Source organism: Lactuca serriola, chromosome 8 (genome assembly GCF_051521515.1).
Source record: "Lactuca serriola cultivar US96UC23 chromosome 8, Lser_US96UC23_V15, whole genome shotgun sequence".
Taxonomy (NCBI): Eukaryota; Viridiplantae; Streptophyta; class Magnoliopsida; order Asterales; family Asteraceae; genus Lactuca; species Lactuca serriola.
In genome coordinates, this window is record NC_136415.1 from 38845294 (window position 1) to 38917382 (window position 72089).

Consider the following 72089-nt stretch of genomic DNA (forward strand, 5'->3'; position numbering starts at 1 on the left):
CAGTCTAACAGTAGACATACTAGTCAAAAAGGTAGCCAATAGTATGATACCGTTGATTTGAAAAACCTGTAGTGATGTATGTACGATATCATAATATTGTTTTAAGGATAAACCTGTTTTTGCTACCTCTTCAAAAGACAATTGTTTTAAAACATTAACAAAGAAAACCATAACTCAAACATTAGCATAATATGTAGCATCTATCCACTAGACACTCTCAATCCACCACCTAGCAGCACGCTCCTACGCAGTAGACTACAACAACTCGATGGGGGGATGCTGCATTATATATATATATATATATATATATATATATATATATATATATATAAAGGTTAATCGTAAGTTATTTATGTCATATCAGCTTATAAATTATAAGGTGGACTAAACTATATACATCAGTAACATCGAGAATATGTTCACAATCAGGTGCATGCAAACACCACATCCTAGGGTATGCAACTACCCGAGGGATGACACCCAATATAAGGGAAGCAACAATACTATTATTAGTAAATGTCTCGAAGATCCAAATCTACAAAATTAAGATGACAAACAACTTACGAAGTTAACAGATTTACAATACTTGTTTAAAAACTCTTATTAAACATGGTGTACATACTTTAAATGCAGAGACAAATCCCTATAGAGTATAGGTGTGTCTACTTTCGATTTTTGCCGAATTTGGGTTCAAATGGTCCTTAATCTTATCAAACATAATACACAATTGTTTGTAAGTGAAATCTCATATCAATCTTCCCCATGGATACCTATGTACAAAAATTACACTTAATAAGTAAATGTATCATTTTGATATAACGTGGGTAAAAACCTTTATACCTGTTAAACTCTTGTAAATTAAAGACGAGTGTCATACGTTCATTAGTAAATAGTTGTCGCTGGTATTTCCGCAAAAATCTTCGCTCTAGCATATATAGCAATGAGACTTTCATCACGTCTTCATTGCTTAATTGAAGTGAGTTATTGAACACGTCCGTATGGTCATCCATAGTCACCGAACGTGAAAAGTGGCACAAATGGAAACACACATTCTCTGAATGCTGTAAAACCAGAACTGGGATGGAAATAATCCCCGAACCGCAGGCCGATGACCAAGCATAATGCTTTCCTGTCAAAGCGAACCCGATAGTCGCCAACCGAAAATAGAAGCTCTTCTAAGTCAACTGGATCAAAAGTAGGAGCTTCCTTGCATATAAAATAGTGACATAGTAAAGGGTGACAACTTTGTTTTGACAATGATTTATGATTGTTGTATTATCTTTGGACAAATATGTGAAACTACACCGTAAAATTATCAATGATATTTATGTTATTGTTGTTATAGTGTAATTGAGTTAGTCATTCGTATTAATATCTATCATAGTGCATGAAAAATTGATGTTGCAAATGTAACAAAAACATGTGCACGTATTTACAAAAAAAAAATGTCTTGTTAGTGTCATAAAATTAAAAAAAAAAAAAAAAAAAAAAAAAAAAAAGGTTGCATGTGAGTGTAAACAAGGTCACACTTGGTGTAAAAAAATCGTAATAAAGGTTGCATATATCGTAACCAAAAGTTGTAATTTTTACCTAAACCCTTAAAAAAGGTTGCCTTTGAATGTAGAAAATGTTACATATTGCGAATAAAACTATTAGAAAGATTGCATATATGAAGAAGTTACCATTAACGTCGTGTTTGGCGTGCCACAACTAACTTATTTTTCAAACTTTTTTAAGTTGTCATGTTTGTCAAGTCAAAAAGTAACTTATAAGCTAGCTTTTTAAAAAAGCTACTTAAATAAGCTTTTTAAGAGTTTTTAATTTTTTTTTCAAATAAATCATTTAATTAATTGTAGAAATACATTCTTTTAAATGTCTTTTTATGTCATTTTATATCTTTTAACTAGCTTTTCAGCTAGTTTTACCAAACATTATTATTTATCACCTAATTTTTCAACTATCAACTAGCTTTTTATTTAACAATTAGTTTTTCAACTATTAACTAACTTTCAGCTAACAGCTAGTACGTTAAATATAGTCTAAAAATATTATTTAATTAAATGTTAATAAATAAGTAACATAATAAAGTGACCATAATTTTGATTTATAATATATATATTTACCATCGAAAATGTTATCTTTTATTGTCTCTATTTCTTAGAAATAGTTTAAAGACTAAACCGTAAAAGTTTACTAAAATTTTCCTGTGTACTCATACTTTTTTATATTATCGTTTAGGGAAAATGACTCTTAAGGGTAACTAATTGTTGCGTTTGTTTTCATTTGGTCCATTTTTTTGTACTCAACATACCATCGAACTTGTTGTTTGTGTTCACCATAACCCTTTTGACCTGCTTTTAACCTGTGATAGCTGGTCAAAGGGTTATGGTGAACACAAACAACAAGTTCGATGGTATATTGAGTATAAAGAAAATGAAAGGGACCAAATGAGAACAACTTCAACAATTGGTTACCCTTTTGAGTCATTTTCCCCGAAAAGTGAAATGAAATTAAAGTTGCAAAATTATCAAAGACTACAACCTTCTTTGGCTATCGATAACAAACTCCGATACCTGCCCAATCACCCGCTCTCTCTTGCAGTTCTCCGATCTCACAACCTCTGCCTGGGCTTCTCGGATGGTGTCCAACACCGGACTCATCACCGTCATCCTCATGCAAATATCTCGTATCGGGGCACTCTCCGCCCTACGGCTCAGGGCATCAGCTACAACGTTGGCCTTGCCTGGATGGTACAGGATCTCGCAGTTATAATCTTTTACCACATCTAACCGTCTCCTCTGGCACATGTTTAGGTTGATCTGATCCATCAAGTATTTCAAACTCTTTTGGTCTGTGTATATGATACACCGAACCCCATACAAATAATAATGCCATATCTTGAGGGCGAACACCACGACCCCCAACTTCAAATCGTGGGTGAGATACCTCACCTCGTGAGGCTTTAGCTGCCTCGATGCGTATGCTATCACGTTCCCTCTCTGCTAAGCATCGCACCCAACCCCAATATCGTTGTGTCACAATACACCACGCAATCCTCCATTCCCTCTGGAAGGGCTAACACCGGGGCTTTGCACAATCTCTGGCGAAGAGTATTAAACGAGGTCTACTGCTCTGGACCCCACGTAAAAGCAATGCCCTTCCGTGTCAACCTGGTGAGAGGCACTACAATCTTGGAGAAATCTTTGATAAATCTCCGATAGTAGCCGGCCAACTCCAGAAAACTCCTGATCTCGGTGGGGGATCTCGGCACCTCCCAACTCATCACCGCCTCAATCTTGGCCGGATCGACCAATATCCCATTCTGATTAACAAGACGCCCCAAGAACTGGACCTCTCGTAACCAGAAATCACACTTGGAGAATTTGGCGAAAAGCCTCTCCGATCTCAAAACTCTGAGGATCTCCCTCAAATGCTCCTCATGCTACCCTTGGGATCTCGAATACACCAGAATATCGTCAATGAACACGATCACCGATCGATCCAACATCAGCATGCACAACCTGTTCATGAGATATATGAACGTTGTCGGTGCGTTGGTGAGCCCAAAAGGCATCACCACGAACTCGTAATGCCCATAACGAGTCCTGAACGTTGTCTTCTGGATATCCTCATCCCGCACTCTCATCTGATGATATCCAGACCTCAAATATATCTTGGAGAACCAAGACGCTCCCTGCAACTGATCGAACATATCGTCGATCCTCGGTAAGGGGTGACGGGTCAGCTTGTTCAACTTCCGGTAATCAATTCACATCCGGTGTGACTCATCCTTTTTCTTGACAAAAAGGATCGGTGCTACCCACGGCGAGCTACTCGGTCGAACAAACCCCTTCCCCAGCAGCTCCTGAAGCTGCGAGGATAACTCTTGCATCTCTGGCGGCGCAAGGCGATAAGGCACCTTGGCGATAGGCGCTGCCCTCGGAACCAAATCGATGCGGAACTCCACCTGCCTCTCGGGAGGCACACCTGGCAACTCCTCGGGGAAAACATCCGGGAACTCACGCACTATCAGAACATCATCAACCGAACTCGGCCTCCCTGCGGTCACTCGTGTATCCATCACATAAGCTACAAACCCGCTGCAGCCCTGCTGTAAACTCTGTCTCGCTCTGGCAGCCGAACAAAATGCTGACCCACATCGGGTACCCTCGCCAAATACCATCAGCACTCCCCCATTAAGGTCTCGTATCGTCACCATCTGCCGCTCGCAGTCTATAAGCGCCCCAAATCTGCTTAACCAGTCTATGCCCAATATAACGCAAACGTCCCCGTCGTAATTGGGACCAGATCTATCGGGAACTCAACACCGAAGATCTCGAGTACATGTCCTTGAATCACGTCAGTAGCATACACCGCTCGCTCGTCAGCTATGGAAACTCGTAGAGGTCGACTCAACGCCTCTCGCCGAATATTGATGTGCTGACTAAACGCTAACGACACAAATGATCGACTCGCACCCGAGTCAAATAACACCAAAGCAGGTACATAACTCATAAGAAAATTACCTACTCATATCATAATATAAGCACAATATCTCAACTTAGCATAAATAAATGAAAGAATACATACCAGCCACGACATCGGGCGCTGCGCGAACCTCCTCCACTGTCAACTGGAAGGCTCTCCCGCGAGCCTTCGATGCCTCGGCCTTCACTGGCCCACCCTCAGTAGCTCGTGCAGTAGCATGGGTAGATCCCTGCCCTGATCCCTGTAACAGCTGTGGGAACTCGGCATTCCAGTGACCCGTCTGGTTGCAATGAAAGCAAACCATGAATCCCTTGGGGCAGTCCTTGGCTATATGCCCCTCTTTGCCACATTTGTAGCAAGCACCCGCTCTATACACTCCATCATGTCCCTTGCCGCACTTCCCATAAGTGCGGCCCTTCTGGCCTCCAGATCTCGTATCAGCGGGCTTAGCCCGCTTGACTGCCGGTTGTACCTGTTCCGGTCGCCTGTCCCTCCCCTGAGACTCAGCCTCTTCCCTGGCCTGAGTCTCTAGCTCAATCTCCCTCTTCCGGGCATTTGCCTGGAGCTCAGCAAAGGTCCGGTAAGTCGAGTTCGCCATGAACTCCCGAATGTCCCTCTTCAGATGCTCAAATACCGGCTCATGCGTGCCTGCTCAGACGACACGTGCTCAGGGCAAAACAACGCCCTCTCGTGGAACATCTGTGTAATAACAGTCACGGACTCCGTCCCCTGCTTGAGGGACAAGAACTCCTGTGCCAACCGTTGCCTCTCCACCGGGGGAACATACTCGTCTCTGAACATGGTGATGAACCTCTCCCAGGTTACCTATGAGATCTCTGCAAGAGTGAAGTTTGTCGTCACAAACTTCCACCAATCATTCGCTCCCAAGCAGAGTTGGTTCAGCGTGAACCGTACCCTCAGATGCTCCGAACACGAACATGTGTAAAAGCATCCCTCAATATCAGAAATCCATCTCATCGCAGCAATCAGGTCATGTGTCCCATCAAACTCTGGTGGCTTCGTATTGCTGAACTCACGGAACAGCAACGAGTCACCCCCCCTGAGGTCTAGCAGCAGCAACAGTTGCCGTAGCTGCAGCGGCTGTAGCCTCAGTATCCGCGGCGTACCGCTCATCGAATGTCTCAATCAACGTGGTCTTAATCGACCCAAACATCTCTGGTATCTCTGCTCAGATAGCCGCAGCCACCTCATCGTGGATCATCTGACGAATCTCCTCGTCACTCACACCGCTGGTCTCTGGTCTATGGCGTGTCCCAACCATGATGTCTCTGAAATACAACATAAAAATATCAGAGACTCGCTCGAGTATACTCGCACTCGATAACTCAACCCAACTTGTTCCCTGGTACCCTAAGGATTCTTACTTGGACTGCACACTGATCCGGTGTTTTCAGTAGTACGGGCCCTGTACTACCTTCTGATGGGTTTGAGCCATAAGAACATTCCTATGTGCACATACAAACCCTAATGCTTGGATCTAGGTTTCTCTAATTGAACATGCATTGTATCCAAGACTTCTAATGATAATTCTAGTATAATAACATAAGAAATCAGATCTGAAAGATTACCTTAAGTTCCTTGCTTGAATCTTCTTGTTCCTGGAGCTTAGAGTCACAAATGTCACTCCTCTAATGGCTTACAAACACCAACTTAGCAAGAGGATGATTAGAGAGAGAGAGAAGAGGGCAGGAAGTCGGCCAGGGTTTCTTCAAAAACAAGAGTTCCGATTTCCTTGACCCCAAGGGTCTATTTATATTAGTGAGGCTCCTAGGGTTTCACCCTTAAACCCTAATTGGATAACTTAGGCCCTAAGCAATCCAATCTCCTTATGATAAGCCCTTGGACGAATTCTAGGCTCTTCCAAACCCTAAATTCGTCCACCCCTTATCCCTAAGGAGTCGCTGCTCAAAATACAACTATCAAACAATTGACAGTTTATACCCCTTTATTCAATTAATCTCTTTAAGTCACCAAATTAGTTCCTAATTAATCTATGACTTATATTAATCAAATAACAATATTATTATTCCTTATATTATTCTCATAATATATTAATAATATTTCTTCTCTCATTATAAATCATCATGTCAAGTTGCTATGGTGAAGGCAACCCAAAAAGACCATGCTCAATCGGGTCAAATACTTGCCTAATATAGTTGCAGCCTTAGACACTATTCCAACACCTTCCACACCGTATCCGCATTCATTCCAAGTCCTCCTCCTAGGATCCCAGATCACAAGTACTCTACATCTCGCTATGCATAGGCTACCCTTCGGTAGACTTCCCATAAGCTCCTCACTGCTACCTACTCACTCTCGAAGCATCTCATAGCAACAGTAATCTCCTAGGCTAAGGCATCACAAATCAGGCCACTCTAGTCCTAATATGAATACCTAGCCTACTCTAGCATGCATAACATATCATATCATATCTCATATCACATAATGTAAGGGTATTTTGGGAAATCACCGTTCGGGCGCTGGCTGATCGTACACACTGCTTCTTTCCGCTTTTCTCAAATTCCGTTACTTTTTAGAAAAATTAATCCTTTTATGAAAAACTTTCTCAAATCCTTAGTTTGAGTTCAAATACACCCGAGGTGCATCCGAATCGCTCAAACCAAGGTTCTGACACCAATTTGTAACAACGTGAATTTCCAAAACAAATTTTTCATTTTTAAAACATAATTTCATTCATAAGAAATATCAAGATCCAATATAACATATATCATCCAAATAAAACAATCCTAAGATCTCAAATACATAAAAACTCTTTCATGTGTGTACAGATCATGCCGGTGCCTTCCCACGTTCCTCGTTGGTACCGGAAACACATATCACATACACGGTAAGCATAATTGCTTAGTGAGTTCCTCAAAATACCACATGCGCACATATGCCACTCAAGTCTATAACTCTACAAGACCTTCCGGTCAATGTGTCTCAGGAGACTTCCGTCCTATAATCCTGGTAGACCTTCCGGTCCCACTTCTCTAACCTTCCGGTCCGTATCATCTTGACCTTCCGGCCCATACACTGTCGACCTTTCGGTCCATATCATAATACTCATAACATATCATAGCACATACATATCATATAACAACATACATCACATACTTATCATAGCAAATAAGACCTTCCGGTCACACATAATTACCACTATAGGTAAAGTATAGTGAGAAGACTCACCTCGTATGATGTCGGATAACCTCTCGTGCTCGATAACCCGACCTAGCCTCCTCCTATCAACATAATAACATCTCTAACCAATACTTTCTCTTGTTCTCATTTCCAAAGAATGGGTAGAAGACCATTCTACCCCTTACTGACCTCTCTTGAACCAGCTTGACCAAAACCCTAAGGTCAACTGAAGTCAACTCTAGTCAATGGTCAAACTTTGACCAAACACGTCGAGTGCACTCGCGTGACTCGGCGAGTCCATGTATGTCCTCTTAATCCTCATAATTTCTTACTTGACAGGTTACCACTGGTCACGAATCGCGGGGCAACCCGACTCGACTCGTCGAGTCCCCTTATGGACTCGACGAGTTCCCTCCATGGCAACACTCAAAAGACCTTTTGAGGTCAGATCTGCTTCTCTAATCTATAGATCTGACCTTCCAATACACAATAATCACGTAAAGGTCCGACCTTTACACTCATGCAACACTCATAGGGCTTCTTTTGGTGAAATAGCTTCTAAAATGGTAACCAAGGGTCATATCTCTAAAGGAATAGTATAAAGCAGGATAAATAGGACTCTCTGGACATCTTAAGGTCCATATCTAAGAAGAATTCCACCTTGGGAACTCAAATGCTTCGAATCCAAGCTAAAGAAGGCATAAGAAAACCCTAGATTCAAGTAGATCACCAAATACACGAGGATGAGCATAGATTTATACCTCTAGCAGCCTCTTCTGACCAAATGGTAGAAGATCTGAGCTCCTCAATCTGCCTAGCTTGTCCTCCTTCCTTCTTTCTTGAAAAATTCCACTAAAAATGAAGGAAATGGCTTCTTTTCTCACTCGCAATGCTCACAGGTCCTCTGGTGTTCTCAAGGGTGAAGGTCGCCGCAAATGAGGGCCATAAGATCCCTTAAATAGGGCACAAGCCTGAGGATTTAGGGTTTCTGTCCACAGCGCGAACTCGTCGAGTCCATTCATTAAATCCAATCAGCAATCACGATCCTACTCGACGAGTCTAGGCGTCAACTCGTCGAGTCCCTCTTCTTGACACAAAAATAATTAATTAAAAATTTGATATCTGGAATTCCGGATGTTACAATATGTATGAATAATGTTCTTTCGCAGGTTATGTTTTGAAGAGAAGCAAAAATGAATCTCATAAAGTCATTAATATCAGCAGGAGATGACGTGTGATTTGCTGTAAATGAGCGAAGGGAAAATGAATCAGGAGGGTAACCAACTGTTGCATTTGTTCTCATTTGGTCCATTTCCATTTTTTTTGTACTCAATATACCATCGAACTTGTTGTTTGTGTTCACCATAACCCTTATACCGGCTATCACATGTCAAAAGCCGACCGGTCAAAAGGGTTATGGTGAACACAAACAACAAGTTTGATTGTATATTGAGTACAAAAAAAGGAAAAATACCAAATGAAAACAAATGCAACAGTTAGTTACCCTCAAGAGTCATTTTCTCTATCGTTTATGACTAGGTTTCTTACATTGGCCCATCCTAACTTTTTTTATATGTTTGGCTTAAGTTTTATTTTTACAAATTTAGCCAAAAAAATTTGTACATTCTTATATTTTCAGAATTTTCTTTATATTTTTGTTTTTATATAGGTTTATTAGTATTTTTGTTTTTACAAATTAGTTTTTTTTTTAAATCTATTTTCCAAATTTTTATATAGTCGTTTAGAACATATATTCATTTCACAGATCAAAATTATATAATTAAACATAATAATAATTATATAATTAAACATAATAATACTATAAATTTGATCTTATATTATACATATATAAAATTTCTAGGCATCTTACATATAATATCTCTAATTATATTATATATGCTAGTAATGTTTTTTTTTTAGTTTTGGAGTTTTTGCCGGTTTGACATTATGACACTTACAAATGTTTTATATTTTGACAAATATAGTCTTAAATTTTTTAATTTATAGAAAATAAATTATAAAAATTATCCTTATAATTTATAGAAAATATCATTGTTTACCTTTTTTTTTTGCGTGAACAGTCCCTGTGAAAGTTTTTTTTAAATAAAAAAAAAGTTTCACCGTAATTTATAAAAAATCTACAAGTTTAATCTATACACTTTTTTATTTCGACAAGTTTGGTTCTCCCAAGAAGTTTACATAAAATGATAGAACAATTAATAGTAGTATTTTTTGTGTGACTAAAACATAATCGTTTTCAAAAAACAAAATAATATAAAATAAACAAAACCTCATCTGTATTCCTGCAAATAGGGCTGATAATTCTCGACAAGATCCGTGACACGATACGAAATAAATGAGTTTGGGTTGAGTTTTTCAACCTGCCAGCCCGCTAACCCGCCAACCCGTTTATTAAACGGGTCATATATGGGTTTCTCAAAAAATAAATGGGTTGACCCGCCAACCCGTTTATATTTTTAATAAAAAAAATTATTTTATTTTTAAATCTATTTATGTATCAAGTATTAATATTTAATAAGAATTATATAATATATACCTTTGATTCATTGACCATTTGACTATTTTAACATTTTGACTCGTGGTGGATGGCCTAAGGTCGTAAGTCGTAACCTGTAAGGCTAAGTCTGTAACCATTTTGCCCATTTGCCCTAAATAAGAATCTCAAAATCAAACGCATATGAGCATATCTCCCTCTTCCAGACTTCCAGTCTCCTACGGTCCTACTCTCCCCTCTGTTACTCTGTGATCAAAATCATGTATCGAATCAAATCGTGTATCCAAATCACAAACGACGTTGATGCCTGAAGGCTGAAACGGTGAAGCCCACGAACCCGCCAACCTGTGAACCCGTATAAATAAATGGGTTGGTGGGTCATATATGAGTTTATGTTCCAAACCCGCCAACCCGTGACCTGTATATTTAAATGGGTCGTGTTTGGGTTGGCATATTTTGACCCGCCAACCCGAACACGACACGATTGTCAGGCCTACCTGCAAAACAAGAAGAAAGCAATTTTTAATTGGGATAATGACTTAAAAGGGTAATATATTTTTCGATTTGTACACATTTGGTCACTGAGTTTTTTTTTTTTCGTCCACATTTACCCCCTTCAACTTATTAAACTGTAAATATTCACCACCATATGACTATCCCACGTAAGATATCGTGAGAAAAACCTAAAGAAATCATTCATAAGTACGTAATGAGTACAAAAACAAAAATGACTTATTTTGCAACAAAGAAAATATTAAGGACTAAATGTATACAAAAATATTAAGGACTAAATATGTACAAAGTGAGAAATATATTACCATATTAAATCATTTTTACCGGTTATAAGGACTAAATGTGTACAGTTTAACAAGTTGAAGGGATAAATGTTGACGAAAATAAAAATCAGTGACTAAACGTGTATAAATCAAAAAATACATTATTATTTTAAATCATTATCCCTTTCTAATTAAACATAAAAGAACCAAAATACTACTATATAGTATATACACATAACACCTTTAATTAAAATAAAACTATAAAGAACCAAAATACTATTTCAGTACGTTTCATGCTAACCACACATATCACATATGAGCTGAAAAAAGATTATAATTCACTTAAATTTGAAACTCGTTAAAAGTTAATTTCTTCCAATAAAAATTCTAGAGCCAAACCATATGTTAAGTCATTAATAATTAGTACTTTTTCACACTCCACCTATCGCCATCGATCTCTCCCTTACAGCTATACTGCAACAAGTTCAAACCTTTACCCGCACCCCTATTCTCACCGGCGGCGCGTGTCTTCCACGTAAATCTCATAGCCGCTCTTCTAACTAAATATTCTTGTCTTTTTTTTTCCTCAAATTGCACCACACTCTTTCATTGTTTTACTAGAAAAATGCTCCACCATAAATAGAAGGATTATATACCATTAATGTAAATAAATTACATACTTAATTTACTAAACCACACTATTAACCACTTGACCTTAACAATATATGTGCAACATCACTTTTTTAACATATTCTTTCTTTCTTTAGAGAATAAAAATTCAATGATTAAACCACATTCATACAATTTGATCAAAATATATGCTTTGGCTGAAGACCATTTAATCGAAGTCAGATTTCTAATAAAATCTTAGTTTCATTAAATTCGAACATTCTACACTTACAATTAAGAAAAAAAAAAGGAGTAAATTACATAATTGCCCTCACACTGTAGTTAATGCCACCTCATTACCAATTTACAGCTATATGCCAACAATGAGAAACAGTTTTTACCCTAAACACTACCGGCGGCGCTTCAATCACACGTAATTCCGGCCACCGATCTTCTCTCATCTCTCTACATTCCAAAAAACTCGGGCTTGTTTTTCACATTTCTTGTAAAAAAAAAATCTAACATTTTTACAAAAATCAACAACAATCCTCTTCAACTTCAATTAGAATATAATCAATGAAACAACTAATCATAATCACTACTCTTACATTCTCAAGAAGAGAAAAAAAAAATTAAAAAAATAAAGCTGTAACAGAGGATGTTGAGAATCAAATCTAGAACTAACTACCTATCAAAATCTCTAGAAAAGTTATGAATACGAGTTTTTCAACATGGGTTTTCTTCAGGAGGAACAAAGAAATCGGCGTCGAGTTTATTCCGGCAAACAGGGCAAACGGGGTTCTTCGAGAGCCAAGTATCGGCGCATTGTACATGAAACCCATGGTTGCAACCGGGAAACATCCGAGCAAGCTGCTCCGGCTCGACGTCATCCAAGCACACGGCGCATTCCGTTCCCAACACCAGATCCTTCCCCATGGTTGTCGGCAGTTTGGCGAGTTGGGTGGAGGAGAGACCATTTTCGGTGGCGGGTTTTACCGGATCATCCCGGTGGTAGTGGCGAGCGGCGTAGCAGAGCAAGCAAATGTAGACGAGGAAGACGGCGCTCATGCCAGCACATGGTAGGAAGAGAGCAAGGAATACTGATATCAGCATTTCCTTATTCCTTTCCCGGTGGTTTTCTGCCTTGTGCGGCGGAGGCGGTGGCGGAGGTTTAGTGTTGTTCTTGTGAGTTCTGATTTCTCGACGAATGGAACAGCAGTGGAGAAAGGCTTTTAAAGGGCCGAAGGGGGTGGGGGAGGGGGAGGGGGGTAGGGGTAGGGGGTAGGGTGCGCACCGAGGGCCATGGTAAGTTTCCTGGGAAAGTGATGGAAATAGTAAATTACAACTCAGTATATTGCAGTATACAACTGGGGAAGTCTTTCAAATGATTGTCATCATTAATTTTGTTATTTCATATATTTATATTTTTTCTTCTTACACAACTTCAAAGTTGTATATAATAAATATTTTTCTCTATCAATATAACTTTTTAAATATTTATTTAATGTTTTTAATGATATATATTTAATAAAAAACTAAATGGACCCACCTCTCCCGTTACTTTTTTCGTTTTTCTACTGTAATTAATTCACCACATACCACACTCATCACACCATCAATCACTGACCATTAGGCATGATTACTTTCACTCAATACGAATTTTAGAACTCAAACTACTCACTAGAAACTTCATATACAACATATAACACCAAGTTTACCATAATACTTTCAAATTTACATATATTTTGTTTCAAAGTTTAATAAAAACAACCATTCAAAGTACGATACAAAATCAAATAAAAGTTAACACAATATCATATAAAGGTTAATAGTGTTGTTGAGAAAAACTCCTGTTACAATACGTCACCGTTGTAGAGCCATATATAATGTGGCACACTATCATCCATATAGTCTTCCTCGCTATAACAACAATTTCTATAGTGTGATTTCCAACAAATTTATTGGTTTATAAATCGATTAAAATGTTAATTTACCATAAAACTATAAGCACATTAAAATATTTGTCACCATAAAGGTCTTGTGCTTTTAAAAGTTGATTGAAAATTTGTGTTTTTCTATGAAAAAGTATGATATAGAATACACAAAATGCACGGATGTCAACGATGATGAGGTCGTCAAAATTGGAATGATATTTGTTGGGACAACAATGTAGATTTTAAAAAATATTAGAGAATGTATGAATTTATCATAAGAACAAGTTTTACCAAAACAAAACCATAGTATAGCATCTTTTGGAGTGTTGAATTTTATTTTTTTTAATTTGAAAGCAAAATGATTATTTTATAAAATTATAAGGACAAATCACATAAGAACTAATATATTTTAGTTTTTTTTGGGATAAATCATTGATTTATTTTCAATAAATTCATACAATTTTAATATTTATTGTTAATCTAACCGCTTTTACTTCCTATATTCAGAACAACCGATATCTTTGATGAGTTGATTTTAGATAAATTATATCAAAGTCATTATATTTTAGACATTTTCTTAAGTTGACTATTAAATTTACCGGTTTGTACCGAATTTATAAGATAAAGTTGTTGGATCAAAAAAAAATGTCGCAATTGTATTTATTGGGTAAAAAAAGCAATGGTTAATCCGAAAATACTTAAAATATAATGTTTTTTTTTTAATTTCATTTACCCTGATTCTATGACTTTGTTACGTGATAATAGTATAAAAATAACAATTAACCTGTTTAATGTACAAAAAAACGCCAGGCACACAATATTGGGAAAAGTAGGACGAACCAAATATAAAAAATTATATTCTAAGAAAACAAGAAACCTTGAATGTATATTTTTTCTCTCTTTCATTTGAAAAACATGCAAAGATAGAAATGGGAAACACATGGTTAATGGGGGGTTTTTTGATGAAAGAGAAAAAAACATACATGAATAGAAAAAGACGTGAATTTGATGGAGAGGAAAAAAGCAGTTCATGATATTTAATTTTATTTCTTTAAAAAATGTAAATAAACTAAATAGTTATTTATAACTCTAAAGTTATTAGGGGGGGCGTTAAGGGGGCTGAATCCATGTTTTGAATAACGGACCGGACCGGTTGGTTCAATCGGTTCAACCGGGAACCAGTCTCATATGCGGTTTTTAAAGGCCAAAAAACCGGTATTCATATGAACCGGTGAAAACCAGTAAAACCGGTTGAACCGGTCAAAACCGAAAATTTTAAAAAATATTTATTTTGTTCATTTTTTGTATTTTTCATATAATTAAATATAATTATGACATCATCCGGTTTTTCCGATTTTTTAGACCGGTCTGACCGGTTTAACCACTTGAATCATCGAACCAGTAAGACGACGGGTTCGGTCTCCAGTCCGGTTTTCAAAACCTTGGGCTGAATAGGCCTAAAAAAATTTGGTTCCAAATTTTTTTTATTATATATATTTAAAATTTAAAATTAGAAAATTTTATAATAATAATAACTTTTTTTTTTCTGATTCGTCTTAAGGATTTGAAAATATTTGAACCTTCACTACCAACCTGAAAGTTATGGAAATAAAAAAGAAGGAAAATAATAAAATAGAGAAAATTCGAGAAATGACAAAAAAGGGGAGGTGGTTTGAAGAAAATAACCAAGAAAAAACAGATTATGAAAAATGACCAAAGGATCTGGAGAGCACCCTCTGCGGATCCATTGAAGGCTATGCGGATCCTCTACAGCTCTGTAGAATCTTTGTTTTTTGATTTTTTTTAATTTTTTTTGTTTTTTTGTTTTTTTTTTTTGCGTTCATTTTCGTTTATTAATATTAATTTTTTTTAAATACACTAATACTTATGTGATTATTATGTAAATAATTTGACAAAAAAGTTAAAAATAATGAAATGTTTTATGTAATATGTTTGCTACTGATGTATGTTTTTCATGTATTTTTACTGTTTTGTATATTATGTTATATGGAATACTGGTTTCTAAATAACCTAATACAAACCAAATACATATAAATTACATAATACAAATCGGTGCATATAAATAACCTAATTAAAATTATACAAATATTCCATGTTTTTTTATAGGTTACAAATCATATTTTAGAAAACATAAACATACAATCTTCATAATAAACATACTATAAAATAAACTTCATTCATTTAAATCGAACCACAAAAAACTTTGATTTCTTTTCGTATTTCGTCCATGGGTTTTATGTTGCTTGTGTCCCTAGATTTACTGTTGCTCGCGTCCATTGGTTATCTAACTGTTGCTGCCATTGGTACTCGGTGCAACCTTGCCATTGGTTCTGTGGCTCTTCCTGTGGTCGGTATTCGATCCCTTACGTCCATTGGCTGTCTAGTTGTTGTTGCCATTGATGTTCGGTCTGTTGTGTCCATTGGTTGTCTAGTTGTTGTTGTCATTGTTGTTCGGTATGTTGCGTCCATTGGTTCTCTGGCTCATGCTGCCGTTAGTTTCCGATCGCTTGCGTCGGTTCCTCTTCTTTCACTTTTGTCCCAATCCCTGACACCTCAGTATATTTTTTACTTTTACTTTGGTTATTTGGAACGATTTCCTTACACGTCCTTGCATTATGAGTTGTGTTATGACATCTACTACACCTTCTTATTTTTGGTTCCTCACCTTGAGAGGGAATACGATTGGTGTTTTTTGGTCTACCAACTTGATGTATTTCAATCACAAGAGGGTTAACAACCATAAGGTCATCCGGAACCTCCCAATCACTAAGTTCTGAAAGAGGGTATACGGCCTGCTCATACATTCTTCGATATGTTTCAATTTTATAATCATTTATAGCCATATGCCCACAGTGATCAATTTTCAAGTGTGTTAAAACTATTATCACATGACTACATGACAAACCAGTTAGTTGCCAATTTCTGCAAGAACAAGTCTTTTCCCTCAAATTCACTATGCCACCATTTTTGAAGTCATGCACTTTATATGTTGTATTGTCAACACCGGATACCGACCATCCTTGAATCCCCTCTTTATTTTTTTAACCATATCTTTAGCCCACTTCGTAAGTATTGATGTACTTTTTTTCTGTTAAAACAAACATATATTATTATATATGACATTTATCATATAATTTAAAAATAAACATAATGATACCTGCAGCCATCCGCCGTTTGTAAAACCGTTTTCTGCATAAGTACGCGAAAGAACTCAAGAAGTGGTAATATGGCAATTTCCTTGCTTTATTTGATACAACATTCATACACTGATCCGTAGAGGTGTACACTGATCCGCAGAGGTGTACACTGATTCGCTGATAGCAGTTATGTGGATTCCCAAACAGTTTTGTTGACTGATATTAAACATAAGTTCATTATTTTAAACCTTTTTTGTCAAATTTTTTACATAAAACATAAGGTATTAGTATATTAAAAAAAATAATATTAATAAACGAAAACAAAAAATAAAAAAAAACAAAAAAATTAAAAATTAAAAAATTCAAGATCCGGTGTTTTGGTTCCTCAGACGTATTACATAAAACATTTCATTATTTTTAACTTTTTTTTGTAGATTTTTTTACATAATAATCACATAAAGTATTAGTGTATTTAAAAAAATATATATTATTAATAAATAAACATGAACGCAAAAAAAAAAAAAAAAAAAAAAAAAAATTGAAAACCAAATATTCGGCAGAGCTGTAGAAGATCCGCATAGCCTTTAATGGATTCGCAGAAGGTGCTCTGCAGATCTTTTGGTTATTTTCGGGAAAAAAAAAATCTTGGTTATTTATTTTAAACCACCTCTTCTTTTTGTCATTTCTAGAATTTTCTCAATAAAATAACAAGAAAGATTGTATGTGTTTATGAGTTATAACAAAAAAAATTGTGGTTTGAATTCGTTTCACGTTTTCAAGGATAATAAAAAAAGAAATAATAATAATAATAATTTTACATATTTGAAAATATAATATAATAGCTAATTGGCAAAACGGTGACGTGTAGCGTGAGGTACAAGAAATCTCACGAGAACACCATGCTTTTGTGTCTCTTTTTTGATCTAACGGCGTTGACTTTTACCGTTAGCATAAATCGAAATAAAAAACGGCAGAAATGCAGTGAGCCGTTAGTTTATTTTATGTGTGTGTATGTTACGCGCCGTTCATTTTGGAGTTTGCTTTTTTAATATTCCCCCACTTTAACTTCAAACAAATATTCATATGTTACTTTTCTTTAAAAAAACATATTACTTTTTTAACTTTAATAAAAGATAAAAAGAAGCTACACAAAAAGTATATTTTTAATGAACTTCTTTTAGTTTAGGAATTATTTTTAAAATGTCTTTGTCTCTATGACATAAATTTTTAGACAAGTTAATATACTAATAATTATTTTTATCTATATATATAATAAGTTGAAAATCATAAAATTACGGTAATCGTTGCATTTGTGTTTTAAAGGGGTTGAAATAAATGACACCTTTTGAATAAAATGGTGGTAAAGCGGCTTATTTTCCAAAATATATTATTCTTGGACACCCACCATTAACCTTTTTCTACAATTCTCTCTTCTTTTTCTATCAATGTTTATGTAATCATTTCGAAAATTTAAAAATTAGTCCCTGAACTTCTGCATTATGCAAATTTCTGCTCTTCCAAAATCTTATTTTATCATGTTTTCCCCATGACTCACCTTCTTACGCGTACTTTATTCACCTTTATTGGAAATAACAGTGAAAGCTTTCTTTTTCCAAATTATTGAAATTTACTCCCTATATACATGTGTTTTCTTGAAAGTGGGAGGAAAAACTTGGTGTGTGATGATCAATGTTTCTAAATTTTGTGTGCATGTTGTTCGGTTAATGTGTTTATATAATAATTGAGTATCACGAACAATTTGTGTATGTAGGATGGTTCAAACAAATGGCAACTTATTGTTTAGACAAAGAAAACATATATCATTTAGCCATGTTTTTGTATGGAATGAATGTTCAAGATCTTATCGACCCAAAAACATGGTATACTATTAGTATATATACATATAATACCCATAAAATGTATAAATGTTATGAAATGATGGTTAAACAATAATTATAATTATTACATTATAATTATTACATGACAATTATAATTAGTTCAAAGTGACCATGTTAGTTCGAACTAATTTTGGTCAATTTCTATATGAGTAGTCATAACATCAAGTGACTTTGCCCGGATCAAGTTTGAACACAATTACTATACACACACTTTGGCTTTTAGCACAATCTACCTCGGTCATTTGATATCTTAAACTAACTTACACATTAGCTTGGCATAATCTCATATGATACAATTGACTTGGTCACTTTCTAAGTCAAATAAATTGGCTTGGTCGGTTTGAAAAGATTTATTATGTGTTGTAAAAAGGCTTGTAGTTTTATAAAAGTTAGTTTTTTTCTTTAATTGGTAATTTTGGTTGTATATGTATTTGTAATGTTTTTATTTTATTGCGCTTATTTTGTTGCACGGTGTCCAATCAATTTGGATTCGATTGATGGACATTTTAGAGACAATACGATCATGGCTTACGTGACGTGAACTTTAAATGTCACTTTTATGCTTTCGCATGTGACAATGATACTAAAGACATTTGAGATATGTTGTCAAGGAACCTTGGAAACTAGTTATACTTTTATGAAAATTCCGAAACGCTATGAGAAAAGTTAATTTAGGAGGAGTGGGTAGTTTGGTAAAAGTCGAATTCCTTGAATAGGTTGACATGTATAAAAGTTTGAGTTATAGTCTTGTTAGTGTTACAACCTTGTTTTAGCCATTTCCACCTTCTAAGGACTATAAGAGTAAGGACTTTTGACTAATGATACCCAAGTATCAACAATCAACATCATGGCAAAGAAAAATAACCAAATAAGGTAATCTGTGCCTTTTCTTATTCATGTCCCTTCTCATTTTTTAGGTTATATACAAGTTTGAGATGTTAAATGTGAAATTTTAAATTATTTTTCTAGAACCTTTAAAACTTTACGACTATCAAACATAATTTTGCATCTTACTTTTTGTTTAACGTAAGTTAGTGTTGTATGTGATTGGCTAATGAGTTTGTATTTATTCTATATATTTATGATTATACTTTTAACCAACAATATCAACCTGGCAAGTTATATATATATATATATATATATATATATATATATATATATATATATATATATATATATATATATATATATATATATATATATATATATATATATATATATTATATATATATATGAATTATTGTTGTATGCAATCCACTTCTTTGTTATGTATGTATCTTAGTCCTTACCAAACCCCGCCTCTATTAGTAACACTCATGGCGAGAGTCTATTTAAATTGTACTTAAAAAATCATTTGTTAACGCTTTTCTAAAATATTTAGAATTTAAGTTTGTAGAATAACACTTTTGTCCCAAAATAGTAAACTTAATTCAAATTTGAAAACTACGGAGGTTGTTAACAATAAACATATCAAATCATGATCCAAGCTCACCACACATTTTGTGATCTTCTAAAAGTCAAAACTAATCCTTAACTAAAGTTGTGGTTTCAATATAAACTCACATTAAAATAAGTTGGACAATATAATTGCCTAGTGAGTTACCTGATATTGGTTCATTTAGCGTAAGGGATAACAACCCAATTGTACTCAAACCAAGCCTAAAAACAATTTAAAACACAAAGAACACTTATGGTTTAGAAATCCACATCAATAACGGGGCTATATGCCCAAAAGTTTGATTTCAAACAATATTAGTTCAAAGTAAACATAACAGTTGGGTATAACTCCAAATCAAATCAAGGGTCTTATATGCCCAAAAAATACACTTTATACATTTTAATTTCAAAACAGAGGACCAATAAGTCCCACAAAATACAAAGGGTATAACAAGTTCATAACAATAAGTATAATGCAATACATGCAACTGCTCCCATCCCTTTGTTAGTCCCATAAGTCCAACTCACTAACAAACGTCGGATGAATAAAGCTCATGCTAGACGAAACTGCCAACTTTTGCACTAACATCTAACAACAAGGTTTGGTGATTGGATATGAAGAGCTCATGATAGATTGAATTGCCAACTTTTACACGTATATGCACAAACAAGCAATAGGGTTATCCATATAGGCCACACAAGGGGCAGCTAGCCTCAACTTGTGTACTTGAGTGGTTTTGTAACGTCCCAAAATTTCATAGTAAAATTTTCATTTTTAAAACAATAAACCATACAAACGTGTTGTCCAAAACCAATCAAAGTGAATATATTATTTAAACATCAAAGTAAAGATCATAAATTGCCAATGCTAAAAAACTCTAGGGGATGTTGTGCAATCACGTCGAGCCCTTCCGTTTCGTATCGAAAGTACCTAAAACCATAAACATGAAACCTTAAGCACAAAGCTCAGTGACTTTCCCAAAATACCACATAACATACATACAATAGGGATTGTTATGTGCCAACATAGTCTTGCCTATATTCCATAAGGTGTATCATGGTCTTTTCTTACCAAGGCGGCGGGCAAAACGTTGGGTCTTACAGACAAGTACCAAGAGCCACCTCTTAGTCTTCTATGCAAGTACCACAAAGACAATTAGCATTCCACATATCACTGCCCACTCCAGGTTTTTTATACAAATGTCAGGGGACACCCCCTGGTCTTTCTATATAACATAAAACAGTAAGCTGACATTGGTGGCTTCGACCCCCGAGTACAGTGAGGAGACTCACCTGAATTAGAAGGCCGACTAACACTCAGCTCAAAACTATGCCGACCACAACTAACTTCTCTTTAACTAGATTATGGGTGCTTAACACCTCCTATCAATATACACAAAGTAAACCCTAACTATACCTTCTAAAAATAAAATTTTACCAAAAGTCAACCCAAGCCAAAAATCAACTATTAAAGTCAAAGTCAACAACCCATAATGTCAACTATTCAGCCTTACGTCGTGACCGGCCCTTGGTCACATCGTGAGAGCTCATTCGGTCTGATTCTAACTCATCTCGACTCAACTGAACCAACCCAGACATGAAAAGTCACTGGAGTTGACCTCATGACGTAAGCAACCTTCTGTCATGCCGTGAGCCCCAAGAAGCTTAACAGAAACGAGGTCATTCAATCCTCACGTCGTGAGACCCTATGTCTCACGTCATAAGCACAGTCAGAAGCAAAATATCCAACAATTTAAGTCCTTAATCCATTAATCCTTTTAATCTAACTTTCTAAAAGGTCATATAACTCCATAATACACTCAAAAGTCAATGATTTATGGGTATGTACGTCCAATACATGTCTAGATCTCACTTAGGGACAAAATTGAAGAAAAGGTCATCCAACTTTCATGTAAGGCTCCAAAACCCAACCATTCACTATATCTGAACTTCATGACACTCTAAAGACCCTTATAACCTATTAAGTTGCCAACTTCATGGTTTTCATTCATTCAAACTTTCTCAACCAAGGAGAAAAGTGGGACAAGATTTAGATCTAACCATAAACAACAATAAAGGTGGAAGCTTTGACACTTACAAGGGTCCATAAACAATGTGAGGTGGTGATGATGATGATTCCTTGCATGCCTCTTCAAAAGACCACCTTCTTCTTCTTCTTCTTCTTCAAACCAGGAAATGCTCCAAAAAAAAAGGCCAAGGATTAAGCAAGGAATGAATCCCAAAGTTTTATGAGGTGATGGGGGGGGGGGGGTGGAGGCTGATAACGAACCTTAAAATGGGTTTAGAGGGGATTAAATATGAAGGAAAACCCTAAAGATCATGAGCTTGTGTTGTATTAGTTCTCACGTCGTGAGATCAATCTGCAACAAGATTTACATATTAACTCTCCTCACGTCATGATCAGTCAAAGGTCACGTCGTGAGACCCCATTTCCTCCAAAATTCGACCTTTTGACTCCCTGAAACCCTAAATTGATCTATCCTAGCAAACGGGTCTTACAATTATCTAAAATCTACTCCTAACCCATCCTATCATGATATGCATAAGTAAGATGCTTATATCAATTCCAAAAATATAACCTTTTTGCTTTTAAAATCAAATCATTTCCAAAAATTTCATTTCATGAATGCACATATAGTTCATATAACAAACAACGCTTACATAGAATATCATATAATGAAAACCAACAAAACTTATAAAATCACAAAAGCAAGATTGGGGGTGTGTGTTCCCTGTAACTCACCCTCGATCCAACGATAAAAATACCATACTCTTCCTTATTTGACTATATTTCTTCAAGTATTATGCTTCCAAGTCAACCACCTAAAATCGTCATCATAATGTTGTCAGTGTAATCTCCCAATTTTCAGAATAATTTTTTTGTTTTTAAACACATATTTCATACGACATATTCAAGGAAAGACCCTTTATTTGCAAATTGTAGTTCAAAATTAGAGTTATAAAGAAAAGTGTTATGAAATCAAATCATTAAACTACAGATGAGCGTGTACAGTCATGTTTTCACATCCCCACGAACTGATAATATTTGAAAAACATTTAATCCACAACTATAAGCCAAAACTTAGTGAGTTCCTAAAATACCGAACTAAATTCATTAATTCATGCAAGAAGTCAAAAATATCGCTTTTTCCCATTTTACCCTTTGGCTCCAAGGCACAATTCAAGGGGCTAAGTCACTTAACCAATATGATCAACATCTAATAGGGTCTAAACTGTATTCCCTTGAAGCACAAGACCCTTATTCGATCAAATCACGACCCGCTAACCCAAAATCAGAAACATCCCAAAATTGGATCTTATAATCAAAAGAACAGTATACCCTTTATGGGTCAACTCATCATTCTTACCTCCAAAAGCTCCTTGAGTATCCTAATATAAAATATGAAAGCTAAGGAGATCAAAGGAATGGATCCGACTCTAGACATAAGCAAAACATAAAGCATAAAACGGGTCAGGACGTTTGATGTGTCACCCCTTCCCATTTCAGTATTTGTCGGTTTCCCTGAAAGTTTGACCTAATGAACTATGTCATTAGTATTTTTATGCATCACCAAATAGTTTTTGAAATTTCCCCTAACCAATCATATTAACATACTACCTTACTATGTTTTCTTCAATCCAAATCCAACGACATTATCAATTTACTTTAATGGTTATAGTTCATTAGGGATGTCAATCGATAACACGACAAAAAATACACGCCATGAAACAAAACTAAAATTCAAATTCGTGTTTATATCGGAAGTAAAAAAACGATGTCATGTTGTGTCATGTTCGTTTTCAAAATCCAACATGAATTGACAAAATATTAACATGTATTTATTGTGTTTTTATGAGTAAATATGAACTAAATTAAGTAATTATCAATTTATGCTATATTTGTTGTGTCTCGTGTTAATTAAAAAAAATTACTAGTATATTTTCATGTCGTACTTGTGTTATATAAAAAAAACCACCATATGTCTTGTCATATAATAACACAATACGACTTTCCGAATCAACACCCTTACAATTTAGTTCCAAGTTCCCTACTTCTCTCCCTCATAATACACAATCTATTAATTTTTTAATTTGTAATAGACTATTTTAAATCCAAAAACCAGAAATGAAATTATGGAACCTAACTATTGATAAGAAAATAAACTACACAGATTTGGGCTCAATGCTAACCCATTTTCCATTAGAATTTGGCCCGGTCCAAGTTTTCTGATCAAAGCTCGGCCCAAAGTTACAAGATAACCGACCCCGGTTCAACGGTTTAGATAAGAGTTTAGGGCACAGGTAATATAAATACAGAAAACTCCACAGCCATACGGTTTTAGGGCTTAAACGAAGAAAATTGAAGCCGGAGAAGAGGGCTCTTCATTAGGAAGGAGCTGTACTGTCTTATCCAAATCGTCCAACAAACAAAAGGTAACCGTTGATGATTTAATCTCGAATATCTGACAAGTAAGCGCTGATTACTGATTTATATTGTTTTCATTCAACTTAATAGATTCAATCCTCTAAATTATTTGTCTTTCGGTTTGTTTTGGCAACAATTAGTCGTTGATTTTCCCTTTGATTGTGTTTTGTTTCTAATTTTTTTATTTTGGTGTATGAGAATACTGAAAACCCTAGTTTTTGCGGTTATGCTGTATGTAATTATAAATTGGAGGAATGTAATTCTGATGTTTCATTACTCGTGCTGATCGTATCTGTACATATCTATACTAATTACAAACTTCATTAATTGCAATTTTTACTTTATGTAAAAGTTAAAAGACTCAATTTTTTGTCGATGTATATGTTTGCTCCTAAGATTTATCAACAATCAATTGTTTGCTGTGTGCTTTACCTAACTATTATCTATTCTTTGACCGTTTTATAGTTGTTGAGAAAACCCTAGATTTTATGGTGCTTCTGTTAATCTGGTGATTTGGAGATGCTTTATCTAATTCTTCGTTACCCCTAAATGGATAATATCATCTTGTGTGTTTCTTTGAACCCCGACTTGTTCTATTTTGTGTTTAATGTCTGTAAATGTTTCATCTTGAAGGATGGATCGTTATCAGAAGGTTGAGAAGCCTAGAGCAGAGCAACCAATTGATGAGAATGAGATCCGAATTACTAGCCAGGGAAGGATGCGAAGCTATATCACCTATGCAATGACATTGCTTCAGGTATAAACTCTTCATGAATGTTAAACTAATATCTTCATCTTTTTCAAGTTTTATAAACTGTGGTGTATGTAAATAGCACTTACTAATTACTATGAACTTAAATCTTTTTATTTATTTGCTTTCCAGGAAAAAGGATCATCAGAGATTGTATTTAAAGCAATGGGAAGAGCCATCAACAAGACTGTTACAATTGTGGAATTGATAAAGGTTTGCTCTTTTTTTTTTTATCTCCACACTTATATTACATTCTCCAAATTTTTACTATTTATCACTATCTTCTTTCATCATATATTTTTAGAGGCGAATTGTTGGGCTTCATCAAAATACATCCATTGGATCCACAGACATAACTGACACCTGGGAACCTTTAGAGGAAGGATTACTTCCGTAAGATAACATTCCCACTTCTTGAAAAACACACTTTCAATATTCCACTTCTCCACATTTCATAAATTTATTAACTTTTTTCTTTTTACAGTCTCGAGACCACAAGACATGTTTCAATGATCACCATAACTCTCTCTAAGAAAGAGCTGAATACATCATCTATCGGGTGAGTTTGTTTACAATTCATTTTTCTTTTTTCCTTTTGCATTATCATTTTTTATAAATTATTCCTTAAAACTTATGTGGTTAACCTTTTTTCAGATACCAACCACCATTGCCAGCTGACCAGGTCAAGGTGGCAACTGAATTTGAATATGATGGAGGTATAAATTTATAATACATTAAATATTAAATACTCTACACACGTCATAAATTTATCAACTTTTTATAAATTTTATATTTTGATTTTTTTTAATAGAAGGATCACCAACTGCAAGAGGCAGAGGTCGTGGTGGAAGGGGGAGAGGGCGTTCTAGACCTGCACCAGGTATTTTGTGTAAAAAATAAATAATATATTTTTTTTAAAAAATATTTGTTAAAAGATTATAAAGTAAATTGCTATTTCTTGTTTTTGTTAAATGATAAACAGGAAATGGTTATGGGCCAGATGAGTATGATGATGGGGGTTGGGATGGTCCCGGTGGGTATCCTCCCAGGGGTAGGGGAAGGGGAAGGGGACGTGGGTTCCGTGGGCGTGGAAGGGGAAATTACAATAATGCCCCTTACATGGACACTCAACAGGAAGTAGGAGGGTACAACAACCAAGAGTCTCCAAGGGGTAGGGGTCGTAATTTCCGTGGGCGTGGAAGGGGTGGCTACAACAATGGCCCTTACATGGAAAACAACCAACAAGATTTTGGTGGGTACAACAATCAAGAGTCTCCCAGGGGTAGAGGACGTAATTTCCGTGGTCGTGGAAGGGGTGGTGGTTACAATAATAATAATAATGATATCAATAATAATAATAATAATGCTTATATGGATAATCAACAAGATGTTGGAGGCTACAATCAAGAATTTCGAGGTATGTTAAAAAAGTTGTGACAATTTACCCTTTCTGACCCTGAGTTTTGTTAAAGTTACAGTTTTTGTCCCAAATTGAAAAATCTATTGAAACTCAATGACTAAACATGTAAATTACTATGGTTGATGTATTTGGGTGGAACAGGGCGTGGTCGTGGGAGGGGGACACGTGGCAGGGGACGTGGGTTCAGGTCAAACAGGCCAAATCAAGGTGCAGGTGTTGGTGGTGGTGATTAAAAAAAAGGTGGCTATGTTTTTTTTTATCATGTGTTTGGATGATGATGATGCCTGGCATTTCTATGTTTGGTTTTTGAATTTTTTTTTATTAAAAGTTTGGGATAATTTGACTTAGGAAATGAGTTTGTACCAAAAGTGTAGACTAAGTTTTAGTACCTTTTTTTTTATTGTTATTTGATTTTTTCAATTTTTATTGTAATTTTTGTTCTTGAGTTTTGGCTGTAGGATTTATAGTTCATGTGTTTGATTTTCTAGTATTAAGACTCTTGATTTGCCAAATAGTATTTTTAACCTCACATAATCTAAAATAACACAAGGTAAGTTGATTGTGTGTTTTCAAATTTAATCATTTATCACTACCTTAAATAGAAGGTAACTGAGTTTTAAACATGAATTTTAAAAGGTTTAAGAAATCACCAAATATTGAGCTATAAAAAGAAAAAAAAAATGATACATTATGAATTTATCGTGATGTGTTTTCTTGAATGAACTTGTTGGTATAATGTTTATAGTTGGGTCCAAACCGGCCTACTTTTGTGTAGCATCTTCCTAGCCAAAGCCAATGTTTTTGCCTATTTCCACATCTCGACACATGAGACGATTGACACGACATGAAGATGTCTTGTGTTTCTGTGTATGGATTTTGCAAATTTGTGTTTCGTGTTATGAATTTCAAAATTGTGTTTTATATCTATCATACATGGGTTAGGCACAAATTTAAACATTTAAACAAGCGTGTTATACAAGACATGAATGATTTATTGAATTAAAGCATGCGACTTTCTATTTTCAGCTTGTTTTAGTAGTGTTTTTATTAATAATAAGTCACTCGAATGGTTCATGTGCTTTTCAAAAAATAGCAACTTTAAAACAATGTTGAAATACTACAATCTAGTCGTTGCAGTTTGATTATAAGATTTCTTATTGGGGTCAAGGATAGAAGAATGTTAAAGGAAGGGGCGGGAGTAGGGGTGTTCGTTTGGATGGATTGGTTTAATCCGATCCGATCAAGTGAATCCAAATTAATTTCGGTTTTTAAAACGTAGATCCAAATAGTCCAAACTAAATTCAAATCCGATCCGATCCAACCAAATTATAATTTGGTTGGATCGGTTTTTTACAATTCGGTTTTCAAGAATCAAGACATTTCAATAAATATATAACTTTAGTATTAACTTACTCTATAATATAAACTAAAAAAATATTGTTTAATTAGTTGTGAACTAAAACTTATAAATAACTATCAAGAAAAATATATTATAGTTTACGACTTTATAGACAATTTTTTTATAAGAAGTACATATTAAAGTATTATAATAGATGAAAAATTTTAATATACTAAAAGAATAATTTAGTAAATTTATAAATTATTAAAGATATATATTAAAAAGAACAAAATAATAAATTGCAATTCGGTTTTTTTGGACTATTCAGTTTTTATTTTATAAACCAAAACCAATCCAAAATCCAAAATAATAATTCGGTTTTGCTAAAAACCAATCCAAAAATCCGAATATCCGAACCAAATAGTCCAATTGGATAATTCAGTTTTATCTAAATAGTGAACAGTTCTAGGCGGAAGGAGCATGGTACTACTGTATTTTCTGACATCCATGATTACGGAGAAGGGAAAAGGGTAATGGAAGCGAATAGGGACAAGTGGGGTGAGATATTGTTTGATTTTTTATTTAATATTTTTATTAAATAAAATTTATTAGGAAAACTATAAAAATTCTATAAAATGGTATTAAAATTAATTTTAAATGACTAACTATACAAAGAAAATAAAATCATAAAAACCAGTGTAGTATTGCCTAACATCAAACTAAACTTGTTATATTTTAGAAACTAAAAGTACTTATTATTATTATTATTATTATTATTATTATTATTATTATTATTATTTTGATTGCCTTGGAGTTACGTATCATATTATGCTAGAAAATGAGGACCCGCCGCCGCCTGCCGGGTACCTCACATATCATAATTCATATACTAGTATAGTATTATTGAATTGAATAGGAGACTGAAGTGTTCTATTTGGTCACGTCTCGTAATATATATAAAGGCAGAAACACATACACATTCTCCTCCAGCCCTCCACCTCAAATGATTCAGCTTTCCTCTAATACAAACAAAAAAAAAAAAAAAAAAGTCAGAAATCAACAGAACAACGATGGAGGTTTATGAAGATGAAGATATAGTGATTGTTGGTGCTGGGTTAGCTGGTCTCACTACTGCCTTGTCTCTTCACAGGTATTCAAATTCTATTCTACCATCTCTTTTGCACGCTTCACTCACTTGTACCCTGCAACTCATCCAATCACCACCATCGGGAAAACCCACTCACTCACCACTGAAGCAATTCATAAAAGCTCGTTCCTTTGTGCTTTAGTTACTTGTACAGTATTCATGTATTTGAATCAATTATGACCCAATAAACAAGATTTCCCCTTCAAATATTAACCTTGTTTTTCTTTTTCTTTCATCAAGATTGGGTTTGAAGAGCTTGGTGTTGGAGTCATCAGAGAGCTTGCGAATTACCGGATTCGCCCTTACACTATGGACCAATGCTTGGAAGGCACTCGATGCAGTTGGAATCGGAGATTCCCTCAGACAAAAATCTACCCAAATGAAAGGGTAAAATAGTCATTATAACCAGGGTTATTCCAGTAATTCTATAATTAACTCAGTTTTGTTGTTCCAGATTCAAGATCGCATCTCCTGATACTGGTCTTTTTACTTCACAGCAAGCTCTCGACAAAGATGGAAAATTGTGAGTAAACATGTTTCATATATAATAATTATTATGACGACACAATTCAAATCATTTCACATTTCGTTTTTTCAGAGATTTATTTATGTGAGTGGTATTTCTTTCTATATATAAACTGTATATAGTGACTGTAAATTAATCCTGATTTATAGCAAAGGTTATGAAAGCCGATGTGTTAAGAGAAAGGATTTAATGGAAACATTAGTCAAGGAGCTTCCACCAGGCACCATTAGATACTCTTCCAAGGTCGTCACCATTGATGAACTCCATCGCTTCAAGCTCGTGCACTTAGCCGATGGCACCATTCTCAAAACCAAAGTAATAGTCTCTTTAAACGATTTTACTTTGATGAATGATAGATGTCTTATATATATCTCATTCATTAATGTATCATTGTAGGTGTTGATTGGATGCGATGGAGTTAACTCAGTTGTTTCAAAATGGTTGGGTCTCGGGTCACCCGTAAGTGTGGGGAGGTCAGCTATTCGGGGATTGGTTGAGTTCCCAAATGGGTCGGGTTTTGACCCTATGTTTCATGTCAACTTTGGAGGTGGTGTTCGCTATGGTTTTCTTCCTGTTGATGACAAGACTGTCTACTGGTTTTGCACCTTCACCCCATCTCAAGTTCCATCTTGTAAGTCGTTTTTGAATATAATTTATAAAACATATTATATATATACTTATATTCAAAGTCAAGGCTCAAGAATCACTTTTTTGTTATAGATGAAGAAGATTGGTATGAAAACCCTATAAAAATGAAGCAATTTGTATTGAGCCGAATCAACAAGATGCCTCAAGAAGCACAAGATGTGGTGGAAAGAACATTGATAACTAGCATATCTTTGTCGCCATTAAAGTTCAGATTACCATGGAATGTTTTATTTGGAGACATAGTGAAAGACAATGTTTGTGTAGCTGGGGATGCCCTTCATCCGATGACTCCTGATATAGGTCAAGGTGGGTGTTCATCGTTAGAAGATTCGGTAGTTCTTGGAAGGTGTATTGGGGAGGCTCTTTTGAAAAAAGTTGATGGAAAAGATGATGAGTTTGAGAGGATTGAAAAGGGTTTGAAGAAATATGGAAAGGAAAGAAGGTGGAGAAGTTTTAGTTTGATTAGTGTTGCTTATTGTGTGGGGTTTATGCAAGAGAGTAAGGGTATGATGATGAGTTTCTTGAGGAAAGTGTGGTTTTCTAAATATACACCTAGTGCTTTTCTTAAGATGGCTAATTTTGATTGTGGTGATCTTGTAATATGAATCAAGAAATGGTAAATTTCTTCTGAAAAAGACTTTTAAGATATTATTTTGTATCTAAGCTTCTGATAGTAATGAATGTTTTTCAATGTTATTTGTTATCATAATAATTCATGGTAACATTATAGTTACTTATGGCTTATCACATTTGAACAAATGAACAAAATCTTTCAAATAAGTATTTAGTCATTTCACTGTAAATCTTGATTTTCCTGCTATTCAAAATCAGTAAAGTGGTGGCAGATGCAACAAATAAAGTAAACTTAAGCCATCTGATACCATGAAATAGTGATGATTGACTTTGCATTCAAATATGAAAATATATACCGATTTACAAAACATAAATGGGCCACAAACATACATGGGCTAAATAACTAATAAACGCTATGCAAACTATTGGGGTTATACACACACTGATAATGCAAATATACAGTCCACGTAATTCCAATCACCCAAAATATTAAAAAAAACTATATTCACGTAAACTAATTCTTCTTGATTGATGTTTTTACAAGAAACATTTAAATAAGGATGGTGCTAAAAAAATCTTCTTTGGAGTTTTTATATTTTTTTTTATCACTATTAGGTTTTCTGAACTAATATAATCAATCTATTTTAATATATATATATATATATATATATATATATATATATATATATATATATATATATATATATATATATATTTTTCTTTTATATAATTTATTATTATTTTTATTCTAATTATTAAACTAATTTAATATAACTTATTAAAACTAGATTAAATATCACAATTATTAGATTAATTATATTTGTATTTTTTTTATTTAATAAATATCATTAATTTATTAAAAACTAATGTATTTATAATATTTTTCTTTGTTTTGTTTTTACTTTTATCATAATTAGATTAAATAACATTCTAAATAAATAAAAAAGAAACTTACTAAAACTATATTTTCTTATTTATCAGACGCAAATTTTAAAAATACGAAACCTTAATAACTATTTTTTTTATTGATGAAATATTTGAATGATTTTAATATTTAATTATTTACTATTTATATTGTTTTCTATTCTTAAATAATTTTTTTTCTTGGATTCAGTTTTGAACTTTGAATGACTATATATTATTCTTAAAATTTATATATTAGTTTAACGACAAACTACGGTATATTATTGTTGAACTTTTGAATAACGATAATTTATAGTGTAACTTCAAAAAATATATTGATTTGCATCTTTAAAAATTGTGAACGAATAATACTTTTAAAAAACAACATTCTATTCGTCTATAGATATAAGTTATGTTGGATTTTTTTTGAAAATAAAGATCTTGAGATTTTTTAGTCATATATGATTAATCGATAATCATATGTGCATAATCAAAAATGAAAAAACAGTCATATATGGTTTATATTTTAATATGTCGATTCCGTTTTGATTAAATCATATATGGTTATTTAAATATGTATATTCCCTTTTGATTAATCACATATGATTACCGAGTAATTATATACTAATAAAAAAAATCTTAAGAATTTTTTTAAATCTCAAATGAACTCTCTCTTATAACAATTTTTTTATATTTATTTTAGATTTAACAAAAGAATAATGAGTATATTTCATAACCATTTTTAGCTTTCTTTATCATGAGTTTATATACATAAATATAAAATGAGTTTTTAGGATATCAAAATTCGGTTAAATCCGAACCAGTTTTGTCGGATTTTTGCATGAGTTTTGGAGTTACAATATAACCATTTACGGATTCGGATTTTTGTCGGATTAGCCTATATAAAAAATTGCCACGTCGTTAAAAAGCTTTATAAAAACATTCTTAAATTGTAAAAAATAGTTAAGGATTTGAATTCAAATGATTTTGTTTTTTGAAAAGTTGGTTTTCTATAAATGAACAAAACGACAAAAAGTTAAAAACAATCCTAAATTTAAAAAAAAGCTTTAAAAAAACATTTTTAGTTGTTAAAAAAAGGAGAGCTAAAGTACAATTGCCCCTCGTCTATATGTCAAAATGCACATTTGATCTCTATTTTTAAAAATTAATTCAAACCATCCCCATGTCGTTATAAGATGTACCTTACGTCACTCACAAACTTAAAATGACCATCTTACCTTTTTTTTCCATTAATTTTTCAATTATTATAACTTATCTAGTATTTTTTTTATTAATTATATTTAAAAAAAAGGAAACATCCATTTAAATTGGTTCCAACCCGTTTAGTCATCAACAATTTCCAACTACAATCACTTCCAACCATCGGCCACCTCCGTTCACCCGTGACATCCATCCACCATCCACCGTTCTCTCCATCTCTTTCTCTTTATCTTTCTCTCTCTCTCTCTCTCTCTCTCTCTCTTTCTTTCTTTCTTTCTTTCTTTCTTTCTTTCCTCTCTCTCTCTCTCTCTCTCTCTCTCTCTATCCTCCGGTACCTCCACCTACTACCACCAACAACTCAAGAATCACCACCAGTCGACTACCACTAGAACCCTCATATTGGAACCCAGAGATGATGAAGGCCATAACATTTGAAACCCAGAGACGATGAAGGTGACAAATCGAAACCCTCATATTGGAACTTGGAGACGATGAAGACAGCTACGTTCGAAACCCTGAGATGATGAAGGTTTAAAACAACTCAACCCTGAGACAAAATGGTGCACGTTGTTCTCTAGATCTGTGAGCTTTAAAGAAGACAAAGTTTTCCAGGCGAACAGGTGGTTACGAAGATGAAGATTTTCAAAATAAAAAAGAGATCGGAGTTGACCCCCCCACCTTTCTTCTCCATTTACCTAGGTTCCAAATCGAAGCTTGATTTGTCTCTATTTGCAAATCGAACCTCGAACTAGGTCCAAAACGATGGTTGTCGGAGGTATACGTTTGAGGGATGTGAGTATGTGTAACACTCTAAAAATCACAATATATTTAAAATTTTCAAACCAACCATGAATCAATATTGTTTACAAAAGTTTCATTGTTTCAAAAGCATTATTTCAAATCAGAGTTTTTCCCAAGACTCGGAGACATAAAAACATGAAGTTGTGTATGATAACACCTTTACCTCGTAGAGCCTTCGGCATGACTGGACCTTCTGGTCAACTAGGCAAGATCAAGTAAAAAAACATCCATCAACATCGGAGAACCATCTCATAATAATGATTGGATCCCGAACCCCATCGAACACCGGGGGATTCGTATTATCGAAGCCCTAGTACTGGAAAGCTCTTTCTCCACGAACCCCAACGGTCGTGGTAGCTGTAGCAACAAAAACCTTAGTAAGAGAAACGTATCGGTCGTCAAAGTACTCAATAATGGAGGTCTTGATACACCCAAATAGCTCCGTTATGTACCCCCAGATATCAATCACAACCTCAAAAGAAATCAATGCCCTAATCTCATCATCAAACATCCCCGACCTATCCTGGCCACTCGACCCAACTCCTGTCTCAAATCTCCTCGTAAGCATCATACTGAAAATAAACTAGAAAATACCAGATGAAGAGCATTTCATACCATATTATCTATTATAAACAACAAACCCTAGGGGTTGTGACTTCCCTGCTACGCGTATGGGTCATGTGCTTCCAGTAGTATGTGCTCATACTACCTTCCGCACCTACCCGTATTTGTCTCAGAAGTCGTCACAACGACCTTATCAACACACACTAGAATATGCATACATCCTATTCTCACTCCCTAGAGAAAGGCTAGACATTCCTCAACTGGCCGACTGCTCTCACAAAACCCATCCATGAAACTTCCAACAACCCCACAACACTTGTGTATGATGTGTACGATCATGCCTTTACATCGTAGAGCCTTAGGCATGACTGGACCTTCTGTTCAACTAGGCAGGATCAAGTAAAGAAACATCCATCAACATCAGACAACCATCTCATAGTAATGATTGGATCCTAAACCCCATCGAACACCAGGGGATTTGTATTATCGAAGTCCCAGTACTGGAAAGCTCTCTCTCCACGAACCCCAACGGCCATGGTAGCTGTAGCAACAACAGCCTCAGTAAGAGCAACGTATCGGTCGTCAAAGTACTAAATAATTAAGGTCTTGATATGTAACGCCTGTGTTTCCGGGCTTGCCGTTTTTTTAGCAATGTGATAGTCTAGGTTAACTTTTGTAACCCGTTTTGAAATAATAGAAGTATATTATTTGAGTATTATGTGTTTTGTGCCTAATTGCTTAATTATGTGGTTTGATTAATTAAGAATAAAAATAAGCGTCAAAAGTAAAGTATGAGATTAGTCCGATATCTTTACATAAAGTTGTAGTGGTCGAAATGAGGTTTCCGAATATATAAGGAATGCCGAAATCCGAGTTATAACGAAGAAGTTATGACCTGTCGAAGTTTCGCGACAGAACCGGCACGACCCAGCGCGACGTAAATAGTGAATTTAAGGTAGATAGATAACTATCCTTAGTGATCTAAATGAGAATTAAAGATCTCATCGATAGTAGTGCAACGACGGAAAGACGGACGGAATCGGAGTTCAGATGAAGGAGTTATGAATTTCGAACGGAGTTTTCCTGTCCCGACCTACTAAAGATAATATATAAGTAATATACTTATAATATATTAAAAATAAAGTCACAATTATCCAATGGAGTCTAAACGAGAGTTGTAGAGCACAATCTCACATTCGCGGCGATATAAAGAATGTCGAAAACGGAGTTCGTATGCGAAAGTTATGAATTTCTGAAGTTCGGGGCGCGAAACCCCAAAACTGTCAGATGCCACGACGTGGCAAGCAGTGCCACGACGTGGCAAGTGTCCTGTCACCTCCGGAAGGCCCCCAGATGCAACTTGGGATGACGCATGCAGTGACGACCAAGCCCACGACGTGGAAAAAGGTTGCCACGACGTGGCAAGGGCCAAATTTGCCCTATAAATAGATTTGAAGGGCCAACTGTTTATGGTTGCTATTTTCTCTCTTCTCTCTCCCATTTTACATCGTTTTGCATGCTAGAAGTACCCCGAAGCCCCGGTAATATCCCCGAGACCCGAAGCAAGTCCCGAGATCCCGAAGATCCCGAGAAGTGCGATTCCCGAGCCGAAGCTCTGCCCGCGAGAAGTTTGATTTTTGTGGAGATCTTCCAGATCTGCTGAGGATTACTGCTTCTGCAAGTCGTAGTGCTGTCCGATCATCTCCTGATCAAGTGAGTGTATACTACCTTTCATAAACACGATAATAATACAAGTGCGGTTTGAGTATATTAAGTAAATTGTGGTTTATATGTGTGTGGGTGCAGTTACTTTCTTCTAATAAGTAACTATGAAGTATTTTATGCGATATACTTGCTATGTGTATATTTTGTGATTGTATGCGTGAATGGATATTCAATTTATTCCATCTCATAGATCTGAATTGCTTTCTATGAAATACGTGTTATGTGGTATGCCTCATCTGTTATAAGGAATATATATATATATATATATATATATATATATATATATATATATATATATATATATATATATATATATTGAATGAAAATGATATATAGGTTTTAAACTATGTATGAAAATATATTCTTATCTACTATTATGTTGGGTAGAACATGGGTAGATAGTTGGTGTGTAATAAACAGATGAGAGGCCTCGATGTTGTTGTTGTTGTTGATCTAGTTATTCAGCGGAGTATGGATAACGACCACAGACTCTTTCTAGACAGTCCAGTGGAACGCTAGCAGGTTCATAACCTGTAGGTGTTGTGAACGATGTGTTCACCGGTGTATTCTATCCCCCTCATGGTTGCCTTTAGGATATCTATTGTTGAGGAAACCCCTTAGCAGTGATGTCCGTCCCGATGAAAATCCTAGATTAGGTCCCTTGAGATAGTTGTTGTTTTAGGGACGTAAAGTGAGGATAACGGGAATGGGTAATCGGGATAGTGATTGGTTGGTGAAATTAAATATAACTTATTTATTGTGGGTTGAAAACCCTATATGCTCACCAGGCTCCCAAGCCTGACCCACTCAGTTTTATTTGTATTACAGGAAGTGGCACAAGGGCGTAAGATGGATGGATCATCTTGTTGTTTTGTTTACAAGTCTGTATATGTATATATTTGTTGAATGACTTGTAATGTTATCTTTTATGCTTTATGGTCTGTATCGGAACATGACATCCCGAGTTTTGATTATATAATGAATATGCATCTCTTGATGAAATGCTTTGATAAATATTATTTTATCATGTTTTGTTTTGGGAACAAATTCCGCAACTCTTTCAAATCAAAAGGATTTACTCTGAAATTATTTAAAAGCATAAATGAAAATCGGTCTTTTTTGGCCGAGATTTTGGGGATGTCACAGTTGGTATCAGAGCATTAGTTTAAGCGAACTAGGAATTTGTAGGATTTCTAGACTTAAACTTAGAATGCTAAGTGGAATTTTGAGATGTGTGTCTGTTGGATTTTGGACACAAGCACTAGCTTATTTTTAGGAAAGTTGCCTAAAATGCTTTTATGTGCTAAATGTTATATGTTGCCATATATGATATTATTTGTTTGGATCTACGGTCTGTTGCCGACCGGATCTGGAAACCTTATGTGTGTAGGATTCTAAGCGTATGCCTACGTTATTAGAACTAGCATGTAAACGTTTCGGAGTGATAAGGATGATTTGAATACCTATCGTGAATAAGGATCTAATTTCACCTTATTCGGTGTGTAGATCAAAATGGTGAGAACAAGGAGTGGCGTTGGAAACGCGGATGAAAACAGGAATCAACCGCCAGTGATTGAGCAGATACCTGTTGTAGCAGCAACACCAGAACCAATAACAATGGCTGCGGTGCAAGCCATGATTCGGGCTATGCTAGCCGAACAAAGAGAGGAGATGCGACAAATGTTGCATAATAATAGGGATGAACCTATCATACCTATTGAGGAACCCGAATTAATTCCCGAGCAATCGGAGGAAGGGAACAATAGTCGCATGATGAGTCAAGTTGGGACTCAAGGGGAACAAAGGAACGATCCGGAAAGGAGAAACAACAAGGATGGGCGAATGTACAAGAACTTCTTGGGCGCCAAGCCGCCAAGTCTTTCTGGGAGCCCAAAGCCTGTTGAGATAATGGATTGGATCTCCGAAATGGAGATGGTATTTGAAAGTTGTGACTGTAGCAACAAACAGAAGACCGTCTTTGCAGTTAGACAACTAAAGACTGGAGTCTTAAGTTGGTGGAAGTTGTTGGCAGATACTATGCCACGAGGAGAAGCCCTGAAAATGTCATGGGAGGAGTTCTTGGAACAACTAAGGGTGCAGTATTGTTCAGAGATAGATCTGATTGATCTAAACAATGAGTTCCAAAACTTGAAGAAGGGGAAGATGAGCATAGATGACTATGCTACTGCATTTACTGAGAAGATGAAGTTGTTTCCATACCTAGTGCCAACGGAACTCTCCAAGATTGAGAGGTTTGCTAATGGACTGCCTGCCGACTTTGGTCCGACAGTCAAAATGGCAACCACTCTGAAAACGGCTGTTCGTGCAGCTAAGAATGTGGAGGCCCAGCAGAAGGAAAAGGGTCTGGAAAGAATAGATGTTGGTGAAAAGAGGAAGTTCGATGGAACTTCAGGGTCCAACAAGAAAAACAAGTTCTCGAAGTCTGGTTCGAGGGGAAGTGGAGGCGAAGCGAAATGGTGCGACAAATGTAAGAAGAAGCATCATGGAAAATGTGAGGTGGCGAACACATGCTACAAGTGTGGAAAGCAAGGGCACTATGCCAATGAGTGTACCCTCACAAAGAAAGTTTGCTATGGTTGTGGTGAGGAGGGTCATATGTCGAGAGACTGCCCGAAGAAGAAGGAGGCAGCTAGACCCAGCATTCCGCCAAAGCCAAAGGCGAGAGCATTCCAGATGACACTGGAAGCTGCTAAAGATGAAGCTGATGTCGCTTCAGGTACCTTTCTCGTTAACGAATTTCCTGCCCAAATTTTATTTGATTCTGGAGCCAACTACTCCTTTATATTGCATGAATTTGGTAGAAAGCTAGCTTTGCCTGTTGTTAGACTAGATAATGCCTTATTAGTCGTAGTTGCTAGTGGAAAGTTTGTACCTGTTAGCTATCGCATGAAAAACATCTTAATTGATCTGAATGGGAATAAGTTCCACGAGGAATTATTGCCTATCGAACTTAATGGTTTCGACATCGTATTGGTAATGGATTGGCTTAGCGCCAACGACGCCGAAATTTTATGCAAGAAGAAAATAGTCAAAGTAAACCTGCCTGGGAAAGATTCGTTTATGGTGTATGGAGATAAACGCAGAGTGAATTCTGGAATCATTTCATTGATGAAAGCCAGAAAATGTTTGACCAAGGGGTGTACATCATATTTAGCATTCGTGATTGATGCTAAGAAGGAAAAGAAGGTGATGCAGAATATTCCAGTGGTGTGTGATTATCCGGAAGTATTTCCCGAAGATCTTCCTGGATTACCGCCTGATAGACAAGTGGAGTTTAGAATAGACTTGTTGCCAGGGACAACGCCAATAGCAAAAGCACCTTATCGATTAGCACCGACGGAGATGAAGGAGCTAATGATGCAACTTCAGGAGTTAGTGGACAAAGGTTTCATAAGACCTAGTTCATCACCCTGGGGAGCTCCGGTGTTATTTGTGAAGAAGAAAGATGGAAGTATAAGAATGTGCATTGATTACCGAGAGCTGAATAAGGCAACAATAACGAATAGATATCCGTTGCCAAGGATTGATGACCTGTTTGATCAATTGCAAGGTTCGAGCTATTCTCGAAGATCGATCTAAGGTCAGGATATCATCAACTAAAAGTAAGAGAGCAAGATATCGAGAAGACTGCATTCAGAACTAGATATGGACACTATGAGTTTTTGGTTATGTCGTTTGGACTAACCAATGCTCCAGTAGCATTCATGGATTTAATGAATAGGGTTTGTAATCCTTTTCTTGATAAATCCGTGATAGTGTTCATAGATGACATTCTGATTTACTCGAAAAGCCAGGAGGAGCATGGCAGACACTTGCGAGAAGTGTTGGAAGTTTTGAAGAAGGAGAAGCTGTATGCAAAGTTCTCCAAATGTGATTTTTGGATTCGTGAAGTCTAATTCTTGGGTCACGTGGTCAACCAAGAAGGGATAATGGTTGATCCAGCAAAGATTGAAGCTGTGACAAAGTGGGAGCAACCGAAAAGTCCCACGGAGATTCGAAGCTTTTTGGGATTAGCTGGATATTACCGAAGGTTTATCCAAGGATTTTCTTCGATCACTAGTCCATTGTCAGCTTTGACCCACAAAGGAGCTATTTATGCTTGGAGTGAGAAGCATAAAGAAGCATTCGAGAAGCTAAAGAAGAAACTATGCGAGGCACCGATACTTTCTCTACCCGATGGAGTTGAAGACTTCGCTGTCTATAGCGATGCGTCTGGGGTTGGATTGGGTTGTGTTTTGACCCAAAGAGAAAAGGTGATAGCATATGCGTCTCGACAGCTGAAAGAGCATGAAAAGAATTACCCGACTCATGATTTGGAGTTGGCGGCGGTAGTTTTCGCTCTGAAAATATGGAGGCATTACCTCTATGGCACGAAGTGCAAACTTTTCACTGATCATAAGAGTCTCCAATATCTCTTTAATCAGAAGGAATTGAATATGAGGCAACGACGCTGGCTGTAATTACTTAAAGACTACGACTGCGAGATACTTTACCACCCCGGTAAAGCTAATGTTGTTGCTGATGCTCTCAGTCGGAAAGTCAATCTTGAAAGGAAAAGGCCAAGAGCGTTGAGAATTGAAGTTGTCTCGACTATTTTGGAAAGTATAAAGAAAGCTCAGAGCGAAGCTTCTGAGAAGAATGACAGAAAGGAGGAACGTTTGGGCAAAACGTTGGTGTTCGGTGTAAACAGTCATGGACTGAAGGTGTTCCAAGATCGGATTTGGATACCTAAGACAGGAGGAGTCAGAGATCTTCTGATGGAAGAAGCTCACAAGACCATGTACTCGATTCATCCGGGTAGCACTAAAATGTATAGGGACCTGAAACCCTACTACTGGTGGCCGACGATGAAGCTTGATGTTGCAAAGTATGTGGCTGAGTGTGTGACTTGCGCGAGAGTCAAGACACAACATCAGAAACCGTACGGGAGTTTAGAACCTTTGCCTGTGCCTATGGGTAAGTGGGAAGACATTGCTATGGATTTTGTCACTAAACTGCCCAGAACAAAGAATGGTCACGACATGATTTGGGTGGTCGTTGATCGATTCACTAAGAGTGCGCATTTCATAGCGGCCAAGGAGAAATGGTCTATGGAAAAGCTTGCGAATTCTTACGTGAAGGAAATTGTGAGGCTTCACGGTGTTCCGTTAACGATTGTGTCGGATCGTGATAGCCATTTCACCTCACGATTTTGGAAAAGTCTACAAGAGGAAATGGGTACCAAGTTGTGTTTAAGTACAGCTTACCATCCGCAGACTGATGGTCAGAGCGAACGAAGGATACAAACACTTGAAGATATGTTGAGAGCATGTACTCTGGAATTCCTAGGTAATTGGGATGAACATTTACCGTTGGTAGAATTTTCCTATAATAATAGTTTCCACTCGAGCATTAAGATGGCGCCTTACCAAGCTTTGTATGGACAGAAGTGTCGTGCGCCGTCTTGTTGGCTTGAGGCTGGGGAAAAGCAGTTTATGGGACCAGAGATGGTTCATCAAACCGCTGAAAAGTTGAAAATAATTAGGGAAAGAATGTTAGCAGCTCAGGATCATCAAAAGAGCTATGCTGACAAGAAGCGGAGACCGATAACTTTTGAGGTTGGGGATTCGGTTTTGCTTAAGGTCTCGCCGTGGAAGGGACTTATAAGATTTGGTAAAAGGGGAAAGTTGAGTCCAAGGTTTATTGGACCGTTTAAAGTTCTTCAGAGGATTGGGAACCAAGCTTACAAGCTCGAACTACCAGAAGAACTGAATGGAATTCATAACACTTTTCATGTGTGTTATTTGAGGAAGTTCACAGGAGAAGTTCCCGACATAATTCCAATCTCTGAATTGAGAATTGATGAGAACAAAAGGTTGATTGAAGAACCAGAGGCAATTGTTGACCGAAAGACTAAGAAATTGCGACGCAAGATGGTTGGGTTAGTGCTTGTCCGATGGAAACACACGAATGGGCCGAATCTCACCTGGGAGACGGAGAGTGACATGATGGGTCGCTATCCGCATTTGTTTGTTGATGTGTGATTCCGGGGACGGAATCATTCTAAGGTGGAGAGAATTGTAACGCCTGTGTCTCCGGGCTTGCTGTTTTTTTAGCAATGTGATAGTCTAGGTTAAATTTTGTAACCCGTTTTGAAATAATAAAAGTATATTATTTGAGTATTATGTGTTTTGTGCCTAATTGCTTAATTATGTGGTTTGATTAATTAAGAATAAAAATAAGCGTCAAAAGTAAAGTATGAGATTTGTCCGATATCTTTACATAAAGTTGTAGTGGTCGAAATGAGGTTTCCGAATATATAAGGAATGCCGAAATCCGAGTTATAACGAAGAAGTTATGACCTGTCGAAGTTTCGCGATAGAACCGGCACGACCCATCGCGACGTAAATAGTGAATTTAAGGTAGATAGATAACTATCCTTAGTGATCTAAATGAGAATTGAAGATCTCATCGATAGTAGTGCAACGACGGAAAGACGGACGGAATCGGAGTTCAGATGAAGGAGTTATGAATTTCGAACGGAGTTTTCCTGTCCCGACCTACTAAAGATAATATATAAGTAATATACTTATAATATATTAAAAATAAAGTCACAATTAGCCAATGGAGTCTAAACGAGAGTTGTAGAGCATAATCTCACCTTCGCGGCGATATAAAGAACGTCGAAAACGGAGTTTGTATGCGAAAGTTATGAATTTCTGAAGTTCGGGGCGCGAAACCCCAAAACTGTCAGATGCCACGACGTGGCAAGCAGTGCCACGACGTGGCAAGTGTCCTGTCACCTCCGGAAGGCCCCCAGATGCAACTTGGGATGACGCATGCAGTGACGACTAAGCCCACGACGTGGCAAGGGCCAAATTTGCCCTATAAATAGATTTGAAGGGCCAGCCGTTTATGGTTGCTATTTTCTCTCTTCTCTCTCCCGTTTTACATCGTTTTGCGTGCCAGAAGTACCCCGAAGCCCCGGTAATATCCCCGAGACCCGAAGCAAGTCCCGAGATCCCGAAGATCCCGAGAAGTGCGATTCCCGAGCCGAAGCTCTGCCCGCGAGAAGTTCGATTTTTGTGGAGATCTTCTAGATCTGCTAAGGATTACTGCTTCTGCAAGTCGTAGTGCTATCCGATCATCTTCTGATCAAGTGAGTGTATACTACCTTTCATAAACACGATAATAATACAAGTGCGGTTTGAGTGTATTAAGTAAATTGTGGTTTATATGTGTGTGGGTGCAGTTACTTTCTTCTAATAAGTAACTATGAAGTATTTTATGCGATATACTTGCTATGTGTATATTTTGTGATTGTATGCGTGAATGGATATTCACTTTATTCCATCTCATAGATCTGAATTGCTTTCTATGAAATACGTGTTATGTGGTATGCCTCATCTGTTATAAGGAATATATATATATATATATATATATATATATATATATATATATATATATATATATATTGAATGAAAATGATATATAGGTTTTAAACTATGTATGAAAATATATTCTTATCTACTATTATGTTGGGTAGAACATGGGTAGATAGTTGGTGTGTAATAAACAGATGAGAGGCCTCGATGTTGTTGTTGTTGTTGATCTAGTTATTCAGCGGAGTATGGATAACAACCACGGACTCTTTCTAGACAGTCCAGCGGAACGCTAGCAGGTTCATAACCTGTAGGTGTTGTGAACGATGTGTTCACCGGTGTACTCTATCCCCCTCATGGTTGCCTTTAAGATATCTATTGTTGAGGAAACCCCTTAGTAGTGATGTCCGTCCCGATGAAAATCCTAGATTAGGTCCCTTGAGATAGTTGTTGTTTTAGGGACGTAAAGTGAGGATAACGGGAATGGGTAATCGGGATAGTGATTGGTTGGTGAAATTAAATATAACTTATTTATTCTGGGTTGAAAACCCTATATGCTCACCAGGCTCCCAAGCCTGACCCACTCAGTTTTATTTGTATTACAGGAAGTGGCACAAGGGCGTAAGATGGATGGATCATCTTGTTGTTTTGTTTACAAGTCTGTATATGTATATATTTGTTGAATGACTTGTAATGTTATCGTTTATGCTTTATGGTCTGTATCGGAACATGACATCCCGAGTTTTGATTATATAATGAATATGCATCTCTTGATGAAATGCTTTGATAAATATTATTTTATCATGTTTTGTTTTGGGAACAAATTCCGCAACTCTTTCAAATCAAAAGGATTTACTCTGAAATTATTTAAAAGCATAAATGAAAATCGGTCTTTTTTGGCCGAGATTTTGGGGATGTCACATGATACACCCAAATAACTCCGTTATGTACACCCATATATCAGTCACAACCTCAGAAGAAATCAATGCCCTAATCTCATCATCAAACATCCCCGACCTATCCCAGCCACTCGACCCAACTCCTGTCTCAAATCTCCTTGTGAGCATCATACTGAAAATAAACCAGAAAATACCAGATGAAGAGCATTTCATACGATATGATCTATTCTAAACAACAAACCCTAGGGGTTGTAACTTCCCTGCTACGCGTATGAGTCATGTGCTTCCAGTAGTATGTGCCCATACTACCTTCCGCACCTACCCGTATTTGTCTCAGAAGTCGTCACAATGACCCTATCAACACACACTAGATTATGCATACATCCTATTCTCACTCCCCAGCGAAAGGCTAGACATTCCTCAACTGGACGACTGCTCTCACAAAACCCATTCATGAAACTTCCAACAACCCTACAACACTCGTGTATGCGAATCATACATAACACTGGATCCTATAGACAATCGAATACCTGATTCTACCCTATGCCCTTCATCAAACAAGAACAAGAAATAAGGCTAAAATAAACATTCCTAGTCTATAGAATCTTAGTTATGTACAACTATGATGCATACACTAAGCAACTACAGTAATGATGTCAATTCCATTTAAGAAAGAATCCTAGGCTATTAGACAACAACTATCAGACAATTCTATCATGCAAATCCTAAAGATCTCTAGCCTATCACTAGCATGTTGTTCTAACATAACATAATATCAAATAACAATGTAGGTAACTTGGGGTATAATTTCTTGCTCCGACTAATCGTACACATCACATCCTTCCTTATTTACTTTTGAAAACAATTTGAAAATCAGTTTAGAACCTTTACAGTTCCCTAGTTTGAGTCTGGATTCACACGAATGTTCATCCAATTCTCTCAAACCAATGCCCTAATACAAACATGTAACACTCTAAAAATCTAAATAAATTTAAAAATTTCAAAACCAACCATGAATCAATATTGTTTACAAAAGAGTCATTGTTTCAAAAGCATTATTTCAAATCAAAGTTTTTTTTCCAAGACTTAGAGACATAAAAATAGGAAGTTGTGTATGATTATGCCTTTGCCTTCCCACGATCCTATAAAGTACATGAAATGATAAACTAAAACTATAAGATAAATCTTAGTGAGTTCCCCCAAAGTACCAACACACTACATAACAAACAAGCATACAATATGAGCAGCCAACATGACTGGATCACCTTGTAGGGCCTACAACCTATCTGGATCGCTCTACGAGCCTTCAGAATGACTGGACCACCTCACAGGGCCTACAACCTACTGCTCCACGAGCCGCCGACCTGACTGGTCCGCCTCGCAGAGCCTATAGCCTATCCGTTTGTCCCCGGGTGTCTTGGACTACAACACAAAGCATGACCGCCTCAACCCAACACGACATGTCAACATATATAATAGATAAACATAAAAACAGAGCCAACAAATACAGATAATCATACGGATCTACTGGACAACTACAAACTATCATATCACTATCCTGACCAGGATACATAATCTAGTGGGTCGATATTGGTTGCCTTCGACCCACGGGTATAGTGAGGAAAACTCACCTCTAAGTCTAAATGCAAGATGAATAAATATCGGTCCCGAAAATCAGCTCAACGATCACCTAACCAAAACCAAGGACCTAATCTCAATTAACTAGCTCAATATACCTAAAATACCCCTAGGTCAATTTGGTTAAAACATCTGGTCAAAGGTCAAGATCAACGGGTCAACTCGGTCCACTCAGCTGAGTACATGGGACGTATTCAACTCCTATGTTGGGCGTACTCAGGCTTTGACCGGAGTCGGGCGGTTGACCCCGTACGTGCAGCATACGCTAGGTTACGCACGACGTACGCACATACTTCATTTTTCCTCAATAAGAGCTTAATGCATTAAGCTCTCACGTCCAAATTTCAGATCCAAGGCCTAAATAACACTAATAGTCATAAATTTTCCAACTTTATGACTTTGCATGCCCATTATGTGCTTAAAACACAAAATCCCAACTTCTTAACACCTTAAGACCTTCTAGAGCATGCATGGGGGAAATCTAAGCATCAAGACCACATTTTTATGACTCAAGACCCCTCATTAGGTTTGAAAGGACGACTTATTCGACTAAGAGCATGCCATGCTCAAGAATCATCATACTTGGAACCAAAAATGCCCTAAATGAAGAAATGTCTAGATCTATAAGATAAGATGATCAAGCTAGGAACTTTTTACCTCTTGGAGGTTGTTAGCAAGAAAAGAATCCCAAATCAAAAGTTGCTTCCAATCTCCAAAGTCTTCCCACCACCTTATTCTTCTTCTTCAAGAATACCACCAAAACACAAAAATGAGCTCAAAATGCACTCTTCTCACTTAGGGTTAGCTAGATGGACGTTTTATCAGGTAGAGGCTGATGAAGGAATGAGAAATGAAGAGTTAATGATGATTATATATGGGCAAAAACCTAAAAATTAGGGTTTGAAGATCCTTTACGTACGCCCGACGTACGCGGTGTATGTTTAGCATACTAATGCTCACGCATGTACGCCTAAAGCACACAACGTACGCCCAACGTACTAAGCCTTGCCCTGGATTAACGAAATTGCCACTATGGGACGAATTTGCAAACAAAACTCACTCCAAGGGCTAAAATCATAAACCTTCATACTTAAGAGTTAATTTTGTAAATACCTCATTGCCTGGATTTTACAGTATGGGATGTCACTGAATCTTTAAGGATGAAGGGATAAATAGTGGTCAAAGGCGTGAAAGAAGGCAATCAAGAGAGTGTAGGTCTCGTTCAATGGAGGTCGGAGATGGTGGCCAGTGATTTTTCAGCGAGTTGCAGGTCTCCTTATTCGTTTTATCGAGTTTATGTGTGTGTGTGATCTCTGATCAGTAACACATTGAAGAAGGTGAATATGATGGGGAAAGTGAAGGGGGGGGGGTGGTATAGTAGGTATGCATTTTATTTTTTTATTAAAAATAATAAAAAAAACATCAAATTGAATAAAAATTAAAAACACAAGGGTATTATGGTCGTTTCAGTTTTGGCACGAATTAATTTCGCAACAAAATTGTTTTCCAAGGATGAAGCGTACAAAGTTAAACAAATCGATGAACGATTTGAATTAATTTTTTAAAATATGGACTAAACGTACATTTTGACACATGCACGAAGAACGATAGATGCAATTACGGATTCAGATGATTCGGTTTTTTAAAATTCGGTTTCATATAAACGAACAAAATGTCGACAAAATAACAAACAAACGTTAAAAAATGAAATAAATTAGGCAAACGAAAGTGTCAGCGAAAAAAATGAATATCGAATATATATATATATATATATATATATATATATATATATATATATAATGCCAAAAAAAAACGATTTAAAAAATAAAATAAATGATACTAAATCTTTATTAAATTAAATAAAAATAAAAGATATTAGTAACTAGATGTTTGATGATGTTATGAAATAATAAATAAAATTTTTAAAGAATTTTTTAATAAGAAAAACGATTCACAATCATAAATGGGCCACAATTATAAATGGGCTAAATAACTAATAAAGGCATACAAAGCTATTGGATTATACAAACTAGGTGTGACACTCATGTATTACATGAGTTTATTTAAAAAAAATTAAATATAAACTTTTAAAAATTTGAAAATTTTGGATTTATAAGAAAATTGAGAAAATTTTTGAATTATTAAAATTAATGAGGTTTTAATGTATTGAATACATTACATATATAAACTCTTTCTAATAAATACCTTACATATATATTACCTTACATATTAAATGTGAAATTTTAACTTAATAAAATGAAAAATACAGTAAAATGATAAGTGGAAAATAAAAAATTTAAAAATTCTAGAAAATGTCATGTAAATAAATGAAAGAGAAATAGACATGTGGCAAAAGTGGATTTACGTACACTAATAATGAAAAGGTGTATTCCATATCATGTAGTTCCAATCACCCAAATTATTTACAAAATACTATAAATCTATAATCATCTCAATTAATTCTTCTTGCTCGATGCTAAAGTGTGCAACTATATGTATTCCCCTCATTCATAAATAATGTTATTACGACGTAGACACAAGCATCCAGGGCCGGTCCAAACGTATATAGGGCCCGGGGCGAAAAGAAAAAAAAGGGTCCCTCAAAGACAAATATAATAAAAATTAAAAAAAAGTATTTATTCTTCGGTATAGATGTGTTCAATTAGCAATAACAAACAAACAAAATTGTTTATCTTTTGAGCTAATTTGAGTTTGAATCAACTTTACGCCCTAAAAATCATTTAGGTAATATATATATATATATATATATATATATATATATATATATATACACACACACACACACTGCATAACCCATAAATTTTGGGCCCCTTAGAGACGTGGGCCTTGGGCGGTCGCCCGGGTTGCCGACCGTCTGGACCGGCCCTGCAAGCACCCACTCATAGAAAAAGTACACCAAGCAATTTTAGATGTATGTATAGAATTCTCCTTAAATAAATGTGTAGGTAGGTATTAGTCGTATCAAGGTTGTTAAAATCTCGATTTTGATTTGATGATCTTACGATTTTAAAATCCTACAAGTGAAAAATGATCACGATCATGATCACACTATGATCCCAATCTCACCTCTTTAGATATATACTTATATTATATAACCGAGTATCAAAAAATCAGCTATTCAACTTGAAATCAAGCATCACAAGTTGCAAAAAGTCTTTTAAAACATCATTATTTTATCAATTCATCTCGAATTAGGAAGAACACATCTATAATAATTGCTTTGTGATCTTATGTTTTATTTGTACATGATCAAAATGATCTTATTTCTAATTAAGATGTTTTTTTCTTAATGTTTATAGTTTGTAGCAACAAAAAACATAGATGGTGATTAAGAAGTTAAAGTTGATTACCTTATCTTATGAATAAATTTGAATATGAGCTCATTTTTGTATGATCTTTCGATTCCAATCCGATCTTACGATTACGATTTTTCAAACCATAAACGATTTTAGATAAAATTTTGATAACATTTGAGCCGTACTAGTACTTTTGAAGTGAAAGGTTATCACATGGATGAAAAACCAATAACACCTAAAAAGAAAAAGAAACGAAAGTATAAAGATAAAAATCAAAGAGCTCCTATAAAAAAAAACAGTAAATTACATACAGCTTAGCTTGGTTAAATCCGCCGGTTTTGTCCTTTTTTGGGACCATTTTTTAATCTCTAACAAAAATAAAAAAAACATTTTATCCTTGTCATATTTTTAATAATTAAACCAAATACTTAATTAAAGTTACAAATCATTAAGTCCCACCATCCATACCTAATCCCTCCCTTTGCCTCCTCACTACAAGAAATACAGACATTAGCGGCGACGATATGACCCTTTAGCGGCGACATATCAATTTGTCGCCGCTAAAGATACATGTCGCCGCTAAAAGGTCATGATATGGATCCACGTTTTCATGTTCTGGTAAACTATAGCCGTTCGATCGTGTTGACTGGATGTTGATAATTACAAGAAAACAATTGAGTATTTTCAAACGGACGAACACACAACTGCTTAGAAAGGAACAAAAAAGTCTGCCAAATGCAAACGATCCTAAATCGTGAGGGGTCAAGCTCCTATAGCAGTACTTGCTATAAGAAAGTAACGTACGATACGTGTAATTATTTATTTAAAATATAATCTAATTTTTAATGTTAAACAGAACCTTAAGAGAGTGGAAACGTTTCGCAAGGCTCATACCGATAGGGATAGTGTATTTGTTAGTGTCGAGGCGGAACAACAATACGTAAGTATTTAGTTATAATTTTATCATATAATTAAGTTTTATTTATACTTAATTGTTAATCACTTTTGGGAAATACATAATCGGTTAGTGGAAGAACTCTTAGAACAAACACAAGGGCCAGAAGGTGAAAGACAGTTAACACCCGCTTAAGAAAGAGTTACTTTCGAATGACGTGGCCATATCGGAGGCATTGGCCGGAAACCTTCTGCCATCCCGCTGATTTCACAGCCATCGCAACCACCACCACAACCATCACAACATTCACAGGTAAAACAAGATTATTTGATTTCAATAAATGCATGTTGATTTGGTAATTTTTGTTTGTGGTGATTATTTTCTAAAAGTTTTAGTAAAGGGTTTTTTGTCCCAAGTGCAACAAGTAACAATGTACTTTGGTTTTTTTGTCTTAGTTTAAAAATAGCAATGTACTTTGGCATCAATAAATGCATGTTGATTTGGTAATTGTGCTTTAGTCCCAAGTGCAAGATATAATAATATATTTTTGGTATTTCTTGTATTCTAAGTGTAAGAAATAGCAATGTACTTCGGTATTTCTTGTATTTAAGGTTCTTTAGCACAAATAGAGTAAAATTATTTAATTTCAAGTGTTTATATTTTAAGTGCGACATATAGAAATGTACTTTGGTTTTTTGTCTCTTGTTTAAAAATGGCAATGTACTTTGGCATCATAAAATGCATGTTGATTTGGTAATTTTGGTTTGAGGAGATTATTTGCTAAAAGCTTTGGTAATTGGGTTTTTCCCAAGTGCAAGAAATAGCAATGTACTTTGGGTTTTTTTTGTCTTAGTTTAAAAATAGCAATGTAATTTGGCATCGATAAATGCATGTTGATTTGGTAATTGTGTTTTTGTCCCAAATGCAAAAAATAACAATGTACTTTTGGTATATCTGGTATTTAAGTGCAAGAAGTAGTAATTTACTTTGGTAGTTTTTGTTTATGTTTAATAATTTAACTTATAAGATTATATATGTTGTTATTTATTATGTAGTTGGAAAATCTTCGGTCAATGCTCAACGATCCGACATGTAGGGAGAATCTTTATGTGTTTTTTCAATCGAGGAATAATCAATGAGGAAACGATGGGAACTGTAACACCCCGTTTATTTATTAGATAAATAAATAAATTAATGAACGAATAGTAGCCCTAAAATAAATAATTATATAGAAAAGGATGGTCTCGAAGGGCTAATTGTCATAATTTTAGAAGTTGGGGGTTAAAAGTGTGAATTCCAGACTCAGTTTGTAAATATTTATGAGGACAGGGGCTCCGTGGTAATTATTTGGATTTAATTTGAAAGTGAAAAAGGTAGAAGGGCTGAATATGTCATAATTAAGATATTGGGGTCAAAAGGGGTAACATAGGGAGCTGAATTGTAAAGATTTTTGGAGATGGGGGCTGTTTGGTAATTTATGGGACTTAAATTGTAATGGATTTTGATGCCGAGGGTTTAAATGGTAAATATGGGCCTTATTTTGAAAGGAAATGTCATGAGGAGGGACTGTTTATGTCAATATGGCAGGATGTTTAGTAGCACCAGGTATATAACCTTACTTCACCCGTTACCATGCTAAAAACCCTAAACCTAGTACTTATTCACAGTTGCCGGGTATCCTCCAGCCGCCATCATCCGTTTCGCCTACTTCCGACCATCCATGGCCGCCAAGCGACGATTGGGTCCGGTCTATGGCGTTGCCGTCAACGGGAGCATTCAACCATCCAGTCCTGATGTTACATCTGCCATCGCGCCTTTCTGAAGAAAAAGGAGCCGCCGACGATCGATCATCGCTCGGTTGCTGCCGTTGTTGGGTTGTTTCGTCGGGAGTGTGGCAGCTTCGATCGCTTCTTCTCCGCGGTTCCGTCGTCAGCCACATCACCGATACCGCCAAGCTTTCGGGAAATCGCCACCACCCTTATTCGCTATTTCCCCTTCGCCGGCGACTCGCTCTAGCCAAAACCACCGAGACCAGTAGAGCCACCACCGCCACTACCACGAGGTGGTGGTTGCCGAAGTGAAATCACCACTGTCGCCGCCATACGCCACCAAATGGGTGGTTGGCTTCCCTCTCCAAGATGAAGGTGTGATGATGCGTGTGGGTGTTGTTTTGATTGCTCAAAAAGGCATCACCACCACCATAGGGTGGTGGCTGCCGCCACTCGCTACCGCCGGCCACCATAGGTGGTTGTGTGTGTGTGTTTAGTCTAGTTGTGTGTGTATTATTTTAGAGATTAGCATTGTAAAATGTAACCAGAAAGAAAAATAATGAAAAGAAACTCAAACCACCACCGTAGGGTGGTGGCTGCCGCCTCCTGCCGCCACCGACCGCCGAGTCGGGTGGCGATGTGCTTGTCTTGTGAGTTGACTCGGTTGGGGATGCTTGAAACCCTAATGGGCCTTGTTAGCCTAATGGGCCCAGTGAAGCCAAATGGGCTTAGTGAAATCCCTAATGAGTCTATTGGACTCTAATTGGCCCAATAAAACCCTAATGGGTTTGATGACATTCTAGTGGGCTTGATAGGCCCAATAAAGCCCTAAATAACCTAAAAGTCCAACAAATTTATAAATGTGCTAGTATTTGGGGTTGGAAACCCTAATGCAATCAAAACCCTAATTTTGGGAAATTAATCGGGACACACGGGAATTATTTAATAACTTGGAATATTAAATAATAATCATTGGCGGAAATTAATCTAAGCAATATTGGACTTAATGGATTAAGTCCTTAATGGATTAAGTAGGAAACTTAACCCTAATCATTATTTTATGTGAAATCCTAATTTCATTTGGGTTTATTGTTGGGCCTTTCTATTGGGCCTTGATGATTGGGTTATTAAATGGGCTATCCAAGATCAAGCAAATGGTCTAGAGTAATTTAATGGGCCTAGGGTAAGGCCCATGTAAGGGGCTTGAGCCCAATATGGAAAATTGGGCCATAGATGGGCCATAGTTTGGGCCTTAATGATTATATGATGTTGGGCCTTAGAATGAGGCCATGTATAGGCCTAGGCCCAATTTGGAAAATTGGGCCATGTGTTGGGCTTTGATTCCTAATTGACTTTGGGCCTATGGATTGGGCCTTGGGCTTGAATAAGCCAAGCTAGGGGTAATGTAGTAATTACCCAAAGAATGTACTTCTGGTTATGTATTGGGACCCAATTATTAATTGGGTGTTATTTTGGTGTTGACAGTTCGGGAATCTGTCAGCCAACAGCTGGGGTCGAGTCTACGGGACTTCAGCAAGTGTGGGATTGTGTCTTCAGGACTTCAACAGTGTGAGGTGAGTTACCTTCCAGTAGCGGTGGGTCTACGACCACAATGCCGGCCCACCAGAATGGTCCCCGAGGGTCGATTGTTAGGACCGACGGGTAGGTCAGCACCCTAGAATGGCTGGACATGGGTAGGTCAGCACCCTAGAATGGTTTGACATGGGTAGGACGGCACCCCAGAATGGCCGCATGGGTAGTTCGGCACCCCAGAATGGCCGTACGGGTAGGTCAACACCCCAGAATGGTTGTACCGGGTAGTTTAGGCACCCCAGAATTTCCCGACAGTATGTATGCTATGTGATTGTATGGTATGTGGTATGATGGTGGAACTCACTAAGCTTCGTGCTTACGGTTTTCAGTTTTGGTTTCATGTACTTCGTGTTTAAAGGAAAGGAGTCGGCTTGATCGCAACGCATCACACTATGTTTTCCGCACATGAGATCTTTGGGATTGCACTATGATATGATTTTATGATAATATGTTTTGATTAATGACACTTTGGTTTTGACATGAGATATCATTATGAATGTTTTTATACTTATGGTTTTATATAATAACCTATTTAAAAATTAAATTTTTGGCCTTGAAAATTAGGATGCTACAAGTTGGTATCAGAGCCTTGGTTTGAGGGATTCGGACATACTTTCGGGTGTGTCTAAACTCAAACTAAGGGCTTGGTATGAAAATTTTCAAAAGTAAAACCATTTTATAAAAAAGAGCTTGAAAAGAATCTTAAAAGAGAAAAAAACTTTGAGAAGAACAAAGTGTGTGATGCGTGCAATCAGTCGAGCTCAAGTAAGTTTTTCCCAAGATACCCATACATGTGATGTTATGATATGATATGATTATGAGAATTGCATGTTAGATTAGGGCTGAGGATCTAGGAGGATGCCTTATATGCCTATTGTATGTGCTTGTAGACTTGCATGTTGGTACTGATCAGTCAGTAATATGATAGCCTGTTTAGGTTATGCCTGATTGTATAAGCCTTTGAATTGCATGTATAGATTCCTGATTAAGGGATAAAATGATTTGATTGGAATATGATGGTTAGATTTTCCATTGTCTGAATGCTGCTTGCTTTGTGCTTTGTGGGACTCTTAGTAATGTGAGTTAGCTATTAAGTGAATATGCTAAGTCATATGTGGCACAGGCTGGATAATCTCAGAGTGATATATTTGAACCTATTGCGCAGATCTCGTTTGAGTCTAACCGTTATAGGGATGAGTCTGTTACTTGAAGGATTATCTGATCTCTGTTGCATGTGGCTATATTCATGAGGTAGCTAGTTGACATTACTGGGAATCTTTCAGTAGCTGAGGACTGGGTGAGTTCGGGAACCTAGGGAAGCCTAGGATATATTTTAGTGTGTTAGTAGTGAGGATCAGTTAGACTTGGGTGTACCAGTTGAGGAAGTGACTTGGAGGATCCGGGAGGATTGCTAAGGAAAGTATGGATAGGTGTGGAAGGTAGTATTGGGCCCGTACTAGTGAAAGCACATGATTCATACTCGAATCGGTGAGAGTCTTGGAGAATCTGAGAAGCTTCATGGAAGAGTTTGTGACCCAGTTTGGGGACAGAGGATGTTCCAGCATAGCCATTGGCAAGTGAGTTAGTGAGCGTGGCAGGGTGTCAGACCCTAAGGGATATGATTTCCATGAAGTTGAAGATGTGTGATCGATTTGGAGCACTTTAAGAAGAGAGGTTCGTGCTAGGTGAGTATAGTAGGGGTCTCGGGAAGAGACCCATGATTTTTGATCATCAGGTGAAGGGCCAGCATGGCTAGAGTCAGTGCAGCACGTACAGGACAGTGTACAAGGGAGTTTGTCGCTCAGAGGGTTTAGGCTAGTACAGGGTAGCGGGGTTGGTCATGTCAGCAGAAGGTGATTAGTATTCCTCCAGATGTTGCAGGTATGTCATCTTCTATTGCTATTAGATAAATGCTGGGGATACGTATCGCGTTGGAGTTATGAGTGAGTTTGGATAAGGTAGATCTTGGGTCGGTTTCCTGCTAGTGTTTGGGTTATCAAGGATCATATATGCCATCCTTCATGCCGAAAGGTCCTTGATGAAACCAAAGAGGGACGCATCTTGCGGAGTGGGTTCCGCGCATACCGTTATCATTTCGGATCTTTGTCAGGATCTATGCAGGAGTATTATTTAGAGGATACTCGATCAGGGTTGGAGTGATTGTTCTCCAATGAAGTCAGCGTTCAAAGGTTCTATCATTGTTCAGGTATGGTCGATAATTGTTTATGGATGAACTTTGGAGTTTAAGGCACTACCGTTGCTAGGACAGAACTGGTGACAGGAAGAGGGTAGTGTCAGTCGTGGGTGTTAGATGCATAAGTGGTTGGTCACTGGATGTTCAAGGGAATTGTGTTTTCGCATGGGCTGTGTTCGGTTAGAGTTCAGTGGTACCGCAAGATTGGGAGTGGGAACGAGGATTCGTCAGCTAGAGTGAAGATTAAGGTCTTCAATCGACAGCATGTTAGATGGATTGAGGTGTCAGACTGGATCAGATTTCAAGAGTACTCATCGAGATTTCCAAGGATGTGAGATCTCAAGGTTTAATCGGTGATTAAACGCTAGCATTGGCAGGCACAGGTTGTCATCAGTGGGATATTAGAAAGCGAGAAGGATTGGAAATCCTTCAATTCTTGCGTGCAGTGAGGACTTAGTCGAATCTAAGTGGGGGAGAGACTTTTTATAAAGTTCTCCAAATGTGAGTTCTGGTTGCGCGGGGTGCAATATCTTGGGCACCTTGTTAACCAGAAGGGTATTCTAGTTGATCCGGCCAAGATAGAGGTCGTGATGCAGTGGGAGATTCCGAGGTCTCCATCTGAGATTCAGAGTTTCTTGGATCTAGCAGGTTACTACCGAAGATTTACATGGGACTTCTTCGAGATTGCAGTTCCTTGACCCGACTGACCAAGAAGTCGGTGGCTTTTAGTTGGGGGCCTGAGCAGTAGACAACCTTCGAGACTCTCTGACAGCGGTTGTGCGAGAAACTGATTCTCACCCTGCCAGAGGGTGTAGATGATTTTGTGGTTTACGGTGATGCTTTGATCACGGGCATGGGTGTAGTGCTGATACAGTGGGGTCACATGATAGCAGGTTTCGGGAACCAGGTTAGAGTTCCGGTTAGGACTCGAGTTCAGTTGAGGGTTAGGTCGAGTGCGTGTTCGACCCAGTTTGGGAAGTGTTGTAAGACTACGGGGGTAGCCGTAGCATTCTCTAGCAATCAGATAGTGTTAGAGTGTTGTAAGTCTGCGGGTGTAGCCGTAGCATTCACTAGCAACAGATAGTGTTAGAGTGTTGTAAGTCTGCAGGTGTAGCCGTAGCATTCACAGGTTGGTAGATAATATGAGGAGTGTTGTAAGTCTGCGGGTGTAGCCGTAGCATTCACCAGGATAGCGGATAGTGCTAGAGTGTTGTAAGTCTGTGGGTGTAGCCGTAGCACTCACTAGGTTGGTAAATTGCACGAGCGCGTGGTCAGGACGTGAAAGGAACAGTAGTACCCACCAGTTCGGGTGTAGCTGTGACATCCCCAAATCTCGGCCAGAAAAGACCGATTTTCATTTATGCTTTTAAAATAATTTCAGAGTAAATCCTTTTGATTTGAAAGAGTTGCGAAATTTGTTCCCAAAAACAAAACGTGATAAAATAATATTTACCAAAGCATTTCATAAAGAAATGTATTTTCATTATATAATCAAAACTCGGGATGTCATGTTCCGATATAGACCATAAAGCATCAACGATAACATTACAAGTCATTCAACAAATATATACATATACAGACTTGTAAACAAAACAACTTGATGATTCATCCATCTTATGCCCTTGCGCCACTTCCTGTAATACAAATAAACTGAGTGGGTCAGGCTTGGGAGCCTGGTGAGCAGATAGGGTTTTCAACCCACAATAAATAATTATATTTAATTTCCACCAACCAACAATAACCCAATTACCCATTCCCGTTATTCTCACTTTACATCCTTAAGACAACTAACATAAGGGACCTAGTCTAAGAATATTTCATTGGGGCGACAACACATGCTTCGGGGGTTCCTCAGCAATATAAGTCAAATAAGGCAACCATGAGGGGGATGGAATACAATGAATGAACACCCAAGTTCATTAAAACCTACAGGTTATGAGTCTGCTAGCGTTCCACTGGACTATCTAGAAAAGTCCGTGGTCGTCATCTAAATTCCGCTAGATGACTGGATAAAAACAACATCGAGGCCTCTCATCTGTTTATTACACACCAACTATCTACCCATGTTCTACCCAGAATATTAGTAGATAAAATATAAATTTTTATACATAGTTTTATAACCTGTATAACATGCTCAATCAATACATTTTCCACATAACAGATGAGGCACACACACATAACACGTATTTCATATAAGATAGAAGAAAGTGAATATACATTCACACATATAACAACAAAGTATACACATAACACGTATTTCATATAAAATACTTCATAATTATGCGTTAGAAGAAAGTAACTACACACTCACTTGATCAGAAGATGATCGGACAACACTACGACTTGTAGAAGTAATATTCTTCGGCATATCTCGAAGATCTTCACAAAAACCGGACTCCTAGCGGGCAGAGCTTCGGCTCGGGAATCTTACTTCTCGGGATCTTCGGGACCTCGAGACTTGCTTCGGGGCTCGGGAATGATACCGGGGCTTCGGGATAATTCTTGCACGAAAAACGATGCAAAAACGCGAGAAAAAGAAAAGAAATGAGCAATGAACTCGGTTGCCCTCGACCTCCTTTTATAGGGGCTGGAAGTTCGAATTACGCTGGGCGTAATATGAAATTACGCTGGGCGTAATGACTATAAGGTCGCTGACTCCCCCAAGGATAATATCGGTTAATATATATTTAAATTAAATATCGAAAATATTTAATCAACTTCAAAAATTCATATCTTCCTCATACAAACTCCGTTTTTGACGTTCTTTATATCCCCGCGTAGGTGAGACTACGATCTACAACTTTCATTTAGACTCCGTCGGCTAATTTTGATTTTATTTTTATTATTTATTTTTAGTAGGCTGGGACAGGAAAACTCCGTTATAAATCATAACTTCTTCATCCGACGTCCGTTTTCGCCTATCTTTTTATCGTTTTACTCCTATTAACGAGACCTTCGATTCTCGTTTAGATTGTTTCGGCTAAAAACTGCTTGATCTCAAATCGAGTATTCGGGCTGCATACAGCTAAGTCGAAACTTCGAAAAATCATAACTTCCTCATACGAAGTCAGATTTTGGCGTTCTTTTTATGCACGCTCTCGGTTTAACGAATTTTACGATTTTCGTTTAGATCACTAAGGCTAAATATCGCTCTAATGTAAATTTCACTTTTTACGTCATTCAGCGTTGCCGGTTTTGTCGCGAAACTTCGACAGGTCATAACTTCTTCGTTATAACTCGGATTTCGGCATTCTTTATATCTTCGGAATCCTTGTTTCAACCACTACATCTTTATGAAAAGATATCGGGCTTATCTCATACTTTAATTTTGACGCTTATTTTATTCTTAATTCATTAAATTATAATAATTAAGAAAATAAACACATAATTCACATAATACTCAAATATTTCATCATTAATACTCCAAAAAGAGTTACAAGGGTTAACCTAGAATATTACATCAATGATAATGCCTAGCCTGGAAACGCGGGCGTTACAATTCTCTCCCCCTTAGAATGATTCCGTCCCCGGAATCACACATCAACAAAAAAATGCGGATAGCGACTCAACATGTCACTCTCCGTTTCCCAAGTGAGATTTGGCCCATTCGAATGTTTCCAACGGACAAGCACTAATTCAACCATCTTGCGTCGCAACTTCTTAGTCTTTCGGTCAACGATTGCCTCTGGTTCTTCAATTAACCTCTTGTTTTCATCAATTCTCAATTCAGAAATTGGAATTATATCAGGAACTTCTCCCGTGAACTTCCTCAAATAACACACATGAAAAGTGTTGTGAATTCCATTCAGTTCTTCGGGTAATTCGAGCTTGTAAGCTTGGTTCCCAACCCTCTGAAGAACTTTAAACGGTCCAATAAACCTTAGACTCAACTTTCCCCTTTTACCAAATCTTATAAGTCCCTTCCACGGCGAGACTTTAAGCAAAACCGAATCTCCAACTTCGAAGGTCATTGGCCTTCGCTTCTTGTCAGCATAACTCTTTTGACGATCTTGAGCTGCTAACATTCTTTCTCTAATTATTTTCAACTTTTCAGCAGTTTGATGGACCATCTCGGGACCCATAAACTGATTTTCCCCAGCCTCAAGCCAACAAGACGGCGTACGACACTTCTGTACGTACAAAGCTTGATAAGGTGCCATCTTTATGCTCGAGTGGAAACTATTATTGTTGGAAAATTCTACCAAAGGTAAATGTTCATCCCAGTTACCTAGGAATTCCATGGTACATGGTCTTAGCATATCTTCAAGTGTTTGTATTGTTCTTTCACTCTGACCATCAGTCTGCGGATGGTAAGCTGTACTTAAACATAACTTGTTACCCATTTCCTCTTGTAGACTTTTCCAAAACCTTGAGGTGAAAAGGCTGTCACGATCCGACACAATCATTAACGGAACACCGTGAAGCCTCACAATTTCCTTCACGTAAGAACTTGCAAGCTTTTCCATAGACCATTTCTCATTGGCTGCTATGAAATGCGCACTCTTAGTGAATCGATCAACGACCACCCAAATCATGTTGTGACCATTCTTTGTTCGGGGTAGTTTAGTGACAAAATCCATAGCAATGTCTTCCTATTTACCCATAGGCACAGGTAAAGGCTCTAAACTCCCATATGGTTTCTGATGTTGTGTCTTGACTCTCGCACAAGTCACGCACTCGGCCACATACTTTGCAACATCAAGCTTCATCGTCGGCCACCAGTAGTAGGGTTTCAGGTCCCTATACATTTTAGTGCTACCCGGATGAATCGAGTACATGGTCTTGTGAGCTTCTTCCATCAGAAGATCTCTAATTCCACCAGACTTAGGTACCCAAATCCGATCTTGGAACACCTTCAGTTCGTGACTGTTTATACCGAACACTAACGTTTTATCCAAACGTTCTGCCTTTCGGTCATTCTTCTCAGAAGCTTCCTCTTGAGCTTTCTTTATACTTTCCACAATTATCGAGACAACCTCAATTCTCAACGCTCTTGGACTCTTCCTTTCAAGATTGACTTTCCGACTGAGAGCATCAGCAACAACATTAGCTTTACCAGGGTGGTAAAGTATCTCACAATCGTAGTCCTTGAGTAACTCTAGCCAGCGTCGTTGCCTCATATTTAACTCTTTCTGATTGAAGAGATATTGGAGACTCTTATGATCAGTGAAAAGTTTACACTTTGTGCCATAGAGGTAATGCCTCCATATTTTCAGAGCGAAAACTACCGCTGCCAACTCCAAATCATGAGTCGGGTAATTCTTTTCATGCTCCTTCAGCTGTCGAGACGCATATGCTGTCACCTTTTCTCTTTGGGTCAAAACACAACCCAATCCAACCCCAGACGCATTGCTATAAACAGCGAAGTCTTCAACTCCATCGGGTAAAGAAAGTATCGGTGCCTCGCATAGCTTCTTCTTTAGCTTCTTGAATGCTTCTTTATGCTTATCATTCCAAGCATAAGTAGCTCCTTTGTGGGTCAAAGCTGTTAATGGAGTAGCAATCGAAGAAAAGCCTTGGATAAACCTTCGGTAATATCCGACTAATCCTAAAAAGCTTCGGATCTCCGTGGGACTTTTCGGCTGTTCCCACTTCATTACAGCTTCAATCTTCGCTGGATCAACCATTATCCCTTCTTGGTTGACCACGTAACCCAAGAATTGGACTTCACGAATCCAAAAATCACACTTAGAGAACTTTGCATACAACTTCTCCTTCTTCAAGACTTCTAACACTTCTCGTAAGTGTTTGCCATGCTCCTCTTGGCTTTTCGAGTAAATCAAAATGTCGTCTATGAACACTATCACAGATTTATCAAGGAACGGATTACAAACCCTATTCATCAAATCCATGAACGCTGCTGGAGCATTGGTTAGTCCAAATGACATAACCAAGAACTCGTAGTGTCCATATCTAGTTCTGAATGCAGTTTTCTCGATATCTTGCTCTCTTACTTTTAGCTGATGATATCCTGACCTAAGATCAATCTTCGAGAAATAGCTCGAACCTTGCAATTGATCAAATAGGTCATCAATCCTCGGCAACGGATATCTATTCTTTATTGTTGCCTTGTTCAGCTCTCTGTAATCGATGCACATTCTCATACTTCCATCTTTCTTCTTCACAAATAACACTGGAGCTCCCCAGGGCGATGAACTAGGTCTAATGAAACCTTTGTCCAATAAATCCGGAAGTTGCATCATTAGCTCCTTCATCTCCGTCGGTGCTAATCGGTAAGGTGCTTTTGCTATTGGCGTGGTCTCTGGTAACAAGTCTATTCTGAAATCCACTTGTCTATCAGGTGGTAATCCAGGAAGATCTTCGGGAAATACTTCCGGATAATCACACACCACTGGAATACTCTGCATCACCTTCTTTTCCTTCTTAGCATTGATCACGAATGCTAAATATGATTTACATCCCTTGGTCAAACACTTTCTGGCTTTCATTAGAGAAATGATTCCAGAATTTACTCGCCGTTTGTCCCTGTACACCATAAATGAATCTTTCCCAGGCGGGTTTACTTTAACTATCTTCTTCTTGCATAAAATTTCGGCACCATTGGCGCTAAACCAATCCATTCCCAACACGATGTCGAAACCATTAAGTTCGATAGGCAATAATTCCTCATGAAACTTATTCCCATTAAGGTAGATTAAGATGTTTTTCATATGATGGCTAACAGGTACAAACTTGCCACTAGCAACTTCGACTAATAAAGCATTATCTAGTCTATCAACAGGCAAAGCTAGTTTTCTACCAAACTCATGCGAAATAAAGGAGTAGTTGGCTCCAGAATCAAACAAAATTTGAGCAGGTAATTCGTTTACGAGAAAGGTACCTAAAGCGACATCAGCTTCATCTTTCGCATCCTCAAGTGTCATCTGGAAGGCTCTCGCCTTCGGCTTTGGTGGAATGTTGGGCTTAGCTGCCTCCTTCTTCTTCGGACAGTCTTTCAAAATGTGCCCCTCTTCATTACAACCAAAACACATCCTCTTGTTGTTCGGACATTCATTGGCAAAATGCCCAATTTTTCCGCACTTGTAGCAGGTTACATCCTCACTACATTTTCCAAAGTGCTTTTTCTTACACTTATCACACCACTTCGCTTCGCCTCCTTTTCCTCCACCAAACTTTTTCGAATCAGATTTCGAAAATTTGCTTTTCTTACCGGAACCAGATGTTCCCTCAAACTTTCTCTTTTCACCAACCTCAACCTTGTCGGTGGTTCTCTCCTTAATCATGTTCTCAACAGACTTGGCAGCCTAGATAGCTGCCTCTAGAGTATGTGCCTGACGTACTGGCACCTCATACTCCCATGGGAGTCCCTTCGCATACTGGTCCACCTTTGTCAACTCGTCTAGCACGATGCGCAAAGCAAACTCCATCTTATCAGTGAAAGCGTTTGTGTATTCATCAACTGACATGTTGCCTTTCGTCAATGTCAAAAACTTATTCTCCAACTCCAACAGATTTTGAGCCGAGCAGAACTTGCGTTTGAACTGCGCCAAGAACTCTGCCCATGACAATTGCAGTGGCTCATTAGGGCTTAAAGTCTTCCCTAGAGTGTTCCACCAACGAACGGCTCCACCTCGGAATTGACGCACTGCATAGATAGTCTGCAACTTGCCTCTGCAACCACAAGTCATGAAGGCTAACTCCATTTCAAAGAACCAATCCATAACTCCAATTGGATCCTCCTTTCCATTGAAGGTCGATGGTTTGCAAGTTAGAAAGTCCTTGTACTTGCATCCCATTCCATCATTCCTTCCATCATGGTTGTTTTGCCTAACTATCGGTGGGTTGGCTTGACCAACAGACCCACTGAAGTTTCCACCTTCCAAGTGCCCTTCATTTAATTCGGGCTCTTCCACACAAATTGACAGTTTTTCACGATTCTGTTGAAGCAACCGCCTAGTTTCATCCATCTGACGATCCAACATTGTTTGAATCATCATTTGCACACCAGCCATGGTTATTGGCTCAGGTGCTGCTGCTACGACATGTATTTGCTCAATCACTGGTGGTTGGTTCCTGTTTTCATCAGCATTTCCAACTCCACTTCTTGTTCTCACCATTTTTGATCTACCTACCGAATAAGGTGAAATTAGATCCTCATTCACGATAGATATTCAAATCATCCTTATCACTCCGAAACGTTTACATGCTAGTTCTAATATCGTAGATGTACGCTTAGAATCCTACACATATAAGGTTTCTAGATCCGGTCGGCAACAGACCATAGATCCGAACAAATAATATCATATATGGCAACATATAACATTTAGCACATAAAAGCATTTTAGGCAACTTTCCTAAAATAAACTAGTGCTCGTGTCTAAAACATAACAGACACATATCTCAAAATTTCACTTAGCATTCTAAGTTTAAGTCTAGAAATCCTACAAATTCCTAGTTCACTTAAACTAATGCTCTGATACCAACTGTGACATCCCCAAATCTCGGCCAGAAAAGACCGATTTTCATTTATGCTTTTAAAATAATTTTAGAGTAAATCCTTTTGATTTGAAAGAGTTCCGGAATTTGTTCCCAAAAACAAAACGTGATAAAATAATATTTACCAAAACATTTCATAAAGAAATGTATTTTCATTATATAATCAAAACTCAGGATGTCATGTTCCGATATAGACCATAAAGCATAAACGATAACATTACAAGTCATTCAACAAATATATACATATACAGACTTGTAAACAAAACAACTTGATGATTCATCCATCTTATGCCCTTGCGCCACTTCCTGTAATACAAATAAACTGAGTGGGTCAGGCTTAGGAGCCTGGTGAGCATATAGGGTTTTCAACCCACAATAAATAATGATATTTAATTTCCACCAACCAACAATAACCCAATTACCCATTCCCGTTATTCTCACTTTACGTCCCTAAGACAACTAACATAAGGGACCTAGTCTAAGAATATTTCATCGGGGCGACAACACATGCTTCGGGGGTTCCTCAACAATATAAGTCAAATAAGGCAACCATGAGGGGAATGGAATACAGCGAATGAACACCCAAGTTCATTAAAACCTACAGGTTATGAGCCTGCTAGCGTTCCACTGGACTATCTAGAAAAGTCCATGGTCGTCATCTAAATTCCGCTAGATGACTAGATAAAAACAACATCGAGGCCTCTCATCTGTTTATTACACACCAACTATCTACCCATGTTCTACCCAGCATATTAGTAGATAAAATATAAATTTTTATACATAGTTTTATAATCTGTATAGCATGCTCAATCAATACATTTTCCACATAACAGATGAGGCACACACACATAACACGTATTTCATAGAGAAATAATCAGATCTATAAGATAGAAGAAAGTGAATATACATTCACACATATAACAACAAAGTATACACATAACACGTATTTCGTATAAAATACTTCATAATTATGCGTTAGAAGAAAGTAACTACACACTCACTTGATCAGAAGATGATCGGACAGCACTACGACTTGTAGAAGTAGTATTCTTCGGCAGATCTGGAAGATCTTCACAAAAACCGGACTCCTAGCGGGCAGAGCTTCGACTCGGGAATCTTACTTCTCGGGATCTTCGGGACCTCGGGACTTGCTTCGGGGCTCGGGAATGATACCGGGGCTTCGGGATAATTCTTGCACGAAAAACGATGCAAAAATGCGAGAAAAAGGGAAGAAATGAGCAATGAACTCGGTTGCCCTCGACCTCCTTTTATAGGGACTGGAAGTTCGAATTACGTTGGGCGTAATATGAAATTACGCTGGGCGTAATGACGATAAGGTCGCTGACTCCCCCAAGGATAATATCGGTTAATATATATTTAAATTAAATATCGAAAATATTTAATAAACTTCAAAAATTCATATCTTCCTCATACAAACTCCGTTTTCGACGTTCTTTATATCTCCGCGTAGGTGAGACTACGATCTACAACTTTCGTTTAGACTCCGTCGACTAATTTTGACTTTATTTTTGTTATTTATTTTTAGTAGGCCGGGACAGGAAAACTCCGTTATAAATCATAACTTCTTCATCCGACGTCCGTTTTCGCCTATCTTTTTATCGTTTTACTCCTATTAACGAGACCTTCGATTCTCGTTTAGATTGTTTCGGCTAAAAACTGCTCGATCTCAAATCGAGTATTCGGGCTGCATACAGCTAAGTCGAAACTTCGAAAAATCATAACTTCCTCATACGAAGTCAGATTTTGGCGTTCTCTTTATGCACGCTCTCGGTTTAATGAACTCTACGAATTTCATTTAGATCACTAAGGCTAAATATCGCTCTAACATAAATTTCACTTTTTACGTCATTCAGCGTTGCCGGTTTTGTCGCGAAACTTCGACAGGTCATAACTTCTTCGTTATAACTCGGATTTCGGCATTCTTTATATCTTCGGAATCCTTGTTTCAAACACTACATCTTTATGCAAAGATATAGGGCTTATCTCATACTTTTGATGGGTTTTAGTCATAAGACATCCTATGTGCTCATACAAACCCTAAAGCTTGGATCTAGGTTTCTCTATTGTACATGCTTTGAATCCAAGACTATAAACCCTAATTCTAGCATACAAGTAATCATATTAGATAATAGAATAGGTTTATAATGTTACCTTGATTGTTATGTAGCAATAACAATCCCAATTCCTCCTTGAATTGACTTTGGAAGGCTTAGAGTCACAAGTGTCACTCCTCTAATGGTTCACAAACACCATAAGCAAGAGGATGAAGAGGAGAGAGGATGGAGGCTGCCAAAACCATGTGAAACCCCTAAAAGGTTGCTTCTCCACGTTTTTGAGCCTTAAGGGTTCTATTTATAGTGAGGCTATTAGGGTTATCTAACAAGGAAACCCTAATTTGGTTGCTTAAGCCTTAAGCAACCCATAGACTCCTTTAATCAAGCCCATGGACGATTTCCTTATGGGTTTCCCCATAGAATTCGTCCACCTCTTGATTCAAGGCAATCCATGGCCCAAATTGCAATTATCCTATAATTACAATTCCAGTCCCTTTAGTTTAATTAATCTCTTTTAGTCACAAAACTAATTACCAATTAATTATTGACTAATATTAATTAAACAATATGATTTCTCCTTTAATATATTATTCCCATAATACATTAATAAATCATATTTAATCCTTTCTCTCCATAATTCATCCTATCAAGTTGCTTTGGTGAAGGCAACCCAAAAGGACCATGCACCATCGGGTCAAGTACATACCAAAATAGTTATGGACTTAGACACTAATCCAACAGTCTCCCACTTGGATAAGTCTAACAACTATTCTGCGTATGACTTCAGATCCTGATCTGCAATCGTAGCTTTCCAAAGCCGCTGTCAACTCTGATCCTATCAGATACGCGTGTCCTTAGATAAGGGATCATATATTCCTCCATTCTAGATATCATATGAGATATGATTTCAAATCATTCTCTTTGTACTATATCTCGATTCCCGATTTATGACGACTGACTAATTGAACAAATCAAATTAGCCCTAGCCCGGCCGAGCATTTACGTTTGTCATCACTAAACCATCGAGGGGCCCAAAGATATCGCTTTTATCCTACTTTGGATAAAAGGAACGGATAAACTTTGATACAATGCTTGCTTGTACTCACGCACCGAATCACACACAACAATATGTTTTATAACACCAAGTTACTGGTACGTTTACATATTATCAATGTGCAACCGATTTGCAAGATACAACTCACACATCTCGGTTTCAAGAATATAAGATGTTATCGTCTCACCAATCACTCGTGATACAATTCATGGAGTGATCCAAGTGAGCGTGGGTCTAATCCAATGCTCAAATCACATTCATAAGCACTCATGAACGTTGCAGCAAACATTTGCTTATGTCTAATACTCTTTTAGACAATCCGCACACCAATTCACGACAGTCTTCATTCATATCTACTTCCAACATATGAACGACTGTGGCCTGTTTGAATAATTCGATTATTCTTAATAAACTCAATTATTCTGAAAGTGAAAACATGCAAATGTGAAACACAAGAATAATACTAATCCCATATGGCCTCAACCCTTTGAGCATAAATAAAACACCTCACCATATTGATTACTCATTATTTGTAGTTTTGGGTAATCGACTTCTTACTTGAATTAAAACACTTGTCCCATGCTCCTAGCATGCACACAATGTTTACCTATGGTTCTTACTTTGTGAAATAGATCACATTTAACACATTTCCAATCATTCTCATTTCACAACTCCAAATCCTTTTCATAAGTGAAAGAATATCAAATTCTTGCTACTTATAGAATATGCTAGATTCTAACATTCTATGCAACTTATCCTTTCGTAATGTCACTGCACCAAAGTCACAAAGACTATTGCCAATGATATTACAAAGTCTTCTATCGGAGATTGTTACAAGACAATTCCATAGATGTGATGTCTCTCACTTAAAGTACTTTCTTGGAACATCCTTTTGCATAGAAGTTTCTAATCTAGTCATAGATTTCTCAATATTCAATTCCCAATATGGACACACTTCCATATGTTCCATATGACAACTCATTCTTAATAGAATCTTATCTATTCGTAATGATGTCGATATGGTCCATCCAATATGGAAACATTTCCATATTTTCCAATACTATACTTCCAACTACTCACAAGCGACCAATCCTCGTCGAACTTTGGATTGTCCTTTGATAGTTGTTTAATTATTTTAGTCAAAACCAATTCTTGTCCTTTTTCCCTCTAAATGCGCTAGACATTTGGAAAATTTTAGAATGGTCAAACATTAAAGCATTGGCAATCGATCCTATACCCGAAGCGTATGAGACACGACGCATAATGTTTTATTTGCTATGTTCTCAAAATTCGAATAGTGAAGAGGGATGTCGTAATCATAATCGAAATTTTAAGAACACACTTTGTACCTTTGACTAATTTTATTAACATTTCTCAACCTAAACCTTTAGATTTGAAATGAAGCATAATATTCTCTCCCTTAATTATAGCAAAACAACTCTTCAACTATTGCGACTTTGCAAAGTATGACTCTTGTTTTCTATAATTAACATTGCTAACCTTGCAATACTTTCCTTAATAATCATACAATCATAACTTTTATGCTCCCACTATCTTGATGATTATTATAAAACATAGCACTTATGCTCCCACTAGTTTCGACATGTATTCAGAAACTGCTTAACTTTCAGAAAAACAATACTTATTGAATTTCTTAAGTTCATGTTTCTAATACTTAGTGCTTTGATAATATTTTATCAAGGTTTCTTGAACTTATACACATTTGCCTTCGATAGTTCATATGTGTGTCTAAACAATTAAGACTAATTGCCAAACCTCACAATTCAAATTATGGAAAGGGATGCCGTAACCATAATTGAATTCGAGAATGCAATTTTACAATCACTATCTTCTTAAAATCTTTCTTAGTGAAAGCATTTCCTCACAATCATTTTCATGAAGGAAGAAATCTTATGACACTTAGATTTGAGCGGTGTATGTGTTCCTATCCATGTGAATTTGTTAAAACCAAAGTTTACGACAAATTCAAACTCATATGGACCGAACCTTTCTTAATCTTGATTTCTTGCCTTATGGTAGCACAGCTGCCCACCATGTCTTCCAAGTAGTTAAGCAACTCACCCTTTCCTATCAATGTACCTTTCATTGATTAAGGTGCTTTGCCTTTTATGCGTTCAAAATGAGAACTCATAGAACTCACATGCATAATTAACTCGATTGGATTGGCACAGAAACAAAATAATGTCAACACGATAGGTTGTAAACCTCAACTCATGTGCTAGTGATGATCGATAAGGTTTATTTGATTTGTTCTTGAAACCTTTCAAGACCATTAAGACTCCCACTGACTCCTTGACATATAAGATTCTCTTGTCAATAAACATTTCTTGACAAAGAAATATTCAAGAGTTAGTGTAGTTTTTTATCAAAACACTTCATAAATTGGTCCTAGTTGGTCTTTGTCTTATCCAAGACATCACAACTTTCCCCATTTAATGAAAGTTACAAACCTTCTTAATACTTTTCACTCAATGTCACAATCTTAACTTTAAGACTTGTTATTGGAACGAAGTATGATTGACTTATTGATTTAACCATTTCTTCAATTCTTGATTCCTCTTCTTAGACATACAATTGTACTAAGACTCACTTAGAGGATCAATTGAGATATGGTTCTTAATCATTAAGACCTATCATAAAGCATAAAAGGTACTCTCCCTTCATCTTAGAATGGAGAAACTTTTATCTATCTGCCTACTTGATTCTTCTTATTCGTTCTGCTATTGATTTAAACCCTTTAATCAATTCAGAATTACACCTAATCTTGTAAGTATAATCATATTTACTAAACCTTTAGTAAATCATGACGAATATCATTGTTACTCTTATGGTGGACTTGATCAACACGCAACATTGTGTGCTCGATCTCTTAGTCCTTCACTTGACACTTTGTCAATGAATTTGTCTAATTTCGAAATATGAAATTTCTCATTCATCGTGCAACCAAGTTGCATGATTCCAAATTTCTGTCCAGTTGAAACTTTGGGCGATGAGAAACTCTCCCTATTTGGTAAATTCTCAACTTTCCATAAATAACACAATAAGAACCAAATCCATTATTGCTAATAATAGAAACATTTTAACATCAATTTTTCATACACGCCATTGCAAGGATAAATAAATAAAATTTAAAATCAAAATTTATTTTATTGCGGAAAAAATTGTCCTTACAATGCAATTCATTGAAAAACTTATGCTAATACATCTTTCTTAGCAATCCAACTCTAACTCTAAGTAGTAGCTTAAGAATCTAATCTTTGAGAAATACGATCGAAATCCATTCCTTCATGGTTAGATTCTGCTCACTTCTTCCTTTAAGCTCCCTTTCTTTTCTTCGATCCTACAAAACATCAATTGTAATCTTATTACATTATGTATTAAGAATCTAGAATAGAAGCTTAAAAGAGTTAGTCAATGGATTTTACCCATATTAGAGCCATACGTTTCGACTCTCCCATCTCTTAGATCTCTTAGGTAAATGGGACAGCTTCGTCTCCAATGCCCTTTCTCTTGGCAATAAAAGCAAATTGACTCTTTTGGAATGTGACATGGAACTACTTCAGACAGTGCCTTTCTCTTATGATCAAAATTTTCGATCATAGCATGTCTTTCGTTGCCATTGTCTATATCCATAGAGGTCTTGAAGGCAGATTTACCAATCAAATTTGCTTTTCTATTGCGCCAAACCATTTCTGATTCAGTAGCAATAAGCATATAGGTGAGATCTATAAGGGTCACGTCGCGGTTCATCATATAGTACTCTCTTACGAACTCACTATATGAGTTAGGAAGTGACTGAAGAACCCAATCAACATCCATTTCCTCACAGACAACGGATCCCAACATTCTTAACCTATCAATGTGTGACTTCATCCCTAGGACATGTGCACACACTGGCTTTCCTTCTTTATGTTTACTTGCCAAAAGGGTTTGAGTGATCTTGAACTTTTCAAGCCTTTGAACTTGTGGGTTAGGGAGAATAATTGGAGGAGGAGGAGGAAGTGAAGCATGATCTCTTGTTCCTTGATCGAATCATGGAATATCATCTTCATGTGGAATGCTTGTTCCACGGGATTTGAGAAGACCATAGTTGTCGAACTTTGACATCTACAATACGGGAGAAAACGAATTCAAGTTAGTTGATTGATTGAGTCCTTAGCAAATCACCCAAATGAAATACTAAGGCTAGGACCCAACACAATATTCTACAACTCGGGAGAGGGATGCCGTAACCCAAATTGCAGAACATTTGAAAATAAGTGAATGACGATTCACTAATTTCCACCATGAAAAACGAAAAAGAAATTTAAGTTTTAAATCTATGAAAACTCCTAGATCCTTTGAGATACATTGAACTTTCAATGGCATGTTTATATCTCGATATGCCCCTCTTGTTTGTGACTGGGATGCCGAGGATCACAAAGCGGGTGTGAATAACCATGCAAACTTACATGGTGCCCTCACATGTTACAGTCACCTATTCGATGTGCCGGTAAACCACACACGCTCCACTGAACTATGACAAACATTGAGTCACCCTTTGCTACCTTTGCTTAGAACCATTTAGTGTGCCGGTAAACCACACACGCTCCACTAACGTCTTCGCAAGGGCACAAAGTGTAATTTCATGGAATTGCATCAATTTACTTTTGCCTAAGTAACTAAGATTGGGAATTTTATAAAACATTTAGTTACTTTGATAATTCATTATACTTATAATGGAAGGTTTCGTCCTATCCTACCCGTTCGGCTA

The 72089-nt window shown here is 36.9% G+C and overlaps 2 protein-coding genes and 1 pseudogene across 2 annotated transcripts; 2 read left to right on the plus strand and 1 right to left on the minus strand.

The window, feature by feature from the left end:
- Positions 1 to 12276: 12276 nt before the first annotated feature.
- LOC145066823 (E3 ubiquitin-protein ligase ATL23 pseudogene) lies at positions 12277 to 12663 on the minus strand (annotated as a pseudogene).
- Positions 12664 to 24294: 11631 nt separating this feature from the next.
- LOC145068371 (Alba DNA/RNA-binding protein) lies at positions 24295 to 27040 on the plus strand. The gene is made up of 9 exons (XM_079015328.1): positions 24295 to 24432; positions 25058 to 25181; positions 25308 to 25388; positions 25480 to 25568; positions 25660 to 25734; positions 25830 to 25891; positions 25987 to 26055; positions 26158 to 26592; positions 26737 to 27040. Exons 2-9 carry the CDS (start codon positions 25059 to 25061, stop codon positions 26826 to 26828), a joined length of 1026 nt encoding a protein of 341 aa, XP_078871454.1. The 5' UTR covers positions 24295 to 24432; position 25058; the 3' UTR covers positions 26829 to 27040.
- Positions 27041 to 28908: 1868 nt separating this feature from the next.
- Positions 28909 to 30951, plus strand: LOC145068952 (FAD/NAD(P)-binding oxidoreductase family protein). Its single transcript, XM_079015913.1, has 6 exons — positions 28909 to 29084; positions 29322 to 29468; positions 29536 to 29604; positions 29757 to 29922; positions 30004 to 30238; positions 30328 to 30951. Exons 1-6 carry the CDS (start codon positions 29005 to 29007, stop codon positions 30858 to 30860), a joined length of 1230 nt encoding a protein of 409 aa, XP_078872039.1. The 5' UTR covers positions 28909 to 29004; the 3' UTR covers positions 30861 to 30951.
- The last annotated feature ends 41138 nt before the right edge of the window (positions 30952 to 72089 follow it).

What these genes read in the sequence shown, in the direction of transcription:
- LOC145068952 (XM_079015913.1), top strand. Translation starts at nt 29,005, where the DNA reads ATGGAGGTTTATGAAGATGAAGATATAGTGATTGTTGGTGCTGGGTTA. An exon ending in ACTGCCTTGTCTCTTCACAG is followed by an intron (nt 29,085 to 29,321) that starts GTATTCAAATTC and finishes TCTTTCATCAAG; the next exon opens with ATTGGGTTTGAAGAGCTTGG. An exon ending in GCACCATTCTCAAAACCAAA is followed by an intron (nt 29,923 to 30,003) that starts GTAATAGTCTCT and finishes GTATCATTGTAG; the next exon opens with GTGTTGATTGGATGCGATGG.
- LOC145068371 (XM_079015328.1), top strand. Translation starts at nt 25,059, where the DNA reads ATGGATCGTTATCAGAAGGTTGAGAAGCCTAGAGCAGAGCAACCAATT. An exon ending in ATGCAATGACATTGCTTCAG is followed by an intron (nt 25,182 to 25,307) that starts GTATAAACTCTT and finishes TTTGCTTTCCAG; the next exon opens with GAAAAAGGATCATCAGAGAT. An exon ending in TTAGAGGAAGGATTACTTCC is followed by an intron (nt 25,569 to 25,659) that starts GTAAGATAACAT and finishes TTCTTTTTACAG; the next exon opens with TCTCGAGACCACAAGACATG.